The sequence below is a fragment of the Bos grunniens genome, chromosome 23, assembly GCF_055505025.1.
Source record: "Bos grunniens cultivar Pamir isolate PY7600 chromosome 23, Bosgru_T2T1.0, whole genome shotgun sequence".
Classification (NCBI taxonomy): Eukaryota; Metazoa; Chordata; class Mammalia; order Artiodactyla; family Bovidae; genus Bos; species Bos grunniens.
In genome coordinates, this window is record NC_141187.1 from 11,843,180 (window position 1) to 11,905,971 (window position 62,792).

The window sequence follows — 62,792 nt, forward strand, 5'->3', positions numbered from 1 at the left end:
AGTGGACCCACTAGGGTGGGTGATGGGCTTCCAGGGATAATGTTTGCCACTTTGGGAGTTAACCCCACAGGCCGTTTGGGCCCAAACCCTTACCACCCTTCTAAAGTTACAAACATACCCTTGGATCAGATCAAATCTCTACTCCACTTTTATGGAACATCTGGTCTGTTGCCTCTTAACATTTTTCTTAAGCCAATTTGTTCTTAAGCCAATTACTAACTCCAGGACCCTTCCCCTTGTAGGCAACATTGCTCCACCCAACCTACTATTAAAATACCTTAATGTCCCTAAAAGGGCCAGATAACCCACTCCTTTGTCACTACTTCTGTTATTACCTTGGAGAAGGCAATGGCACCCCACTCCAGTACTCTTGCCTGGAAAATCCCATGGACGGAGGAGCCTGGTAGGCTATAGTCCATGGGGTCGCTAAGAGTCGGATACGACTGAGTGACCTCACTTTCACTTTTCACTTTCATGCATTGGAGAAGGAAATGGCAACCCACTCCAGTGTTCTTCTCCTAATCTGCTCTTATGGAGGACTAGGGGAAGAAATCAGTGACTTACAATCCCTCAGAGCAATAAGAGGACAAGGCTTATGACTGTTGCACTGTTTCCCAGTCTCTGGGCATAGGTTTGGATTGCTTTACATCATATCTATGCCCATCCACGGTGGACAAACCAGCAATGAGTTAAGATTACAACCCCTTAATCCTACCCAGCACTGGTCACGCTGGAGATCTTGGGGATGCTCAACTCCAGTCCGGGGTTCTAGGAGGTCAACCTGCCTTGACCTGCCTAGGGATCTGGTCCTCAAAAGGTTGTCACGCCTCAACCTGCTCAGGGATCCGCCAGTCCCAGGGGTCCCAGGAGGTCGTCATGCCTCGACCTGCCCAGGGACCCAATTCTCAGGAGGCTGTCACGCCTCAGCCTGCCTGGGGATCTGCATCCTGACCCGGGGATGCCTGGCTGTCAGGTTGCAACAGTACTGGGTAGGATAAGCTTCAGAAAGACTCACCCCTAAGGAAGTCCACCCATAGAAATCGAAGGAGGCCTATTAGTTTTTTTCTTTTTCTTTTCTCCTTGTCATGACTGTCTTTCAGATGGGAAATAACCAATCCACTTCCCGGCAGACGTCCTTGAAATGCATCCTTGATAACTGGAAGCTGTTCGATCCTCTAACTCTAAGGAGAAGTCACTTAAAATTCTTTTGTGCCACTGCGTGGCCACAGTATCCACTGGGGGACGAGGAACACTGACCTGAGGATGGGACTTTAAATTACAATACCATCCTGCAGCTAGAATTATTCTGCAAAAGACAAGGGAAATGGACAGAGATCCCCTATGTCCAAATTTTCTTCCAACTAAGAGATATGAAGGAACTCTGTCTTAGGTATGGGATTGTTGTATGCCCTAAAAGTGAGCCTACTAGGCAAATGGTGTTAGGCACAGGCAACCAAGAAAAGGAATCCCCCATGAAGGCTTACCTCCTACAGCTCCCAAGTTGCCTGGTGCTCCTTCCTTATATCCAAACGTGCCCCCATACCCGGGAGCACCTCCTCTACAAAAGCCCGCTCGAGTGTGTCCCTTAGTTGAAACTGGAGGAGAATTCGGACCAACCGGGTCCATAAGCCCTTCTCCTTCTTAGAACTAAGACAGATCAAACAAGACCTGGGAAGCTATACAGATGACCCAGGCAAATATATAGATACATTCCAACCTTGGCCTTTGACTTGATGTGGAAAGACATCATGGTCATATTTAGTCAAATTTTATCTGACCCTGAACATCCTAGGGTCTTAAAGGAAGCCCAGAGGTATGCAACAGGGCTTCACATGTCCAGTGATAAATACCCAGTAGGGAAAACTGCAGTCCCCTCCTCCGATCCTAATTGGAATTATAATGACCCTGAGCACATCTGGGAAAGGGATCATTTTCTAATCTGTGTGAAGGCAGGACTGAGAGCAGCCCAACAAAAAGTAATTAGCTATGTCCGGGTCTCAGCAATAACTCAGCAGCCCAGTGAGAACCCCATTGCCTTTCTGGAAAGGCTAAAAGAGGCCCTCTAAAAGTTTACCAATCTGGACTTAGACTCTTATGAGGGACAGGTGATTTTAAACGACAAATTCCTGTCCCAGTGTGCATCAGATATCAGAATTAAGTTACAACAGCTACAGCAGCAGGACCCTGCTTCCTCTTTAGATGAGATGGTCCAGACGGCCACCAATACCTTTTATAACAGAGAACAGGAGAAGGAGGCCAAGGCCCAGGAGAGGGAGATAAGGAAAGAGACAAGGCATGCCCAGATGCTGGCCGCCCTCCGGAGAAGCCCTATGGCAAACCCTGAGTCCTTGAAGGACGAGGCACTAGGCAAATGCCTGATCTGTAGACAGGCGGGGCATTGGGCCAAAGAGTGTCCAAACCGTGACAAGTCTCCTAGAACGGCTTGCCACAAATGCCATCAACTGGAACATTGGGCGGCACTCTGCCCTCGGGACCCAGGAGCCTCAAGGTCAAGTGCCAAGCCTGCCCTCACAATGGTTCAAGAGGACTGAAGCAGCCCACTCCAGCCAGCCCGCCTGTCACAGATAACCATCACGGGGCTGGAGCCAAGGGTGCAACTGGATGTGGCAGGTAGGTCTGAGAATTTCTTGGTTGACACAGGGGCTACCTACTGCATCTTGATCTCCTACTCCGGAGCCTTCTCCTCCCAAACCTGTACCATTTTGGGTGCTACAGGAAAAACAACTACTAAAAGATTCACCTGAGCACTTCTTTGTTGCTGGGATGGACAAATATTTCCCCACCAGTTTCTGGTGGTCCCTGAGTGTCCTACTCCCTTATTGGGAAGAGACATACTAAACTGGGGACCACGCTTGTGATGGGAAGCTTTTCAGCCCCTAGAGCCCTACAGCTCCTGGTTACTACTGAAGAACCCATTACACTTTCTCCAATAGAGAGGGACCGAAAACTATGGGAGGACAAAATTAACCCCCAGGGGACCAGGGGATTCCTGGACGAGCCCACCAAGCTGAACCTGTCATCACTGTCCTCCAAGATCCCACTCAGTTTCCTAACCAGAAACAATATCCTCTCAAAAGAGGCTCAGGAGAGACTACAGCCTTTAATAAATAAATTCCTTGCTTGTGGGCTATTGGTCCCCACCAGTTCGCCATGTAACACCCCAGTCCTCTCAGTAAAGAAAAAAGACGGAACCTGGAGAATGGTTCAAGATCTCTGGATCATAAATGAAGCTGTAGTCCCCCTCCATCCCACAGTACCCAATCCCTATGTAATCTTGGGAGAGATCCCACCCAGGGCCAAGTGGTTTACAGTCTTGGATCTCAAAGATGCATTTTTTTTGCATACCACTGGCTAAAGAATCCCAATATCTTTTTGCCTTTGAGTGGGAGGCCCCAGGAGAAAAACACCAACAGATGACTTGGACAGTATTACCTCAGGGGTTCAGAGATAGCCCCCACCTGTTTGGACAGGCCCTTAGCCGGGATCTCCTAGTTCTGGACCCTGGGACCTAATGAGAAAATATTGCAATATGTAGATGATGTACTAATCTGCTCTCCAGATGAGAAAAATGTCCAACAACATGCAATTCAGGTTCTAAACTTCTTGGCAGAAAGGGGATATAAAGTCTCCTGTGCTAAGACACAGATGGTCGAGACAAAGGTCACTTACTTGGGAGTTCAGATTACACACGGGTCCAGGAGGCTATCCTCTGATCAGGTACCAGGAATCCTCCAGTTGCCCTCCCCCATGACTCGAAAACAATTGCGAGCTTTCCTGGGGCTAACTGGGTATTGTTAGAATCTGGATACCTAACTATGGTCTAATTGCCCAGCCCTTATATGAAAGCTTAAAGGGATGGGGGTGATTCAATCCCGCTGATGTGGGGAACTCCTCAAAAGAAGGCAGAGGCTACACTAAAACTGGCCTTAACTCAGGCACCTGCCTTGAGGTTGCCAGATCCAGGAAAAGCATTCCAACTTTATGTCCATGAAAGAGAGGGAATAGCCTTGGGAGTGTTAACTCAAAGGCTGGGATCTGAGCCCCAACCTGTAGCTTACTTATCCAAGAGGCTCGATCCAACCACCTGAGGCTGGCCCCCCTGCCTTTGAAATCTTGCAGCTATTGCAATCATGATAGAAGATGCTTTAAAACTCTCCTTTGGGGGCAAACTGTTTTTACCAGCCACCAAGTAAAACAACTCCTAAATGGGAGAGGCCACTTATGGATGTCTGATCAAAGAATCCTCAGATATCAAGTAATGCTGATGGAAAGTCCAGGCCTCACTATATCCCCTTGTGAGGTTCTTAACCCAGCCACCCTCCTACCCACCCCCGAGGGCTCTCTCCCCTTTCACTCTTGTCTAGAAACCTTGGACCACTGGACAAAACCCCGAGAGGGATTGTCAGAAGATCCTCTGACCATTCCTGGGGAAATCTGGCACACTGATGGAAGCAGCTTTGTCTTGGATGGAAAAAGAAGAGCCGGGTATGCAGTAGTCTCCTCCAATTTTGAGATCATAGAGGCTGAGCCTCTGCCACCAGGTCAACAAGCTACAACACGCACTGCCAGTTCAACAAAGATATAAAACTACAGTCAACCACAGAAAATATCACTCACCCTTAGATGGACACCGCTATAAGGACTCTGAGGCTTGAGACTAGCAAGAGGGGGAGGCCCAACACCCCTCGCCGTCCCAGTTCAGCAGGAAGTAGAAAGACCTTGACGCCCCTATTCCCAAAGAATTGGGCCTCCCATCTCTTGAGGGGGGAATGTTAGGTAGTTAGAATAGGGAAAAGGAGACCAGAATGGCGGTGGCTAAAAGATAAGAAAGAGAAAAGCCCGCGAAAATAGAACAAAGGAAGGTAAGGTCTGAGGACCAGAGTGAGGACCTCAGGTAAAACAAACAACACTCCTGGCTGGCCCAATTTACACAGGACAGGCCCAGGGAGAGAAAAACAGATAAAAAGAGGAGCCGAAGCTCGCTCACTCTCTCTCTTTCCCCCAGGCGCTGGGGCGCTCTTCTCTTCGCGTCTTTGGGTCGACATGCCCTCACGCCTCGACGATGGATTTTCCTGCTATTATCTAAATAAAATAGAGCTGTAACACTGAGCTGTAACACTGATTTGTCTAAGAGCTATAAGAGGGTCCGCTTGAGACTTGAGAGCTATATCACGGTCTAAGACCCAAGAGCTGTGACACCCCGAGGGGAGCTTTAATGTCCGTCACTCCAAATCTTTGTTGTGATGAGACAGAACCGAGGAGCATACACTCGTGTGACAGGTGGATAGTCAACTACATCTGGCAAACTTGAGATTCAAACCCGGGCTGTACTTTGTAAGTAAGGGACTCTTAAAATGTGGTCCTTACACCAGAGCATCTGCCAGGAACTTAGAAGAAATGCACATTCTTGGGTCCTGCCCCAGAACTACTGAATCAGAAAACTGGTGTGAGGCTTGGCAGTCTGTGGTTTAACATGCCCTCCAGGTAATTCTGATGCATTCTCAAATTTGAGAATTGCTGTCCTAATACATTCTTTTAGCTCGGTGGATTTTAATCCTGACTGCACAGTGGAATCACTTGAGAGCTTTAATGCTTAATGCTGGGCCAGACCAGAATCTCTGACCAGCCCTGAGGTGGGGCTCAGGCATCAGTATTTTTAGAAACTTCCCATGTGTATTTCACTGCCTTTGACATGCACCAGGAAAGGAAGCCCTGGAAGGCTCCACAGTTTACCAGAAGGTTCTAAAATAAAACAGGGCAGCCTATTCTAGAGAATCCAAGAGGCATGAAGGAAGACTTGGAGTCCAGGAATGGCAGCCCCTGGGGACTCAACCCCTCTTTCTTGAGATGTATCCATGCAGACCCAAGAAGCCTGCAGCCCTGGTGGGGCCCGGAGCCCCCTGACTGTTGGTCTTGGCATTATCCCAGGCAGCCAGTTCTGTGTGGAGCTGCAGCTGTTTTGTTTGTGTGGTTTAACTGTTGGCCCAGTTTTTCCAGAGCCGATTAGATATCCCTGTGAGCAGTATATCCCTCTCTCGTCCATAAGATTCCCGAAAAGGGGTTGAAGCAGCTGTTTCCCATTAGAATTCAGGCAAAGCAGGGCTGTGAGATGCTGGCTCCTGCTGTATTACTCTGGGCCTCAGGTTTGAGGATCTGATAAGTATGTCAGGAGCCAGAAACCACACCAGTCATTTCAACAGAGAATCTAATATAAAATATGTACGTACAGAATTGAAAAGGGCAAAGAGAGAATGTCAAAGTATCAGTGAGTCACAACCACAGGAAGCAGTTGGGGCTTCCCTAGGGCTGGAGAAACAAAGGGAAAAGGTTGCAGTTGTTAAAACTTAGAAGCTGGGAGGATGGCTGGCCTTGCAACTGAAACCCAGACTTCTGGTGAGGGGGTGTCAGCTGGTGGTCCTGGTGTCCCTGGGGGCAAACCTGGAAGCTGGTTCTGTGAGGACTGGTGGAAAAAAGCAAACTGGAATCAGCTGTTACGCTTGGAATGCGCTGTTAATGTTGGAATGAGTTGGAATGTTAGTTCTAACTAACGGGGAAAAAGCACTGCTAGGTAGGGAAATACTGAGGCAGCTAGGTTTCTGATTGTCTACCTTCTCTCTACCCTTGAGGGCCCTCCAATTCTTACCTCAGGTCACTCTCTCCCATCTCTTCAGTTTTCTTTTTTTAGGACGTTGCTGGTTCAATCAATAAACCTATTATGCCCCAGGCCCTCGGGTTTGGGTGACATATAGTAACAGCACCCGCATTCACCGGAGCATTTACCTGTCTGACCCTGCTCTAAGCATCTCACGTGTATTAACTCACTTACCATTACCCTCATTTTACAGATGGTGAAACTGAGGTACAGAGACATTTAGTAACTTGCCTAAGGTTATTATTCAGCTAGTAAGTGGCAGAGCCCGAGTATGAACCCAATCAATGTGGCTCCGCTACCCATGCTCTTCACCAGATCACCTCAGTACCTCAAGTCCTAGAGAGAAGGACATATAAACAGTTGATTTCAGCACAAGGTAGGGAATGCTATGTGGTGACGGCCTTACAGGTGTGGTAACTCATTTCATCCCCTCATTCAGTAAATCTTCAGATGGAGGTGCAATGATGAGCAAGAACAGACGTTCTACCTACTCTTGGGAGACTTCAAGTGGAGACAGAGATTAACAACATTTTAACACTCAAAGAAGTTAGGTCCAATACACAGGATCCCTTGGCTATGAAAACTGTAATCACAGGTTTGTCATAAACGTGGAAAATGAGAAGAAAGCTGTTTCCTGGAGGAGGTGATGGTTGGGCTGGGGCAGATGAATGAGTTAATCAAATGAAGAAGAGATTTCCAGGTAGAGGGAACGGTGTGTGTAAAGCCTCTGAGTTGGTAGGACGTGCTGAGCGTGAGCACTGGAAGCCCTGCCCTAATCTCTGGCCAGCTGACCTTGGCCAGCCCTTCCAGGCATGTGGCCCACCTGTTTGGAGCACTGTGGCCAAGTCTTCCGTGACCAGGCTGGAGGTTGGCCACCCTCTGCTGGTGCAGATTCCAGCTTCCCTCAGCTCCAAGTGACAGGCTGGCCTTAGGGGCCTCCTAGGGGAGGTCTGACAAAGGCCCCAAAGTAGAAGCTGATGTAGTGACTGATAGGGACGGTGTTGTCAGATAGGCATCAGGGCAACCCCCCAGTGATTCTTTGGAGAAATAGTGAAGGGCAGGTGGTGCTAGTGGTAAAGAACCCACGTGCCAGTGCAGGAGAGGTAAGAGACGTGTTTGATCCCTGGATCTAGAAGATCCCCTGGAGGAGGACATGGACAGAGGAGGCTGGACAGTCTATAGGGTTGCAAAGATGGACACAACTGAAGCGACTTGGCACACATTCACTGTATAAATGAACTTTGTAAAAAGAAGCCTCGGAGCAGCTAGGGGCACAAAAGGGCAGTGGTCACCAGAGCCTCAACTGATGGTCTCAGAGCACTCAACTCATACCAATTAACTCCTACCCCTTGACTGGGTCAGAAGGCAATGATTAAACCTATTTTACAGGACAGGAAAAGGGAAAGGCAAGGGTGGGGAGGAAAGTTGCTCTTTGGGGTGACTGCTAGGCCTGATCCTTTCCGGAGGCAGCTGAGCCTCTGGAAAATGAGATTCTGAGGAGCTAGGTAGAGATTTTGTGAGGATTCAGAGAACCTCTGGGATGAGCAGCAAGCCCCTAGCTTCCTAACAGGTCAGGAAAGGGGGAGAGACAGAGGGCAGAAAGGGAACTGCCTCCTCCTAGGTTTCCCGGTGCCTCCTCTCCACCCTGCTTACAGAAAGCAGAGTGCCTTTGGCTGACTCTGGACAGGCTCCCTTGAAGCAATTAGAGCAACCACCATCAGTGCTTCAACGAGGGCACTCTCCTCCCTAGTCCTGGCACTGACACAGCAAGGCTGAAGGCCCAGCTGGGGGCCCCATGCTGGAATCTGCATGCCTGAGGTCCCCAACCCCCAACCCCTACCCCCAGAGCTTTAGGAAGCTCTGAAAAGTTGCCCAAAGCCTTCTAGGTTTTCATGGGCCCAACCTAATCAAGCATTGAAGCCTGTGACATCCTCATCATTGGAAACTTTTGATGAGGAGGAACATCACTGAATGGGCCCCTCTGATTCCCAACAGGAAAACAAGCCCCTCCCTTCCTGAACACCCGCACTCGTCTCCCCCCCACCCCCCCCTGCCTCCCCCCCCCACTGCTTCCCACTCCACCCTATGCCTGCCTGAGACCTTTCAGCAGAACCACCCAACCAGAGGCACTGAACAGACAGTTTGAATTCTCTGCCGCTCTGGGTGAGGATGAGGGTGTGTGCACAAATCCCTGCTGTGCCCTGTTGGGTAGGGGGCCCTGTGGGATGCCACCGCCCACCTGCCATGCTGCCTAGGCCCTGGGGCTCCTGGAGGACAGGGGAACCATCTGATGGGATGACATGGGCCAGGACCCAAGGTTGTGGGCAGAGACTCGGTGGCTGAAAGAGGGGCAGCCACCATGATTTATGGGGGAGAATCCCAGGGACGGTGGAGCCTGGTGGGCTGCTGTCTATGGGGTCGTAGAGTCGGACACGACTGAAGCGACTTAGCAGCAGCAGCAGAGACCCTTTGCTTTAACACCCCTTGATGCCATCTTTCCTACCAGCCTGCTGTACTATTTGGGTGGCAGAGGGGGTTCTTTCTCTCTCCTCTACTTTGTTCCCACCTGCCTTACACCAGGTCTGGGGTGTGCTGGAACCAGCTCAGACAAGCTTGCAAGAGCCAGTTCTGTGACCTGGTTGTTAAAAATCAAACGATAAGATTCACTGTTTCTCAACAGTTTGTTCATAGCCTCCTAAGGACCTTTTTAGACATTTTCCCCTTAATCTCCTACCACTATCCCTGTAAAATTTTAATATTGCAGATACATTGCATATCTGTTTATGCACTGGATGTATTTTTGTGCTTTATATATAAAAAGAGTAAGACTGTTTTTCACCCCCTGCCAAAAACCAACTTTCACCCCTGTTGACAATGCATGATATAAATTCATAATTATATTAAAAACAAAAGTAAAATTTACTCAAAATTCATCACTTCCTAGTTAGTTTACTACCATTTTTTTTTTATTGACTCTTTTGAAATAGTTGATATATCTGCTTTTCCCCTGGAGAGTTGGTTGTTCAATATTTACCAGCCCAACACCGGGCAAATATTTTATTTTTATTGGAATATAGTTGCTTCACAATGTTGTGTTTCTGTTGTACAGCAAAGTGAATCAGCTATATGGATACACATATCTCTCTTGATTTTTCCTTCCCATTTAGGTCACCAGAGAGCAGACTTCCCGTGTTATACAGTATGTTCCTAGTAGGTAATCTATTGTATATACAGTAGTGTGTATATGTCAATCCCAATATCCCAATTCATCCCACCCTCTTGCCCCCAACTTGGTATCTGTATGTTTGTCCTTTACATCTCTGTCTCTATTTCTGCTTTGCAAATAAGTTCATCTGTATCATTTTTCTAAATTCCACATATAAGCAATATTATACAATATTTTTTTTTCTGACTTAGTTCACTCTGTTTAAGTCTCTAGGTCCATTCAAGTCTCTGCAAATAGCACATTTTTGTTCTTTTTATGGCTCAGTAATATTCTACTTTATATTTCCTTTTTATGGCTCAGTTCAGTTCAGTTCAGTTGCTCAGTCGTGTCTGACTCTTTGCCACCCCGTGAATCGCAGCACGCTAGGCCTCCCTGTCCATCACCAACTCCCGGAGTTCACTCAAACTCACGTCCATCGAGTCAGTGATGCCATCCAGCCATCTCATCCTCTGTCGTCCACTTTTCCTCCTGCCCCCAATCCCTCCCAGCATCAGGGTCTTTTCCAATGAGTCAACTCTTCGCATCAGGTGGCCAAAGTATTGGAGTTTCAGCTTTAGCATCATTCCTTCCAAAGAAATCCCAGGGCTGATCTCCTTCACAATGGACTGGTTGGATCTCCTTGCAGTCCAGGGGACTCTCAAGAGTCTTCTCCAACACCACAGTTCAAACGCATCAATTCTTCAGCGCTCAGGTTTCTTCACAGTCCAGCTTTCACATCCATACAGGACCACTGGAAAAACCATAGCCTTGACTAGACGGACCTTTATTGGCAAAGTAATGTCTCTGCTTTTGAATATGCTATCTAGGTTGGTCATAACTTTCCTTCCAAGGAGTAAGCGTCTTTTAATTTCATGGCTGCAGTCACCATCTGCAGTGATTTTGGAGCCCCCCAAAATAAAGTCTGACACTGTTTCCACTGTTTCCCCATCTATTTCCCATGAAGTGATGGGACCAGATGCCATGATCTTCGTTTTCTGAATGTTAAGCTTTAAGCCAACTTTTTCACTCTCTTTTACTTTCATCAAGAGGCTCTTTAGTTCCTCTTTACTTTCTGCCATAAGGGTGGTGTCATCTGCATATCTGAGGTTATTGATATTTCTCCCGGCAATCTTGATTCCAGCTTGTGCTTCTTCCAGCCCAGCATTTCTCATGAAGTACTCTGCATATAAGTTAAATAAGCAGGGTGACAATACAGCCTTGACATACTCCTTTTACTGTTTGGAACCAGTCTGTTGTAATATTCTATTTTATGTACACACCAAATCTTTATCCATTCCTCTGCTGATGGACATTTAGGTTGCTTCCATGTCCTGGCTATTGTAAATAGTGCTGCAGTGAACACTGGGCGGGTGTATCTTTTGGAATTATGTTTTTTTTTAGGTATATGCCCAGGAGTGGAATTGCTGGATCATCTGTTTGTTGACCATCTGCATGTCTTCTTTGGAGAAATGTCTATTTAGGTTTTCCACACCTTTTTTTTTTTTTTTTTTTTGATTGGGTTGTTTGGGCAAATATTTTAGAAAAATAACACTTGAGAAGTGGTCAAAGAAAGAGGTTTGTCTAGCAAAATCCTCATTTAAAGATGCATGGAAGAACATGGAGAATTCCAGTGGAGGCAGGAAGAAGAGGAAAGAGGAGCCTGGAGAGGGAAAAGACCCTCTGATGCTGAGTCATTGTTGGCTGAAGGATGTCTCTCTAGTGAAAAGTCTCAAAAGGGGAAAAATTGTGTGTGTTGTTAGGGGCAGGTATGTGTGTATATATAATACACATCCTCATGCTCTAGGAGTGTGTGTGATTAGCAATTTGCTTGCTTTTTCCTTTGATGTAGTATATACCTTTACACTGGAGAAGGCAATGGCACCCCACTCCAGCACTCTTGCCTGGAAAATCCCATGGACGGAGGAGCCTGGTAGGCTGCAGTCCACGGGGTCGCTAGGAGTCGGACACGACTGAGCGACTTCCCTTTCACTTTTCACTTTCATGCATTGGAGAAGGAAATGGCAACCCACTCCAGTATTCTTGCCTGGAGGATCCCAGGGATGGTGGAGCCTGGTGGGCTGCCGTCGGTGGGGTCACACAGAGTCGGACATGACTGAAGCGACTTAGCATACCTTTACACACCACCACTGGGGGTCAGGGGCATAAAGCTGAGACCCCCTTACCACTGTTTCTTTTCCTCCGTGTTTCGTAGCTAAACACCCGAACCTCTATTCTGAAGGGCATACTGGGCCCTATGCGGAGAACAGAGAAAATGACAATGTTGTTTGGCCTTGAGTAGAGGGAGAAGACTTTCACGTGAAGATACACAAGGAGGAAAGCATTGCGTCACTCCCTCCTTTCCCAGTCTGTTTCCTCACCGATGAAATGGGAAGTGCAGACTGAGTTCTCAGGAGGACCTTCCAGTTCTCACTGTCCTTGTCTGGAACTCTCTCCTCTTCCTCCCATCTGGACAAAGCTATGAGGTCCTGCCGAGGCACTGACTCCTTCTCCTCTGCTCTCACTCGTCTCCCATCTGCCTGCAGGACAGCTTTTTAAAACTCCACCCAGTGCCATCTTCTCCCACTGAAGTCCAAAAGTCTAGGATATGTGAGAGGGTAGAGCATGAACACAAATGCTGTGCCATTGTCAGCTGGAGGACCGTAAGCCATTGCCAACCGCTCCCAGGACTAGCCTCCATGTCTTCAAAACAGGAATAAGGCCTCTAGTGCCCAGCCCGGGGTGAAGATGCATCAGCTAATGTGCTGTGCACGTTGGTCCTTGTTATGGACTGAACAGCCCCTGCTCCAAATTCATATGCTGAACCCCTATCCCTCAGTACCTTAGCGTCCAATCGAATTGGTATCTTCATAGGAAGAGACTGGGACACACAGACACCGGGGGTGTATCTGCAGAGGCAGGACCATGTGAAGAGATGGCAAGAAGACAGCCCTCTGCAAGCCAAGGAGAGAGGCCTCAGGAGAAATCAAGTCTTCTGGCATCCTGATCTTAGACTTCCTGCCCTCAGGAGTGTGATGAAGTAAATTTGTTCGAGCCACCCTGTCTGTGATAATTTGTTACAGCACCTCTGAGCAGATTAATATAGTCCTTAAGAGGCCCTGATTCTTTCTGCCTTTAATTTGTGTCAGCTCTGCTTTACACGTGGCAAGTCTTGTTTCCTCTGTTTATAAATGACTGAAGGGAGGGATCCCGTGGGTGTATCTCTTCCTGTCCCCAGAGGACACAGTTCAATGCCAGGCACAAAGTGTACAAAGTCTGATCTCTTGCCTCACTGTCCACTTCCCGCTTGTAGACAAGGGTGGGGGGACCCAGCTGCCATCCATGAGTGCTTCTCAAACTTCAAGTCATGGAATTAATTTAGTGAATCACATGAGCACTTTTCAAAAAAGGCTGACATGGAATAGCAAGAGGATTAGAAAATGCCAGACTGCATCACAGGCAGGAGGAGGAAGCATTATTTTATGAAACTTGCATTTGTTTTTACATATTTGTAAGTAGAAAATAATCACCAACTATTCAAAGTGTTGTGAATTATATTTGTGTCTGGTTACTGCATCGTGGTGTAAAAATGCATTTCTTAATATGAATCACAATCCCCTAAATCTGCAAAAACATGGCCCTCAACCAGTATTGTTCAGTTTCTCTCTGAGTGAGTTTATGACTGGAAAGCCAATCAGCTGTTCAGGGGAGGCCTGGGGTGGTGTAGCGGCAAGGACCTGAGTGGGAGGAGTCACTGTCTGGGCCAGCAGTCACGGAGTCCTGGCCTTGGGTACTTTCCTGTGTCCTAGAGTAAGTGACATGACTTCACTGGGCCCGTTTCCCCATCTGTAAGAGGACTTAAAAAACCCCTCACGGGGTTCTCTCAGGACTACCAGGAGCCAAGAAACCTGAAGGTACCCACTCAATGATGTAAGAGGCAGTTCTTTGATTTCATCACTTTGTTATTTCATCATTTCATTCAGGTCTGTCTGCTCTAAGTAGGTGCATTGTTTCCTTCCTCTTCCACTGCAGGAGAAAGGAATGTGCTTGCCCCCCACTCCTCAGGAATCCCTGGCTTGAGTGGGCCAGAGTTGAAAGTGTACCCAGAAAAGCATTTCAGAGGCTAAATCCCAAAGTATACTCCCTTGTGGATTTTATGAAGAGAAAATCAAGTTCTGGTGTATTCTCAAAGCAGCTTCCCGAGAGCAGCCAAGGTCCCAAGAAGTCAGGAGGAGGAGCCTCCCATCCTTTGTCTAGGAATTAGAGGCCAGCCGCCACTCTGCTCTGGCTAGGCTCCCAGGGACACTGCCTGCAGGCTCTGAGTCACTATTAGAAGCCGTCCGGGGCCCCTGGGAGAGCAGGGGTGGAACAGCTCTACCCGAGATGGTTTCCTGAACCTGGCGTTCCAGCATCCACCTCCCTTAGCCAGGCCACTTCTCTCAGTGACACACCTATCTTTTGACACACCTATCTTTCCTGGGCCAAGGACTGTCTGAAACCCATGCTGCAAACCTGCTTCCAAGCAGGGAGCTTAGACATGAGTGTATTATCTGGAATTCCCAGAGGGTTTGTAACGCAGCAACTGGAACAGGTGTAGGTAGCTGACCCACTACCCTGCTTCCTGCTCCTGCCCTGGGCTCCCCTCTCCAGCCTCAGAGCTCTGTGTGTCACCATCCTGACCACCATACCCTGGTTCAGAACAGAGCACTGGATAGAGTCAGGACCTAGCGCTGTTTCTGAGTGACCTCACTTGTAAAATAGGTGGGCTGGTGGGGGATGGGCTGGCATTTGATTTTCTGTAGGAGTCAGATCCTTAAAATGTTCTAAAGTTCTAGAAAATGAACTAGAGAAGCTAAAATCATACTGCTTTGCTCCCCACAAAGAATCAGGGATCTGTGTTCCTGGGGACACACGCAGAGCTCCCAAGCCATCAGACCAGTTTCTGGGATTTGCAATCTGGTTGATGGGGAAGGGGTGGGCATCTTTTGTGCAGCCTGCACCAGCAGGGTGCAGAATCTGGACTGTCCGGGGCGTACCAGGGTCTGGGACAAGGTAAGGAGAATGGTCATTGCCCCCCACAGGAGCTGCACTCTGCACCGGAGTGGGGAAATGGGGGGCTTTTCCTCGGCAGTCTTCTCTAGCCTCTCCCCCTTTGTCTTAACTCAAAGACTCTCTGCCTTATTTTGAAGATATCGTCCAGCACTTATCAGAGGGACCCCCAAACCCCATCCACTCAGATCTGTCTCCAGATCCTTCCTGACACTCTACTCTTCCTGCCCAACTGGTCTTTGAGTCAGGAAGCCAACAAATATTTAGCTTCTCTGGCCTAGAATTTGACTTGCTGAAATTCTCAAAGAGGCCCTCAAATGCTGTTCTCCGTGAAGCCTGCCTGACCAACACCCTTGCTCCAGCACCCTTCCCCTTTCCCCCACACCAGACACTGTTATTTAATCGTTTATTCCCTCAATGTATATTGAATACTGGCTGCCTACCATCTGCTCTGCTAGGTGCCAGGATAAGGAGAGCAAAACCACACCCAGCTCCTCCCCTTCAGAGGCTGAGGGCCTGGTGGGCTCTTCTTACACATCCCTTCCTCCGTGCTCCCTTCCCAGCCCCCACTAGCTCTGAGATCAGCTCCCAAGGACAGCACCTGTGTCTTATACATATTTGTCTCTCAACACACAGCAAGTGTCTGTCATCCAGTAGCCTTCAATATATTACAGATAATGTATGAGTGGCCAGAAAGGAAAACAGCTTTATCCCTGAAGCTGGTCCTAACTCTGTTATAGGGACAACAGAAGATGGAGAAAGTAACTAAGGCTAGACACTGGGTTAAATCACATGCTGGTGCTGCTAACCTACAGAGTACAATTTGGCCTTATCACAATTAAAAATGCATTTACTTTTTGACCCAGCAATTCCACTTCTAGGAGCTTATTCCACAGACAGAGGCTCACATATGTGAAATGACACACACACAGTGTTAGTCACAGTAGTATTGTTGGCAGCAGACTGGAAACAACTTTATTTTTTTATGTGCTATTATCTTTAACTAAGTACAAAGACTTTTCCAATCATGTTACATAAAGATCATTTTATCCACTGCTCTGTTTGGCTGCCAGCCTCTTGTCTCTCTCCTCAGCAATGGTAAGGCGAATACCCTTTCCACGGGGAAGAGAGATCCATGGCTTGTTGCCTTTGCCAATAACGAAAATGTTGGAAAGCCGGGTGGCAAAGCTGTTGCCATTGGCATCTTTCACATGAACTACATCAAAAGAACCTGGATGTCTCTCCCGGTTGGTAATCACGCCAATTCTTCCCAGGTTAGCACCACCAGTCACCATGCACAGGTTACCAGTGTCGAACTTGATGAAATCAGTAATCTTGCCGGTCTCCAGATCAATCTGAATGGTGTCATTCACCTTGATGAGGGGATCAGGGTAACGGATGGTGCGAGCATCATGGGTTACCAGATGAGGGATTCCTTTTGTTCCCACGAAGATCTTTCTCACTTTGCACAACTTATACTTGGCCTCCTCAGGTGTAATACGATGAACAGCAAAGCGACCCTTGGTGTCATAGATCAAACGAAAATTCTCTCCAATCTTATCAATGCTGATGACATCCATAAAACCAGCAGGGTAGGTTACATCGGTGCGGACTTTGCCATCGATCTTAATGAAACGCTGCATGCAAATCTTCTTCACTTCATCTCCTGTTAGGGCATACTTAAGTCGGTTTCTTAGGAAAATGATTAGAGGGAGACATTCCCTCAGCTTGTGGGGACCAGTAGATGGACGAGGGGCAAACACGCCGGTCAGCTTATCCAGCATCCAGTGCTTTGGAGCTGCTACACGCTTCAGGTGCTTCTTGGGACCCCGAGCCATAGCTGCACTGCGCACAAAAAGAGGAAAATAACCTGAATATTCACTGATGGGGGCTAATTTCTAAAAAACATTTTTTTAAAAACTGAGGTATAGATGATATACAATATTATGTAAGTTTCAGGTGTACAACACGGTAGCTCACAATTTTTAAAGGTTATATTCCATCTATAGTTATAAAATATTGGTTATATTCTGTTTTACTATACATACCTGTAGCGTATTTACATTATAAATAGTAGTTTGCACTTATACCCCTATCTTGCCTCTCCCCTCATGGGACCTAGTTTGATACATTATGCTACCCTACATAAAGTGGAATCCTATGTGGTATATAAAAAAAATGAGGAAGCTCTGTTTGAATATAAACAGGAAAAACTCTAAGATATACTGTTGAGTTTTAGAAAGTGAGTGTGCATAGTTCATTATTTTTTATGTAAAAAATGGAAAGATGGGGAAAGAATATATTTAAGTATAATGTATTTTACATATGCACATAAGGGTGCTTCAGGAGGAGGGGCCACAACGAACAGGTAACAGTGGTGCTGTGGGAGGAAAAATAAGCAAATGAAAAATAAGTGGGGAAAAAAACCTTTCCACAGTATCCTAATTTTCTTAATACTGTACTATATAAATGTGTTACATATTAAAAAGACAAAAATGAAGTTTATGGAGCAACATGTGGAAATGAGATTAAGATAGGTGGGGAAAAAAGAAAAAAACTGTATTCAGTAGGATCACAACTATGTAAAAAAAAATGCATGTTAGGGTTTCCCTGGTGATCTACTGGTTACAGATTCACCTGCCAATGCAAGGGACATGGGTTCGATCCCTGGTCCAGAAGATCCCACAAGCCGTGGAGCAGCTAGGCCCATGCGCCACAACTACTGAGCCCTAAGCTGCAACGACTGCAAGCCCACGCACCTAGAGCCTGTGCTCTGCAATAAGAGAAGCCACCACCACGAGAGGCCCGAGTACTGCGGTGAAGAACAGCCCCTGTTCGCTGCAACTAGAGAAAGTCCACATACAGCAATGAAGACCAAGAACAGCCAAAAACAAACAAGCAAAAACAAATAAATCTTTTTTAAAAATGCATGTTAAAATTTCCATATGTAGAAGGGACATTCTGGGTAATTTTTATTTCCTTTTTATTTGCTAATTTTTTCCATAAATTTCTGTAAATAAACATATTTATTAGAAAAAAATTAGTAACAAAAACAACATATATACTAACAGAATGGAATATTCAGTATAGCTGCAATTATGAAAAAAAGGCATTGAAAGAAACTGGAGGAAGGGATTTCCCTGGTGATCCAGGGGTTAAGACTGCTTTGCCAATGCAGGCTGTGGGGACTGGATCCCTGGTTGGGGAACTAAGATTCCACATGCCATGTAGTGCAGTTGAAATTTATTTTTTTTTACACTGTCTCTTTCTGGGACTTCCCTGATGGCCCAGTGACTAAGATTCCACACTCTCAATGCAGGGGGCCTGGGTTCAATCCCTGGTTAGGGAACTAGATCCAAACACAGCAACTAAGAGTCCAAATAATGCAACCAAAGATACTGCAGGCCGCAATTAAGACCAAGTGCAGCCAAATAAATACATGAATAAATCTTAAAAAAAAGAAAGTGGGCAAAATGTTAACAGTGGTTTTCTCTGGGTGTGAGATATTAGGTAATGTTTATATTTTGTATTACTTTCATGATGGATGGATGGAAGGAAGGTAGAAAGGAAGGAAAGCTAGGCAAAGAGAATTATTCAAAATAACGGTTGTGTTGGGGTAGTAAGGTTATAGATCATTTTTGTTGCTTTGTTCAGCTTTCCAAACATTCCATTATTGGTTTTATTTTATTAGCGGGAATAAAACTCTCACTGCAGCAGAGTGGGATTCTACTCCCCGAAGTCCTGCTCATTTGCACTGAAGACTGCTACTGGTGACACATTGCTGAGGAAAAAGGGCGAAACATCAGAGACCTTAAGTCCTTGAACTGACTTAGCTGGCAAACATTTATGAAGCCCTGACTGCTAGGTTTGCTGCTGGAGAGTAAAGTATTCTAGGAAAGTATGTATGCTTCATGCAGAGATGGAAGGAGAATTCTTAAGGAGGTCTGAGCAGAAAAGCCTTGTAAGATCAGGCCTTGTAGGCAGTGATCAACTTTGTCAATGGACAAAATTAGGCCTGTGCAAGCAGGGAGTGTAAGATTCATCCATCAAAACACCTCCACTCCAGGACTCAGAGCCCCACTCTCTCCTTGCTCGCTGAAGCATGCGTGGTCTCTCCTGTAGCTCTCCCACCTTTATACCAAACCCTGGGGCTGATTATCAAAGCTGTGGTTATTAGCTATGATTATTAGTCAAAACTATGGTTTTTCCAGTAGTCATGTATGGATGTCAGTTGTACTATAAAGAAAGCTGAGCACCAAAGAATTGATGGTTTTGAACTGTGGTGCTGGAGAAGACTCTTGAGAGTCCCTTGGACTGCCAGGAGGTCCAACCAGTCCATTCTAAAGGAAATCTGTCCTGAATATTCACTGGAAGGACTGATGCTGAAGCTGAAGCTCCAATCCTTTGGCCACTTGATGCAAAGAACTGACTCATTTGAAAAGACCCTGATGCTGGGAAAGATTGAAGGTGGGAGAAGGGGCTGACAGAGAATGAGATGGTTGGATGGCATCACCGACTCAAGGGACATGAGTTTGAATAAACCCCCGGAGTTGGTGATGGACAGGGAGGCCTGGTGTGCTGCAGTCCATGGGGTTGCAAAGAGTTGGACACGCCTGAGCGACTGAACTGAAGGGTTCAATTCTCACTGGTCCTCAGTTGTCTTGCCATGATGAGCACATGTTCACTCATGATCTTGGAGGAAGGACACTGTTTAGTACTACAAAGCAAACAGCTCAAGAAAGGTTTTGGTCATCCTAACTCAGAGACCTGGGTTCTGATTCTGCTATTAACCACCTATGAGACCTTGGACAAGTAACTCCACCTTTATGAGCCTCAGTCTTATCTGTAAAATGGGGAAATCTCAGTAATAATGAACAATATTTGCCCTGACCACCTCCCAGTTTTGGTGAGGATCAGGTGACACGGTGCACATAAAAAGCACCTCAGGACTTCCCTGCTGGGCCAGGGCTCAAGAACCCACCTGCCAGTGCGGGGGACACAGGTTTGACCCCTGGTCTGGGAAGGTCCCACCTGTTGCAGGGCAACTAAGCCCATGCGCCACAACGACTGAGCCCACGTGGCCTAGAGCCCATGATCAGCAACGAGAAGCCATCACAATGAGAAGTCCCTGAACTGTAATGAAGACCTAGTGCAGCCAAAAATAAATAATTAAAAAAAAATCACTTTAAATGTATGTATGATATCCAGCTGATTGATACACAACATGTACTATATCAAATACAATGGAATACTATTTAATCTTTATGCTAAGTGAAAGAAGCCAGAGGCCACATATCATATGCTTCCACTTACATGAAATATCCAGAACAGGCAAATCCACAAAGACAGAAGGCAGATTAGTGGCTGCTGGTAGCTGGGGGTCAGGAACAAACGGACAGTGACTACTCAATAGGTACAAGGTTTCTTTTGAGGTGAGGAAACTCAGGAACTAGAGAGTGGTGTTGGTTGCACAATATTGTTGAGTGTACTACATGCCATTGAGCTGCATACTTTAAATGGTTAAATGATTTTATATGTTCTTTACTACAATTTTAAAAACAGTGTAAATAATGGTTCAAATCTGAGTTTATTTTTATTATTTCTACAATAACCAAAGGCATTAGATGTTCAAAATTTCAGAGTTCTTCATCTGTACTAGGGAAGAGCAAGAAGTGACCAGAAAAAAGATGGAAATCCCTCTCAGAAAGAGGACAGAGCCCCAGGGACATGAACCCTTGGCCCAGAAGTGTGACCACTGGAGAAAACCAGAATGCCAAGGCCAGGGAAGCACACTGACCTGTTCTAACCATCTGTGTGGACCCACCCTTTAATTGGTTGGCTACGTGATTCCTCCAGGAAGATTTAATTCCCAGCCTCTTGCTCCCGAACTGTTTCCCAGCAAGACCAGAAGAGCATGTTCTGGTTCTTGCCCTGAAGGCAAAGGGCAACTTCTCAGACCTAAAGGGGCCCTAACCTGGTTTACACAAGCTGGAATCAAGATTGCCAGGAGAAATATCAATAATCTCAGATATGCAGATGACACCACCCTTATGGCAAAAAGTGAAGAGGAACTCAAAAGCCTCTTGATGAAAGTGAAAGTAGAGAGTGAAAAAGTTGGCTTAAAGCTCAACATTCAGAAAACGAAGATCATGACATCTGATCCCATCACTTCATGGGAAATAGATGGGGAAACAGTGGAAACAGTGTCAGACTTTATTTTTGGGGGCTCCAAAATCACTGCAGATGGTGATTGCAGCCATGAAATTAAAAGACACTTACTCCTTGGAAGGAAAGTTATGACCAACCTAGATAGCATATTCAAAAGCAGAGACATTACTTTGCCAACAAAGGTCCGTCTAGTCAAGGCTATGGTTTTTCCTATGGTCATGTATGGATGTGAGAGTTGGACTGTGAAGAAGGCTAAGTGCCGAAGAATTGATGCTTTTGAACTGTGGTGCTGGAGAAGACTCTTGAGAGTCCCCTGGACTGCAAGGAGATCCAACCAGTCCATTGTGAAGGAGATCAGCCCTGGGATTTCTTTGGAAGGAATGATGCTAAAGCTGAAACTCCAGTACTTTGGCCACCTGATGCGAAGAGTTGACTCATTGGAAAAGACTGATGCTGGGAGGGATTGGGGGCAGGGGAGGAGAAGGGGACGACAGAGGATGAGATGGCTGGATGGCATCACCGATTCAATGGACGTGAGTCTGAGTGAACTCCGAGAGTTGGTGATGGACAGGGAGGCCTGGCATGCTGCGATTCATGGGGTCGCAAAGAGTCGGACACGACTGAGCGACTGATCTGATCTGAACCTGGTTTAGCCCCAGGGTGACCTCAGACCCATAAAAGCTGGGTTTCAAAGCTGAAGAGACTCTAAGATGAAGACTTTTTGATAACGATGGTGTGATGTTTTGATGACAATGTTGTGACATCACTGAGAGCAGCAATTCATTCACAGGACACTCAGAACACTCAGATGTACAAAGACATTGTTTTTCTTCCCCTCATTTGTCTCATGAGTCCACATCTCATGGAGCGGGAACTAAGAAGGAAGGGGACAACTTGTCCATTAGGCATCTTGGTCTCCCTCCATTTCAACTGCACTTAACAAATAAATATTCAGTTACCTCATTAAAATGACCACTTCTCCCTTCTCCTCCCCCCATGTACTTCGGGGAAGGGTCAGTTCTCAGTCTTGTAATCTATCCTCTCTGCCAAGGTTTCCTAAACCTCTTGGACAAGTGTAACTGGGCACTGGCTTAAATAAACATCCCTTCAGAGGCTCCTACCTTTGGAGATTCCTAGCCATCAATTTGGTAAGTGACCCAGGAATCTGAGTCTTGTTCTCTCTCTCGAGAAATTACAGAAATACTGCTCTGTGCCATATACTAAGTTCTCTGTAGCCTGGATTAAGTAACCTCCTTAATGATCAAGTCCTCCAGGCTGACATAAAGGAGTGGGAGCTTAAAACATTTATAAAATCATTTCTTTCTCCCCATAACCTGGCTTTCAAGATCACTGTCTTACAAGGAGGTCCCCACCATCATAAAAAAAGGGAAACTTAAAAAAAAAAAAAAAAAAAAGGGAAACTTGTTAATTGAAGGAGTGCAATGACTTTTTTGTACAAATTTGTATCTGTTCCTCTTTTGACACTCCAGAAATCTATTGATTCTGGCCTGAGGAGTCCCAGGGGTCAACATGATTAATAGAGCTATGCTTTCAAAAATATATTTTAAAATTCCCATCACTAACAACAATATCTAACATTCATCAAGAACTTACTATGTACAAGGTGGTGTGCTGCACGCTCTCATGGTTTATCTTCATGGTTTATCTTCTTTGATCTTCAGAACAATCTTATACTGTAACTATCCCCAGTTTACAGATAAGGAAACTGGTGTATAGAGGTTAAACAACTTACTCAGGGTCACACTGCTGATAGTGGAAGACAGGATTTGAACTAATGTTTCAGAGAAGGCAATGGCACCCCACTCCAGTATTCTTGCCTGGCAAATCCCATGGATGGAGGAACCTGGTGGGCTGCAGTCCATGGGGTCGCGAAGAGTTGGACACGACTAAGTGAGTTCACTTTCACTTTGGGTAATTCTGAGGGTTCTTTTTAATCACTAAGATACTCCTTTCCTACTTGAGTTTGAGGCCTCTTGGAAACTGGTCCAATCATCCTATTTTACATGTGTGGAGATCCAGGATAAGAGAGGGAAAGTGACTTGCCCAAGGACACAGTGCTAGGCAGCAGCAAGGCTGGGAATGGACCTCAGACCTGGAACTCCTGACCCAGAGCTGCTCCCCTCAGGCTCCATGCCTCTGTTCTGGTATTCGATGAGCAACACACATAGTTCAGTAATTGCCATTGTAGTGTTGAACCACCTGAGGAGAGCGAGAGTCTTCAGGGAACTGAGATCTGCCTGATAGTTTAATAATTTCTCTATACTCTTAAAATGAGAGGGGCCTATCCAAGAGCTTCAATGCTATTTCGCTGTGCATTTTCTATTCACTGATTTCTAAAGTGCACATCTATTGGTTATGTCTCCAAACCATCTATAGTCTTTCTGTTCTTTAGATTTCCAGAAATCTGGTGATTTTTAGAAAAGGTGTACTCGGTGGCCCTATCAGGGTAGCTCTGGACCCATAAAGGCTTGTTTTACCTTTGCAAGGTGTGAAGCCCTGAGGCAGGGAACTCCTTTGAGGTTGTGAGTAACTGGAGTGAGAAAACTTTTGACCTCTAGCCACAGGATCTTTGTCCCAGCACACTTCACAACCTGGAAGGGGAGCTCTGACTTCCAAGTGGAGGAAGAAAGGGAGTTCACACTTACTGAGTGGCTGTGGCACGAGTTAGGTAATTCCCACCCTTGCCCAGCAAGGTGATGCTATTCTTCCCATTTTACAGATGAAAGAAATCAAGGCTCAAAGATGGTAATTTGCCTGAGTTCTCACAGCCTTTATATTAGTTGACCTAGAACTTGAACTGTGTCTATTATACTCTAGGGTCTCTATGTAGGACACCATGGACCCATCTAGGGTGAAATGACACCTGCAGATGTTATCAGGGCCTGCAGGTCTCACCATTTGCTGCCAGACATAATTATTCTTCATCCTCTCTCTTCTTGATCCTCCTCTGAGCTGCCAGTTCCTGATTATGTGCTATTCTCATCTGGTCATGTTTATCCCATCTCAGATTTCATTTTCTGGCCAGGTTAACAGCCTTAATGAGGAGCTGCTCTAGAGAGGTCAGTCACTACATGCCCACCCACTCTTTCTGGGGGACTCCTTACCTCAAAACTGCAGCTGTCTTCCCTGAGATGGACACCTGACCAAAGTTAGTTCAGGTGTAATTAGCCCAGACGCTTGTCCTTTGTGGGACCTTACTTAGCAAAGAGGAACTGTTTTAATCAGATGTTTTTTCAAGAAATGGAAACTGGGCACTGAATCAGTAACAGCACTTGAATTATAAAGATTGAGATTAGAAAGGGGACTACAAAGTGGGGAAAGGTTATGATGAACCACTTCTGAAATGAGAATATATAATGAGAAAAGAATATAATATAGTACATATGCAGAGTGGTAGAAGTTACAAACATACATATGTCTGTATATATAAAATCTATATTTGTTTATATATTATGTATACGTATCTGTTACATATGTAAAAACAGCTGCAGTTTCCATGCTGTATAGCAGTTTCTGTTCTTGGGTTCCTATAAGCCCCTGTGTCCCTTCATTAAATTCCCCTTTCCTCAAGTAAATTGAATGGGTTCTTTTTTTCCTTCCTTGAAACCAAAGAAGTTTTATTTAGAGCAGGAACAAACTTAAAATAATTTACAAGGTTTAACTTCTTTAAAATTGGCAAAGGACACCTCTGGGTTAAGAGTTCCCAGGTGGCTCCAACCAAGCCACATGGAACAACTTTTAAGCTGTGAGTAAAAAGTAGTCACACTGTTTTCCAGTTATATATTGCTGTGAATGATACCATCCCAAACTTAGAGCTTAAAACCATCACTCTTTGGCTTATTAAATTCATAATTTGGATTATTTGCAGGATCGGTGGGGACAGCTTGTTTCTGCTCCACCTGGTCTCAACTAGGGTGGCTTGAAGGCTAGGGCTGGACTCACCGGAAAGGTCATTCGCTCACTCACTCATTTATCCATAAGGCTGGAGATTAGTGCTGGCTGCTGAATGGAGTCTCAGCTGGGGTTCTATCAGACACCTACATGGGGCCTTTCCCTGAGGTTTCTCCCTGTCCTCGTGGCATAGTGATTAGGTTCCAAGAGCAAGCATTCCGAGAGGTGGTAGCTATATCATCTTTTTATAACCTTGGAAGTTACATAGCACCATGGACACACTCAGATTCAAGAGGGGAAAGCCTACATTACACAGTAAGAAGAATGTGCTAGATGTACTGTACCATGGTGCTCATTTTCAGAAAATAAAATGTCAGATATAGCTAATGAGCTATATATATTAGGAGGATGGAGAAAGCCTGTGACCCATATTCAGACAAATGCACATTAAATCAACAACAGATTAAGAGTTTGAATAAAACTGCTGCTGCAGTGAGACAGGATTATAAGCAGAAAGAAGTATAAAATACAGCATGTGGAAACATTTAATATTGGTGCAAACAGCTTAGAAGACCTCAGCAACCCCTGGAGTCTCACTACCTAAAAAGCACACGAATGCTGAACTCACCAGTTAAGAAGGGAGGGGGATGGGGAGATATACTTTGGAATGATTTATATCAGAAATCATTAAAATGTTTTGGTTTTTAAGTGGATAACTTCAGTAACAGATTAACTTTCTTCTGGGATGTCAGATAAATATCACTACAGTATCCTATAATTATTTTATGCTTTATCTTTCAATAAGAGCAATCTACCTTATAATTCTCTTGGAATACTCCATTATCTCCTAGCCTTTACTGCTGTGCAAGATAAGTCTGCTGTTACTCTACAGTTCCTTTTTAGGTCATCTGCTTCACTTTCCTGGTTGCATTTAGGATAGGATTTTTTGTCTTTGGCGTACTGTATTTGCTTTTACATTTATGTTTACCTGTGGAATTACAAAAATTCTGCTCAGTTAAATATTGTTCTCCAATCTGATGATACATGCTGCATAATAAAGAATTTATCTGGTCTTTGTCCTAGGTTCTGGGAAGGGAGCTTCTGAACCCTTCCTGATTTTCCTGAGAGATAGGATGTCTCTGTTAACCATGGTGGGGCTCTCAGATCACACCTGAATTTATGTTAATGAGTGACTCAGGATGGGGGTTGGTTACATCAGAAAGACCAATAATGTGATTAAAGGATTGGGGATTTGAGTCATGTGATATTAGCCCAACTTCTCCAGGAAGAGGAGGGTGGCTGGAGACTGAATTCAGTCAATCATGCACATATAATGAAATCCCAATAAAACTCTGGACACTCAAAGTTTGGTTGAGTCTTCTGGATGAATAGATCAGTGTCCTGTGAAGGTGACACATCCAGATTCCTCAAGGAGGGGGCTTGGAAGGCTCATGTTTAGGACTCTCCCAGACCTCCTCCTATATATCTCTTTATTTGGCTGATTTTGACTTGAATCCTTTGTAACAAAACTAATGTATCCTTTGTGACAAACCATAAAGCCTAGTACTTTCCCAAGTTACCTGAAAAGGTCATGGGAACTCCTGAATTAGTAGGTCAGAAGCAAGCAGGGCCTGGGAACCCTTGAACCTGCAGCTGGTGTAGGTGGAACAGGGCAGTCTTATTAGGGACTGTACCCTTAACCTATGGAGGCTGCACTAACTCTGGGTTACTGACAGAATTGCACCACAGTATTATACACAGATTTCTTCACTCTGGAGAAATTTCAGTGTGAGACACACATGCTCAGTAAGTACTACACAGGATTATTGAAAAACCTGTAATGATTCCCTATTACCTTTTGTTTCAAGTGGAGAAAACTGTGGTCCTTCTTTCTGACATCAAAGACATGCCACTAACTACAGGAGAATAAAATGTCATACCTTTGATACCAAAATAAAACAGTCTAAAATAGAGGCAGTGTGGTAGATGGCATTACTATTCCTTTAGTGTCAATTATTGGTGCTCTGTCCACATTTCCTCAAATCTCTTTTCAGGTTCTGTTCCCTCTCCTGACTTCTGTGTGACTTTGTTTCTAAGAGCCATGCGCCTGTGATTCTTTTTGAAGGACTGGTCCAGGGCTACTGGAACTGCTTCATCCATATTCAGAAAGCAAAAAGTGCCCTTAGAGCAGTCCTTAACCGATGACTCACAGCTGTGGAAATATGAAAGGCCAGCTCTCCTGCCTTGAGTTGGGATAAACTCTGAGGTATAATTTATACCCAGAACCCCCTTTGGATAAGGCTCAGCCCAGGACTTGGCCTGAAATTATACCCTTACTTAGCTTTGCCTCCTTCCCTGTCCTGCTCCTCCACTCCTTTTCTGGATTCTCCTAGGAACACTTCCTTAATAGAGCACTCTAATCCTTGACTCAGGGTCTGCTTTGGGAACCTAACCTAAAACAGTTCCCAGTTATTCACTACCCAGAAGGTTGCCATGTGACTTGCAGTGCCTAGGGAGAGGGGGATTCTATTTCCCAGCCCTTCTGAGTCAAGCTTGGCCACGTGATATGCTCTGACCAATGGAATGTGACAAGAAGAATGCCACATATTACTTGAATCTTAAGAATCACTGCATGGTGCTAGAATTGTTTTTTTTCTCTGGGGCCAAGATAGGAGCTGCTCCTTCAGCCTTGGTTCCAGAATAAGATGTGTGAAGCAGAATCACATCTGATAGGCAACATGTAAAAATGTGAGCAAGAATAAACCATCTTTATTGTAAAACACTGAAATTTGGAGGTTATTACTGCAGCATAACAACGTATATAATACAAACAGTGTAGTTAAAAGCATGTTTTCTTGAGTTAAGATAGCTTGACGTCAAAGCCAAACTCTGCCACTTACTATCTGTATAACCTCAGCCAAGTTACTCAGCTTCTCTAAGCCTCAGTTTCTCCATCTGTAAAATAGGGATAGCAATGATATCTATGGCATAAGGTTGCTGTGGGGATCAAATGAGTTAACACATATAAAGTACTTCAATAGTGCTGATAAATGCTTAACACTAACTAAAGTGAATTATTAATTATGAACTGTGACAGCACATCCCCAAGTTTTCAGTGTTTTCTCCCACAACCACTGAAATTGTTGGTTGCCTCCCCAAGCATCCATTCTACTCTTTCCTCAGTCTCAGTTTCTGTTTGGGGATCTATGTGGTTCTGAACTGATTTCACTTGGCCTAAGATAAATCAAACAACCAATAGAGTTCTGCTAAACACATGGACATCACTAGATGGTCAACACCGAAATCAGATTGATTATATTCTTTGCAGCCAAAGATGGAGAAGCTCTATACAGTCAACAAAAACAAGACCGGGAGCTGACCGTGGCTCAGCTTATTGCCAAATTCCTCCTTATTGCCAAATTCAGACTTAAATTGAAGAAAGTAGGGAAAACCACTAGACCACTAGACCATTCAGGTATGACCTAAATCAAATCCCTTATGATTATACAGTGGAAGTGAGAAATAGATTTAAGGGCCTAGATCTGATAGAAGACTGCCTGATGAACTATGGACTGAGGTTCGTGACATTGTACAGGAGACAGGGATCAAGACCATCCCCATGGAAAAGAAATGCAAAAAAGCAAAATGGCTCTCTGGGGAGCCCTTACAAATAGCTGCGAAAAGGAGAGAAGAGAAAAGCAAAGGAGAAAAGGAAAGATAGAAGCATCTGAATGCAGAGTTCCAAAGAATAGAAAGGAGAGATAAGAAAGCCTTCCTCAGCGACCAATGCAAAGAAATAGAGGAAAACAACAGAATGGGAAAGACTAGAGATTTCTTCAAGAAAATTAGAGATACCAAGGGAACATTTCATGCAAAGATGGGCTCAAAAAAGGACAGAAATGGTATGGACCTAACAGAAGCAGAAGATATTAAGAAGAGGTGGCAAGAATACACAGGAGAACTGTACAAAAAAGAGCTTCACGACTCAGATAATCACGATGGTGTGATCACTCACCTAGAGCCAGATATCCTGGAATGTGAAGTCAAGTGGGCCTTAGAAAGCATCACTATGAACAAAGCTAGTGGAGGTGATGGAATTCCAGTTGAGCTATTTCAAATCCTGAAAGATGATGCTGTGAAAGCACTGCACTCAATATGCCAGCAAATTTGGAAAACTCAGCAGTGGCCACAGGACTGGAAAAGGTCTGTTTTCATTCCAATCCCAAAGAAAGGCAATGCCAAAGAATGCTCACACTACCACACAATTGCACTCATCTCACACGCCAGTAAAGTAATGCTCAAAATTCTCCAAGCCAGGCTTCAGCAATACGTGAACCGTGAACTTCCTGATGTTCAAGCTGGTTTTAGAAAAGGAAGAGGAACCAGAGACCAAATTGCCAACATCTGCTGGATCATGGAAAAAGCAAGAGAGTTCCAGAAAAACATCTATTTCTGCTTTACTGACTATGCCAAAACCTTTAACTGTGTGGATCACAATAAACTGTGGAAAATTCTGAAAGAGATGGGAATACTAGACCACCTGACCTGCCTCTTGAGAAATTTGTATGCAGGTCAGAAAGCAACAGTTAGAGCTGGACATGGAACAACAGACTGGTTCCAAATAGGAAAAGGAGTACGTCAAGGCTGTATATTGTCACCCTGCTTATTTAACTTCTATGCAGAGTACATCATGAGAAACGCTGGGCTGGAAGAAGCACAAGCTGGAATCAAGATTGCCAGGAGAAATATCAATAACCTCAGATATGCAGATGACACCACCCTTATGGCAGAAAGTGAAGAGGAAAAAGCCTCTTGATGAAAGTGGAGAGTGAAAAAGTTGGCTTAAAACTCAACATTCAGAAAACGAAGATCATGGCATCTAGTCCTGTCATTTCATGAGAAATAGATGGGGAAACTGGAAACAGTGTCAGACTTTATTTTTTTGGGCTCCAAAATCACTGCAGATGGTGACTGCAGCCATGAAATTAAAAGACACTTACTCCTTGGAAGGAAAGTTATGACCAACCTAGATAGCATATTCAAAAGCAGAGACATTACTTTGCCAACAAAGGTCCGTGTAGTCAAGGCTATGGTTTTTCCTGTGGTCATGTATGGATGTGAGAGTTGGGACTGTGAAGAAAGCTGAGCGCCGAAGAATTGATGCTTTTGAACTGTGGTGCTGAAGAAGACTCTTGAGAGTCCCTTGGACTGCAAGGAGATCCAACCAGTCCGTTGTGAAGGAGATCAGCCCTGGGATTTCTTTGGAAGGAATGATGCTAAAGCTGAAACTCCAGTACTTCGGCCACCTGATGCGAAGAGTTGACTCACTGGAAAATACTCTGATGCTGGGAGGGATTGGGGGCAGGAGGAGAAGGGGACAACAGAGGATGAGATGGCTGGATGGCATCACTGACTCAATGGACGTGAGTCTGAGTGAACTCCAGGAGTTGGTGATAGACAGGGAGGCCTGGCGTGCTGCGATTCATGGGGTCGCAAAGAGTTGGGCACGACTGAGCAACTGAACTGAACTGAAACTGGATCCCAGGAGGGCAAGGAGGGAAGCCAATTTCCATGGTGTAAATATTCCCTCCATGGCCAATTTCAAGCTACCAATGGTTTAACAACTCTCTCGCAAAATCCTTGAATATTTAACAATCACCTGGAGAGCCAGCTCCAGCACACCATATGCCACCCCTCTATCCATAATACGTTAAGTATAAGCTCCTACAATCAGTGAAAATCTCAGGGTTTCTGAAACACAAAATATACAAGCTTTCCAAGAATTTCTTGGTGGTCCAGTGGTTAGGATACCCTGCTTCCACTGCAGGCAGTGTGGGTTCGATCCCTGGTCTGGGAACTAAGATCCTGCACGACACACCCCTCCCCCCAGCCGCCCCAAAAGCTTTCTAAAATACATTAGGTTGAACATATGAAACTGCCAACATTTAACTAGTTTTGATCTACATAAAAGGTAATTTCATATGATTCAGCCTAACAGATCAAATACACAGGAAAATATAGCAGAAGAAAGAGAAGGAATAAAGGATGAGGAGGAAGACGCCACCGGAAGCACATCTGAAGAATGACCACGTGGAACTTAAAAACTGATGTTAATCCTTCACTCCACAACGGGTATTAAATATAACTTTGGACAATTACCTTCTTCATTATTTAATTGGACACCCTCTGGGAAGTATCATATTATACCATACGAACTTATCGAATATCTCAATTCTTCAAACTTCGTTTTCATTGCACTAACCGATGATTCCCTCCCTTTCCAGCAAGAGCGAGAAATTCAGAAAGGTCTGAGGAGGGATTTCTGCTATCTTTCGACAGGTTTCGGGGGAAAGGCACGCTATTCCGGGAGTTTCATTATCCCGTGGCCCTTTTTCTCGTCATAAATTCTCTAGCGGCAAGTTTGGGAGTTAGGGGCCTGAGCCGGGATGGCTCCTTCCCTTCTTGGAGCTTGAGGTAACTCACCTGTGCGGTGGGGATTAGAAGATCCCTCAGAGGCTGGCCGTGACGATTAAAGGAGAAAACAGACGTGCGGGGTATGGCGCTCGGTAGGAGCCGGCGAGTTGGACGATATAAACTCCACGCGGCTTTCAAAGCGCAGCCCCCAGCAGGCGAGGGAAGAGACTGCTCCGGTAACGGCGCGCGCAACCGCCTCCGCCGCTTCCCCGTGGCCTGCGCGGTGGGCGTGGCCCCGCTTCCCAGAATGCCCCGCAGGCGGGTCCGGAAGTGCGGGCCCGGAAGTGCGAGTCCGGCCCGGGCTAGGTCTTGCAATGGGGCCCCCATCCTCCTTCTCACTGCGGAAGTGGCCGCCGTGCCCTTGGCTTCCTGCCACCGCCTAACGCCCACCCCACACAAGCAACATCTACAGTGGACACTGCACAGCCGCCACTGATACACCTCCGCACACAACACCCTCTGGCTTCTGTCCACACAGGAATCACACCGCCATACGTGGAAGAGAGCGCGCCTTCTCGGAGCATGCGCAGAGCACCATGCAATTCATCTACACAGGAACTGCATGTCTGAACCCCTACACCGGGTGCAGACCTGCCAGGGTACACCCAGCCTTCACTCTGCTTGCCAAAGACTTGTATGCATCCCATGGCACACTAAGCACAGCACGCACGACACACACACAGTGCACCACCTCCACATGTGAAGACTGCAAACACTGTGTGTTTTGAGTCGTTCTCAACCCCACGTGGAGTTCAATTTCACACACACACACACACACACATACCCCACAATCCAAATAACACGCATACCTTGCACACTACACCAGACACAAAATATACACTAAAACCCTGGCTGAAAAAAAAAAAAAACCGCGTTTGTCACACACGTGCTAATATTACCCACACCATGTTAAATACGACATACTATAGAAGCCCTGCGCATAATTCATGCATCTTACAGACACGCACACATCCCATGATTACACACTCAGCATCATTTACTCAACACACAAAACGCCAAGGTACCAACAGATCCACGCTACATGTTTGTGCACACGTGAATCAAACGTGAATAATCACACGTATCCACACCTCAGCAGGCTGGACAGGTATACACCCCACCCCAGACGTGCCCAACCCCCGGTCCACCTGTGGTGCCCAGCCGTCTCCCTGTGCTTGGGATTGGTCTGATTTTAACACGGAAAGTCCTAAGTCCCAGGAAATGCCTCGAATGGGGGTGGGGTGTGGGGGAGGGAGGAGCAGGGAATCCGTGATAGTAGTCACCCCACACACTGTTCAAATGAATCAGGCTTGGACCTTCAATTAGTACCAGTGATAAAATCAGGCTGCTTCGGGGTCAAAGAGATAAGGGGCCAAAGTGGCCCAGATCTAAAGAGGCTCGGGAGTGGTTCCTGTTTGCAGCCACTACTGTCCCTCGTCTACAAAAGGAATGCAGCTAAGGAGGAAATATCCTAAAAACAAAGTTGTTATCAGAACCTTCCAAAAAAAGGAAAGAGGCAGAGAGTCCTAAGCACACCTAACTTGGGGGTTTTACCCTTGGCAAAACACTTTACTGAGCTTACCTCTTTTGATCCTTACACAAAACTGTGAGGTAGGTAAGGTAGGTGCTATTGTGCCAAGATGCCAAAAAGCACAGGCACCTGTTGCGGTCACATGGCACAGGTCAGGCAGAGCAAGTTTGAAAGAAGTCCTGTCCTCCTGGGCATCCCACTCAGGCTTCCCGCTCCTGCCAGCTGTCTGCACAGTCCCCCCGCTCCCCGCACCCCCCCCCCCCAATCCTGAGACACAGCGGCTAGAATCAAGAAGCCACCTGTCTTGAGCCACCACTTTCAAAAGTCTTTCATTCCATCCTATTAGGGCAAAGTGCCCAGGCCGCCCCACCCTCAGGGTGGATTAGGCCTCCACCTCCCTGTTGGGGTTTAAAGTACATCAAAAGAGATCCTTGCCTCAAACTATCTTTCACAGTCCTGGTCTGGTGGCTGGAAATCACAGACCAGGAGAGACCCTCCCCCCCACCCCTTTTTAGGTAAAGGCATTGTATCTTGATGACTCCTGCTCACAATGCCTGCGAGGGACTCCCACACTGCAGCCTCTAGCATCTTCGCTGGCATCGTCTCCTGTGTCACTCAGTACATTGCAACAGACATTGCCTAATGCCTGCTTGTTGATGGAACTGGATGTCTCTAGCAAGTTCTGTGGGAATGGGGCACAGGGTAGCAAAAGTTTGATCGTGGCTGAGGGAGGGTATGAGAAGGGTGACGGTGACTTGGAGAGGAGAAAATAGGAAAACAGAGGTAAGGGGTGTTGAATGGGGACACACCCTTGGCAGGAACTGAGTAAGAGACCCTGAGTCTAAGAAGGAAGGCAAAGGGATTTCTAGAGATGCCAGGAAGTAGGAGAGGGTCGAGTGTATAAGGTGGGTATATGTAGGGGATAGAGAGGTTGGTGGAGAGGGCTGTTTACGAGGAGCCCCCTGGGGAAGGGGCTGTTTGTGGGTGACATTCTGGTTCATTGCTGGCAGTGCCCTGAGCAAGTCACTTGAGCATTCACAAATGATTGCTCTGTGGAAGCTGCAGAAGAAAATGTAAAGACGTGGGAAAATGATTGTGATGTATTGATAAGTGAGAAAAAAAGGAGGTTACAAAACAGGGCATAGAGTGGGATCCCTATTTTGTAACACTGGCTGGAAAGACACCAAAATGTGAACTGTGGTTGTCTCTGTTGCATGAGGATGACTTGCATTTCTTCTTGGAGCCTTTCTGTATTTTTCAGATTTTCTACAATAGACTTGAAATATGACTTTTGTATATTCAGGAAAGGTTATTTTATAGAAAAACTCATTGACTATTTGTTGAGTGCTTATTAGATTCCACAGTGTTGCACCACACTTGATGCAGAGAAATGTAAGCCATGGCCACTGCTCTCAGATTACCCTTAAATCCAGTCATGGCACAAGGGTACAGTTCAGGGCACAGGAATGTGGTCCCTGGAGCCTGACTGCCTGGGTTCACGTCCCTCTTATGCAGCTTCCCCGCTGTGTGACCTGGGCAAACAGCTTGACCTTTCTGTGTTTTGGTTGCCTCATCTGTAAAATGGGGCTAGTAATAGTACCTGTAAGGATTAATTGAGCTGATACATGTGATCACTTAGAAGAGCAGCTGACACAGGATAATCAGGACCTAAGTGTTAACTGTTATTGTTATTAGTGGTTAAGAGCTTTCCCTCTGGAGCCAGCCTGTCTGGGTTCAAATCCTTGTTCTGTCCCTGTCTGTCTTGAGCAAATGAGTTAATCCCTGTCTCTACTTCAGTTTCCCAATCTTTAAAATGGGAATCAAAAGAGTGGTGTCTCATTAATAGAGTTGTTACGAAAACTCACCAAGTGACTATGGACAAAGTCCTGAGAATAACATGTGGCACATAGAAAGTGCTCAGTAAGTGTGAGCCTCTGTAATACTAATTATTACTATTACTATTATTATCATATTATTACTATTGGGGGAGGCAGGGATTGGGGCACCATCCGTTAGAGTACCCTCTGTAGAGCCAGCATGGGGAGGGGTCCAGGGTGCATGAGACAAGCTGCTCTGGGTGCAGCAGGATGGCCCTATCCATTCTCTCTTGCCTCTCCCACATTCTCCTCCAGCCCAGGTCATTCTGGTCCTTTACGATTTAAACTGTGGCCCCAGGTGCCACTCCTTGCCCATATGCCACCTCCTCCCTGATCCTTGTTTAGCCACACGGAGCGTGGGTTTATGGTAAGCTAATGAAGGCAGGTTTCCACGACTTTTATTTGCATGGGAAGGGCCCTGGCAGTACTATATTTATAGCTGTGACTTTTTTTTTTATTATTATAAAAGACTTCTATCATTGCATAAACTTAAGCCCCACCTGAACCCTCCCTTGGTTTTAGGAAGGGGGTTCCTCATTCAGACTTTCAAGTTCCCATCTGCTGAAAGCCAGCCCCTTTCTTTAACTGGGTCTGGTCACAGAGACTCACTTGGGTAGCATTTTCACCCATGTAAGCCTGTTTTCCTTTGTTATTGGTGCACAGTATTTTATGTCCCCTCTTGCAGCCATAACCTCTACACATCATCATTTGGGCTGGTAATATCATGAATGAATGAATGAATGTAGTCTTGTACTGTTTTAGTCTCAAGAAAAATGGCTCCGTCCTGGGGTGAAGCAAAGCCCTTGGCAGACAGGAGAAGCTGGAAGACCTTTTGAATCTTTGTGGAACAAGAAGCCTCTGAGATCCCACGGTGGTTGGCAGTTTAGAAACAGGATGACAGGTCTAGTTGGGAAATGTTTTAAATTTGGAGACTTAACCAGGGTGAAATTGATGAATGGTCACAGGTCAGGGAGAAAGGAGCCCTAATGTACCTGAATTCTTTATTGAGAGCTTGTGTTCTTACATTTAGGCTTTATTAATACTGCTGTGCTGACCAATTTTATTAAAAATTTGGGTTTTTATTTAAAACCAAGTGAAATTGACCAGAGGGGAAGCCTGCTTGTCTCAATGTTTGGCAGGAACTCCCAGTGTCTCTCTGGCCTTCTGGATTATAAATATATATATTATAACATATTATATACATATGTATATATTTGATTGATTGATGGCCTCACGGGGTCTTTGCTGCTATGCATGGCCCATCTCCAGTTGCAGAGTGTGGGGGCTACTCTCTGCTGTCATGCATGGTCTTCTCACTGCTGTGGTTTCTCTTGTTGCGGAGCATGGGCTCTAGGCGTGTGGCCTTTAGTAGTCGCAGCTCGTGGGCTCTAGAATACAGACTCAGCAGTTGTGGTGAACGGGCTCAGTTTTCTTGAGGCATGTGGGATCTTCCAGGACCAGGGATGGAACCCATGTTCACAGCATTGGCAGGCTATTCTTTACTGCTAAGCCACCAGGGAAGCCCCTTCTGGACTATATTTGAGGGGACTTTTTCAGGTGGTGCTCAGAACTCCCAATTTATCCCACACAAGACACTTCATACTCTCTGGGGTTGTTTTATGTACCCCAGCTTTATCTCTTCTGTGACTGTGAGCATATAGAAAGAGAGAGAGAGAAAGAATGAGCAACTGGTTCTGTTTCTTTGGAGAACCCTAAGACAGTAGGTCTGAATATAAGTTGTTTTCTTGCTTGGAAAACCATTCTTAATGTGAATGACTTTCCATGACGCATGTGGTTGGACAGGTACAAGAGATCTGGGAGACCTCAGCAGGTTTTGGTGTCTCTCTCTCAACTTCTGAGCAGGCTTGGGCTTAACCCCGCAGTCACAAATCAGCAGTAGGAATGAAGATCTGACTCCTCCTCTGCCCCCAGCCCCCTCCATGTAGTTAGCTACACCTAAAACTACGTGTGTTTATGACAGCCAAAGACTGGGCAGAAACAGCTTAAATGTTCCTCCATGCGACGGAGTATTATACAGCAGTACAAAGGAACAGGAGGTATTTTCTGCACTGGTGTGGGACAGCACTAAGATAAACACCAAAAAAAAAAAAAAAAAAAGCAGTGAGTCCAACACTGTGTTTCCATTCTGGTGGATGAAAAGAATATATGCATATTTGCTGACAGGTTCACAACCCCTCATCCACAATTTCAAAATTCAAAAAACTCAGAAAACCAAGGGTTTTTTCCTTCAGTTCAGTTCAGTTCAGTTCAGTCTGCTCAGTTGTGTCCGACTCTTTGAGACCCCATGAATCACAGCACACCAGGCCTCCCTGTCCATCACCAACTCCCGGAGTTCACTCAAACTCACGTCCATTGAGTTGGTGATGCCATCCAGCCATCTCATCCTCTGTCGTCCCCTTCTCCTCCCCTGCCCCCAATCCCTCCCAGCATCAGAGTCTTTTCCAATGAGTCAACCCTTTGCATGAGGTGGCCAAAGTACTGGAGTTTCCGCTTTAGCATTATTCCTTCCAAAGAACACCCAGGGCTGATCTCCTTCAGAATGGACTGGTTGGATCTACTTGCAGTCCAAGGGACTCTCAAGAGTCTTCTCCAACACCACAGTTCAAAAGCATCAATTCTTCAGCGCTTAGCCTTCTTCACAGTCCAACTCTCACATCCATACATGACCACAGGAAAAACCATACCTTGACTAGATGGACCTTTGTTGGCAAAGTAATGTCTCTGCTTTTGAATATGCCATCTAGGTTGGTCATAACTTTCCTTCCAAGGAGTAAGTGTCTTTTAATTTCATGGCTGCAATTTTTCCTTCAGTTTGTGGCAAATTTATTGGTAGCAAAACCAGAGCTGAAAGAATGTGAGCCATTTGTAGCTGTTATTTATCCCGGTTAGTGTGAATATGTTATACCTCAGACCTAAGGTAACCAACCCATCATCATGCTTGCCTGTGACTGAGGGATTCCTTGGACGTGGAACTTACAGTGTTAAAACTGGGACAAAGGATCATCCTATACAGAGCCTAGACAGACCCTCGAATGGAGGGAAAGTGTCACAAAATACATGGTACGCGTACCTCATTACTTGCCTAAAATCCTATAAGTTCTGCATCTTGAAACCCATTTGTTCCCAAATGTTTTGGATGAAAGACTGTGGACCTGGATGTTCATGAAAGTGAAAGTGTGTCACTCAGTGGTATCGGACTCTTTGCCACCCCCTGGACTGCAGCCCTGGAGAAGGCGATGGCACCCCACTCCAGCACTCTTGCCTGGAAAATCCCATGGGCGGAGGAGCCTGGTGGGCTGCAGTCCATGGGGTCGCGAAGAGTCGGACATGACTGAGAGACTTCACTTTCACTTTTCACTTTCATGCATTGGAGAAGGAAATGGCAACCCACTCCAGTGTTCTTGCCTGGAGAATCCCAGGGACGGGGGAGCCTGGTGGGCTGCCGTCTACGGGGTCGCACAGAGTTGGACACGACTGAAGCGACTTAGCAGCAGCAGCAGCAGGACTGCAGCCCACCAGGCTCCTCTGTTCATGGACTCCAGACAAGAATACTGGAGTGGGTAGCCATGCCCTTCTCCAGGGGATCTTCCTGACCCAGGGATCGAACCTGGGTCTTCTGCATTGCAAGCAGATTCTTTACTACCTGAGCCACCAGGGAAGTCCAGGATGTTCATAGACTGTCCCTGGAAGGAGATACAAACGACCAGCCGCAACCTCTGGAAGGAAATGGATGGCTGGAGGGCAGGGTTAGGAGGGAATTTTCACTGAGTATCATTTTGTATCTTTGGACTGTACTAACTCCTCAGAAAATAAATAAAGGAATGCATGGGAAAACAAAACCCTCTACTTTTGACTAAACTACAGATAGAATTTTTTAAAAATTTGAGAAGATAAATTACTATGCTGCTGTTATTCTTTACCATCTGAGCCACCAGGGAAGTTCAGGATGTTATTGATGCTGTCAGAGAAATATTTGTCTTCCTGATTCTGCTGATTCCAGTGTATCCTGTTCTCAGAGCTGTTTGTCTGTTGAGCTCTGATTTGAGAATCAAGAGACTTGATTGTCCTTTTCTGAGCCGAGGGCTGAGAAGGTGTCTCCTGGAGCAGCAGGTGGACCCTTGCTCTAGCTTCAGGAGCACGCTCCACAGCCCCAGGCGATTTTTTTTTTTTTCCCTGGTTGGTAGTTGTTATTATTATTTTGAAAGAAGAAGAACAATCATGCAAAGCAAGTAGAAACAGGCTGGGTCAGCTGAAAATACCCACGTGCTCCCTCCTTGGGTCTCCCGGTGATATAATTAGCTGGTTTTATCCAGCGGTGAGTGGGCGGCTTGCTCCCCTGGCAGCCGGCAAGGCCAAAGGATGATGCAACAAAAGGCAAGCCCGGGCAAGGCCGAGCCGGGGCTGTGCCGGCCAAAGATGCTGATGCGATACACTGGGGTGGGGGTGGGGCGGGAATAGCCGGAGTGGTTCGGAGCTGCAGGCGTCTGGGGGACCCGACTGCCTGGGGGGCAAAGCTGGCCTGCTCACTAGGCCTTGCGCTCTCACCCCGCCTGCCCCTTCAGCCTTTCCCCCCACCCCTACTTAGTGACAGACACTATTCCCCGTTCTCTGATTCTCAACTGAGATGGAAGTTCTGCTGAGAACTTCTAGAGGTAAGAAAGGGGCCCTTGTGCACCGGTAGACTAAATCAGGGTTCCCAAAGCTGTGAGGCTGGAGGGCTGGGAGGTTTCAGTTACTGGGGAGGTTTTTCAAACCCCTGTATCCTTGTGTAGCTGGTTGACCCTCACACAATTTTAATTCAGTAGGTTCAGAAAGGGGGCCAGAAATCGGAAATAAGTCTTTAAAAGAATATTTACTTATTTATTTTTGGCTGCAAGGAGGTCTTGGTTTCCGCATGTGGGATCTTTGTTGCGGTACAGGCTTAGGTAAGTGGGATCTTAGTTCCTTACCAGAGATTGGAACCTTCAGCCCCAGCTTTTGAAGGTTGATTCTTAACCACTGGACCACCAGGGAAGTCCTGGAAATAGGTTCTTAATTGTGTTTAATTATTATTTTAAATAGAGTTAGCTATTAAGAATATATTATGAGGAATAAGCCTATTTTGCATTCAGGGTTGTACACAGCACAACTCCAGGGGGCGCTGTCCACACAGACTCAGATGGTGCTAATGGTGCCCATGGAGGTAGGTGACACAGCAAACCTGCCCCTGTCCCCAGAGGCAGCCACTCTCATCGTTTCTTGCGTCTTCTTCCAGAGAGATTCAGTGTACTTGTAGGATGTGAACATTTTTCAAAAGGGGGTTCCCCTCTCTCCCATTCCCTATGTTGAGAATCCCTGAGCTGGAGGGCGGATGGTCTGAAAGATGGAGTTCGGCTATCTGCAAAGTGATAAAGGAGGAGTGGACCTTCCCTTAAGTCTTACCACAGCAGGCCCCCTCTCCCCTACCAGGTCCAGGCTGGGTCCCTATCAAGGACTATCTGCAGGGACTTCCCTGGTGGTCCAGCAGTTAAGAATTTGCCTCCCAATGCAGGGGATGCTGGTTCGATCCCTGCTTGGGGAGCCGAGATCCCACATGCCACAGAGCAACTAAGCCTGTGCACCTCAGTCAGGGAAGGCTTTCTGCTGCAGGATAGTTCCCATGAGCCGCAACCAAGACCTGATGCAGCCAAATAAATAAATATTTTTTTAAAACTACCTACATTTCAGGCAGTAAAAGGCTTTTTCTCAGTAATCCTCCTAGGTCCCCTGGAGATTTTCAGATGGATTTGCTGAGTAGGGAATTTTCCTGCATTTCGATCCAGTGATTTCTCAGCAGACTTTGATGTTGTCTAGTCAAAACAAAACAAACCAAACTTGTGTACCAGAAGGGGGAAATTGGGTCCTGCTGTGTGACTTTATACAAGTCACACTGTCTCTTTGTGTCTTGATTTCTTCCTCTGGGAAATGAGGAGCCTCATGTCTACTGCCCCCCCCCCGCTTTTTTTCAACCTCTCACAAAGGTTGTACCATCATGGATATGAAAGTACCCATTTTTGAACTTCCCTGAAGGTCCAGTGGTTGAGATGCTGCGCTTCCAATGCAGAAGCATTGAAATGCCAGGCATTTGATTCCTGGTTGGGGAACTGAGATCCCATGTGCCTCGTGGCAAGGCCAAGTTAAAAAATAAAAAAATTTAAACAGTACACGTTTTATAGATGAAGATTTGAGGTCCAAGGTCATGCAGCTCAGAGGTGTTCCTGTTCTCCTTGTGGTCAGGTCCAGAAACTCAGCAGGAAAAAACTCTCTTGCGAGAAGGGAGTGGGAAGAGGAAGAAGGGGTTCTGATCCGCCTTGCTCCTTCGCTGTGGCAGAGACGGCTAGCAGATCATCATAGATCTGTGCCCCTAGCCAGGGACTATACAGACCCTTGCATCTAAGTGGGACCATGTGACAAGTTCTTACCAGTGCACTGTGGGTAGGAAATGATGCGTGTTACTTTTGAACCAGGTGTGAAGAAAGGCGTATACCTTCTTCGTGTTCTTCTTTCTTCCTCCAGCTGGAAGCAGAGGTCCTGATGCCCTTGGGCATAGTGGAGCTGCAGGATGGAAAGGGCCTGAGTCCCTGAATCATCGTCACACCTGGAGGTCAGCTACTTGCCAACCAGAACAACTGTATTCATTATGTGAGTGAGACATAAACTATTGGGTTGTCACTGGAATTTGAGAGTTCGTTTATTACAATGGCTAGTGTCACCCTGGGCTTCCCTGGTAGCTCAGCTGGTAAAGAATCCGCCTGCAAAACAGGAGACCCCAGTTCGATTCCTGGGTCAGGAAGATCCCCTGGAGAAGGGCATGGCAACCCACTCCAGTATTTTGCCTGGAGAGTCCCATGGACAGAGGAGCCTGGCGGGCTACAGTCCATGGGCTCGCAGAGTCAGACACGATTGAGCAACTAAGCACAGCAGAGTACAGTGTCATCCTAACACACACTCCCACTTTTCCTTCTCAGCCCTGCACTGAGCCACTTGCTTGTACCCAAAAGGAGACTTTGGTAATCATCCCTCAGAGCAGGTGCAGGGTTGTTAAAAACCACTGAGGGTGGGGAGAGGGAGGCATCATCTCCCCTTAGCTCTGAACTTGGGGCCACCAGCATATGGGGATTGGGTTTGCAGCTGTTACATTCCACAGTGGCCCTAGTAGCATTTTGACTATGTGCGACACTCAGCGCCATCCTAGGGGAGCAAAGATAAGGACAGACAGCTGATAGGAGCGGGGAGCAGAGAGGGAGGGCCCACAACCAGAGCCCTGGGTCTGCCTGGAATCTCTGCCTGTGTCGTCTCAGCCAAGCCAGCACTCTTGGGCCCTCCATTTCCCCATCTGTAACATGAGTCTAAAGCACATATCCTGGATGGAAAGTGGGGGAAGGTGGGGATGGTGAGGGGTCAGATAATGGATCTGACTATGCAGTTGGAGGACCCAAACCCAAGATCCTCAGAACTTTGACGTGTGCTGGGGCTTTTTCTTGGAGGGGCTTAAAAATAATTTGTTAGGAAAGAAAATACGAAAGAATGCCTGATTCCTACGTTTGGGGGATCATTCAGATAGTTATTCTGGGCTAAGGGATCTGGAAGAGGGATGTCCTAATGGCTTTGAACGCTACCTCCAAGGATTGAACTCAGTGTCTATGGGTAGTTCCTCTTGCCACCAAATGTTTATTGACAGGTGTCCGATATCTGACATTCCACCATTAGTGCTTCATTCCTTTGGATTCCTTTTTTATTCTTCTACAAAAATGCAAGCAGTGATAATCCCAAACATGTGTTCAGTGCTTTAGACTTTTTCCAGGAATCTTAAAAGATACAGACAGGTCCAAACGCCAAACACAGGTGCTTCATTAATCATTTTATCTCCTGACAGGAAGATTGTGGGGGCAATTCTACTCCTGGGTGTATATCCAAGAATAACTTGCACATGTGGCCCAAAGACATGGATAGGAATAATTATAGCAGCCCTATGCATAATAACACAAAATTGGAAATAACCAAAGTGCCCACTGACAGGACATGGGGATCACTGGATGTGAAATAACAGTGAAAATGATTGAGCCCTGTTTTAATAACATATTGCTGCATAACAGGCCATGTTAAAACATGGGGCAACCATAATCATTGATTTGCTCACTAGTCTACCATTTAGGCAGGGGCTTATTGAGGATGGCTTGTCTCTACTCCATGTGACTTCAACTGGGGAGGATTAACTGAGGGTGAACAATCAGTGTTTTAATTAATATTCATTTTGGCTGTACTGGGTCTTTGTTACTGTGTGGGTTTTTCTGTAGGTGCAATGATCAGAGGCTCTTCATTGCGGTGCATGGGCTTCTCACTGCAGTGGCTTCTCTTGTTGCAGAACACAGGCTCTAGGGCTTGCTGGGTTAAGTGGTTGTGACACATTGGTTCAGTAGCTGCAGCTCCCAGGCTCTGGAGCACAGATGTACAAGCTTAGTTGCTCTGTGTTATGTGGGATCTTCCTGGATCAGGGATTGAACCCATGTCCCTGAAATTGGCAGGCGGATTCTTTACCACTGAGCTACCAGGGAAGTCCCAAGATCAGCTTTTAAGATGGTCCACTCATGTGGTTGGACTGGATGCTGGCTGTCAGCTAGGAGATCAGCTGGAGCTATTGTGTGTGTGGAAGTAGCCTTCTTATATTGCATGTGGCCTCCACGTGACTTCTCTTAGCCTGGTGGTCTCAAAGTAATCAGACTTCTCAGGTGGAGTCTCAATATCCCCAAGAACGCAAAAGCAGAAGTTGCTGGATCTTTTTGAGGCTTAGGCCTAGAATAGGCACAGAATAACCCATTCTATGGGTTGAAAGAGTCATAAAGTCAGATTCAATTGCAAAAGAGTGTGAATAACCAGAGCTGTACTTTGTGTGCCACAAACTTGCACAAGCACAACCACCCATAGCCATATGGATAAATCGTAGGTAAGTTATGCTGCAGGAGCAAATAAGCTTCGCATTTCAGTGATTTCATGTAACAGTGGATTATTTCTTCCTCACATACATATCTTAAAATATATATATTATTTGGCTGCGCTGGGTCTTAGTTGCTGCACCCAGAATCTTCGCTGTGTCACGTGGGCTCTCTTGTTACGGTGCACACACTCCCTAGTGGTGGTGCACGGGCTTAGTTGTTCCATGGCGTGTGGGATCTTAGTTCCCTGACCAGGGATCAACCCACATCCCTTGCGTGGCAAGGTGGATTCTTAATCACCGGACCACCAGGGAAGTCCAGTCACAAACATATCTTATACAAGCTGGTGGAGTGCTTGGCCCCACACAGCCAGCCAGTTAGGAACTTAGGCTGATAGAGGATCTACCACACTGAGATGGCACCATCTGGGACATGAGGCCTCACTTTTGCCACAGCCATGGAGGACAGAAAGGCTGGAGAATTTCACTTGACCTCAGCTCTAAAGATACACATGTCACTTAGGTTCACATCTCATTGGCTAGAACTAATCACATTACCCTGCCTAAATTACAAGTTTCCCATAGATAAATGGAAGCGCATTACTATTCCAGTCACGTGTAATAAAACTATTGAAAACAAAGGACAGTTCAACATAAAATTCAAGATAGCGTTTACTTTGGGGTGGGCGGAGGAGTCAGCATAGAGGAAGTCACAGGAAGGTATTAATAGCAATTATTTGTAATACTCTAATCCATGGGTTGAGCAGTGAGTATTGATTATACTATTTTTAATGAATAAATGAGTAAATAGATGAATGAAATAAAAGAGAGGGCTCAGAAGCAGCGGCACTGAAGCATAACCTCAGAGTGCAGGCCAAAAATAGCTCTTCCATAAATATTCACTGAGCTGTGGTTGAGGCTGCTAGGCCTTGAGGGTACAAAGATGAATAAAATATAGGCTCATCCCCTCTGGATTCCCAGCTCAGAGGATGCAGTAGGCACATGAACCAGAAAAACCAGCAAAGCACAGTGGAGTGGACTGCTTACCAGGAACTTTGGGAGCCAGAGAAAGAAAGTCTTACCCCAGGCAGTCATGTAGGTTGGGTCATGTAGGATCAATAGGAGTTCAATAGGTGGAGAAGGAAGTGGAGGTGGGGTATATTGGTCAGGGACACTCATTCTGGGAAAAGTGAACAATATATACAAAGGCACAGATAGCCCTTCATTCCTTAGGTGGCCTGTGTTCACAGCATTTCCTCACCACCTTCTAGTCCCTAAATGATCTGATCAACTCATTCATACTGTGCTATGCCACCCAGAACCCTACGCAGGACCTGCACATTCAATATCCCCACTGATTTCTATGTGCCAGGCACTATGCTAAGCATTTTGCTTATATGATTTTATTTAATGAAGAGCAGAACTTAATGCCAAAGAAATGAATTTCTAATGGTGAAATTTCAGACTTAGATAAGATGAAATCTTTAGCTTAGGGAAGCTGGAAGTATTTGTGTGGCATGAATTCTGTCACAAATTCCTCTGCCTCACCATATGTTCAGTCCTGATCTTTGTACTGGCTGGGTAAAGCCCCTGGAAGGTCAGGAGGTGGGGTGGGAGGAGTTCCCAATCTTATTCTTCAAAAAAAAAAGCAAGTGGGATTTCTGCTCAATAATATAATAATGTCTCTGTTCTGCCTCTTCTCTGGGGTCTCACTTCTTGGGAGCCTGTGTGGAGGTGAATTCCTCTGAAAGCTCTCTGCCCCTGTTAGGGACTCCCCAGGCCTTTTCTGAGAAATACTGACATTGTTCCTAGCACTTCCCCTCCCTTCCTGGGTAGCTCCTGTGGCCACCATTGAGTTTTCCTCACATCCTCCTTCTTCGGGCTAGGGCTTTTCTAACTTTCCTTTCCATCATCACTTCCCTCCTGGATGAGACTAATCTGGGTCCTCTCGTTCCTCAGGCTCAACCTCTTTACATCCCTAAGCCTCCTGCTTCCTTAGGAGCAGACCTGGCATCAGGCTGCAGGCCCGACTAGCATTCACGCCTTTGGGAACATGTCCTAACATGTTGAGCCCTGGCATAGAAGAAGATGGTGGCTGTTTTGTCCTTGGGACTGCCTGCTTTTAGACAAGAGTGGGGTTTTAGACAAGAGGAGACCCCCAAAGACCCCGGAGAGACCTTGGTCTGCATTTCTCTGAACAGAATATGTGATTTGCCTCAGACCCCTTGGGACTGGTCTGGGATCTGTTGTGTACCTGCATGCCTCTCTGTGTGTGTATGTGTGTGTGTGTATTTTGGGACTTGGATCTTGAGTGTGGCTTTTATCAACCTGCTTCTTTGCCTCTTTAGGGCAGAAGCCCTCTCTTAAGAGCAAACCTGGCTACACATTCAAGTGAATGCTTGGAAACTTTTTTTTTAAGTGCTGAACAGTACTAGACACCAGTAGGTGCTTAATAAATATTTGTTGAGTTCTGTTGTGGTGGTGGTGAGTTAAAAATTATTAAAAAAAAAAATCACTTCCCCAAAAAACAACAAAAAGAATTATTTCATTGTGAAGCTCAGGGCCGTAAAACTAATTCAATACAAGCCGTCATTAAATTTTTTTTCCCCAAAGTAAACAGATAGACAATGTCAAGTCTATTTACGATGTCTGAAAGCCAAGGGGATTCGAGACAGTAGGAGGATGTGCCCGTCCTGTGCTGGACATTTGACACCCAGCCTTTGGGTGGTGTGGGCACGGGTGTGTTGGAGGTAGGGAGGGTGGAACTGGGAGAGGAGAGGGCTGGTCCTGGGGTGTTGGCCTGTTTGAGGGTCTTCCAAAGTCCACCTACAATTCTGGCCTGACTCCAATATCAGGCAGGCAAGGGAGTCTGGTAAAGGGTCCTCCCACCCCTCCCCGGGCTCCTGTCCCAGCAGTAGAGGAGAAGCAGGCCTGTCCTCCCTGAGGTCAGCTGCTTTGGGGGAAGAAGACTGGGCATGTCTGGGCAGAGATTTCCAGACGCCGAACAGCCCTAGAGGTCAGTAATTGTAGCTGCTTCCAGCCTGCATTCTATATTTTAGTTGATTTCTGTTCAGATTAACACTCTGTTCTCTGCAATTTTTTTACAAGCAGAAATCGAAAATGTTTCAGATGAAGGAAGGAAGCCAAGGTGGGGTACAAGTGGGGATGGGGAGCAGCAGGGCACCTCACTTGCTTTTGCATCTGTTGGAAGCACTGGTTGGCCTTTCGAGAATTGCTTTCATCCGTGTCACCTCAGTGTATTGCCTGGAAATGACGGGTGCTGGGCATATCTTGCATTCTAAAGCTGCTGAAACAGAGAGGGCAATAAGCAGAGAGCTCTGGATGAGAAGCAAAAGGTCTGTGTTCTAACCATCACCATTGATTTGCTGTATCCCCTGAGTCAGGCCTCTGAGCCTCCCTTTCCAGCAGTGTATGTGGTGGGTGGGGATTACCCAGGAGATGACTCACCCACCCAATCCTCCCCTTCCCAGCCCGCAAATCCACGGCAATTTCTTCTGCTAAGGTGAGATACAGGCGGTGAGGAGGAGGGGGTGGGAAGCTTAGCTCAGTGTCCCATTTCCCCTGGAGACCAGGTTAGCCCTTGCTTATCAGTGTCCCCAATTCCGTCCTTCCCTGGAGCATTTGACAAATAACTTCTCACCCCTTTAGTTCTGTGGGCTTCGGTCGGTTTCCTCTTCTGAGAAATACGGGGAATTGAACCCTCTTCTGTGAAATAAAGGGAATTGAATCCGTTCTGGCCTCCAAAAATGCTTTGTTGGGGTCTCTGGGTGCCTCAGGTGATGGGGAGAGGTGGTGTAGTGAGGGACCCACGGTGGTAGAGTGGGGCTTTTCTGGGAATTGCAAAGTGAAGTGTTCTTTTTAAAAAAAGGATTTTTTTTCTTTATTAATGTCACTCCTCGTGGTTTATTCAGGTGCTCGGGGTAAATCCTTGCCCAGAGTCAGTCGGTGGTGGGTCAGAGAGGGGGCTAGTCCGTCAGGTCCCAATAGCGCCGCCGTCGCGTTGCTGGGAGGTCCAACTCGCCCTCCCCACCCCCACCCCCCGCACTGGGGGAAAAAAACAAACAGAACTGGGACTCAGTTAGTGCGGAAATATGTCAAGTGCACAAACCCAGGCGCGGAGAGTGGGAAGGAGGGAAGCGCGCCCTTGCAGCCTGTGAGGTTGGCAGCGGAGTCACCAGGGAGCCGCCGGAGCAGAAGCGCCGCTGTGGGCGGAGCGGCCGGTCCCGCCTCCCGCCTCTTTATAAGCCCGGCGCCCGGCGCCCGGCGGCGCCAGCTGAGGTGTGAGCAGCGGCTGGAGACCGTGGTTGGGAGACCCGGCGCTGCGCGCAGATTCACGGAGACGTCCCGAGACCCCCAGAAGAGGTGAGGGAACCGGGGCGGGCCAGCGAGGATCCCGAGCTGAGGCTCCCGAGCCGAGCCGAGCGAGTCCGCGTGTTTGTCCGTGCCCCTCGGGGGTGTGTGTCCGTGGGGGCGCGTGTGTCCTGTGTTCACAGGTGAATGGCGCGCGGGGCCCTGCGCGCGGGTCTCAGTTTGGGGCACACCAAGGGCTGCGAGTGCGCGTGCGGGGACAGGGCCCGGGATGCGTCGGAGGCTCCGGGAGCGGAGAAGGCGCCCAAGTACCAGGGATCTCCTCTCTGCGATCCCTCCCCTGGAAACTCCGCCGGGGCGAGGGAAGGCGTGGACCCGCCGAGGGTGCGCCCGGGGCTCCAGGCTCGGCGCGCTCGCTCCGTGGAGAGGAAGCCCGGTACGCGCAGGGCTCCGGGAGGGGCGGGGAAAGCCAAGCCGAACAGGTTCATCTGGGATCCATTCCTGGGCGGTTCTCAGATCCGATCGGTGTCGTCCCGGCCCAGAACCGAGGTCGGAGTCCCCGGTGCTGCTGAGGTCAGCTCCGGCTGTGTCCTGGGCCCCTGGGAACGTGTCGGGATACGTTCCTTAAGAGTAAGCTGGGAGGTGACTCACGGTGACAAGAAGACCCCGGGGAACGAGTCGGGTGACATCAGAACTCCGCCAGGGCTGGGAGACTGTGGCTCCGCCAGAAGTCCCTTCCCTACTTCTCCACGGTCTCTGTCCCCCCGCGCCGCCACCATCAGCACAGTGACCTATTTGGCTGGCACAGAGTGTTCCCAGGGAAACCGGACACCGGGAGGTCCAAGACCGGGTGTCCGGTCCCTGCCCCGAGGCGCGCCCTCTGGGACCCGAAGCCGCGGCCGGGCGCTGGGTGGGCTTGCGCCAGCCTGTCAGTTAGCGAAGCCCCGAAGCCGGACCTACCTCTCTCTCACCGCTGCCGGGAGAATCCCGGCCCAGCCTGCCCTTGGGTCGGCCGGACGGAGTCGGGGTCCGGAGCCGAGCTCTGCTCTGTGGCGCGGTGGGGGCACCCAGCCCCCAACGGGGGCGGTGGGGGGAGGGAAGGAGAGGTCCTGTGTTGTAAGGGATGGGGCTTTGGGGTGCGTCTCTGCTCCGGGCCTCCGTCACCTGCTTTCGGACGCTCCAGGCGGCCCCAACCCAGTTCGGAATTCCGTCTCCAAGGACGACAGGGCTGAGCAGAGCAGGGCGATTCGCTCTTTGGACGCCACCGCCCAGCGCGGACTGTAGTGCGTCTGCCTTGTCTGGGGCCCTCGGGGGACACTTGGGCTCTCCCCGTAGGGACAAGAATCCTAGAAATGGGTTTGGTGCTTTAGGGCGCCCGGGCAGCTCCCTCCCTCCTTCCCCTTCCTCCACGTTGCGTTTCGGGGAGGACTTAAGAGCGGTTTTGTTTTCGTTGCTCCCGTCTATTTTTATTTTTCAGGGATCTGACTCATCCCTTGCTTTGGGCGTGGAGATAAGGTGGAGGGACCAGATCTCGGCGCGCCTGTGCGTGCGTGCTGTGTGTGTGTGTGTGTGTGTGTGTGTGTGTACACGGGCGTGCGCGCGTGTGTTTCACAAGAGGCGGCGCGAGAGCGCGCTGTTTCCCAATAGTGGCGGGCGTTTCGGAAGCCTGACTAGCTCAGCGTGACGTGTTCGCGGCCCCCGAGCCCCCTCCCACTCCCCCTCCTCACCCCAGGGTGACGTGCAGCGGGAGTGGAAGCGAAGTTTTGGCGGGCGGGGAGCGCTTTGCAGGAAACTGACTCATCACAGCTCGCTGCCGGCCTCCCAGGCTCTGCCCACGCAGCTCCCCCTCCGCGCGTGATTTCCTGGAGACCGGCGCCCTCTTCTGGCCACATCGCTAATAGCTAATCCGCCTTCCCGCGGAATGAGGCTTCACCGGCCTTTGCTTCCCAATGTAATCTACTCTAGTACTGATGCTGAGTCTTTGCCCACTCCTCTCTTAAAAGTAGTGCCCCCATTGGATCTGCAGTGTTTACTGAGTGCTTACTGATTATTTGGGAATGAAAATATGGTTGAAGTCCAAGGCATGATAAAACCCTAGCAGGGTTCCTCCTCTTGCCAATGGAGACCTGAGATCCGTAGTGTCTATTCAAGCCATTCTGTGTGTTCCGTCTTGGCTGGCATCCCAAGCATGCCCATCTGGAGAACTGTCAAGCCCTTGAATTTAATTGTCTGGGGAAAAAGGGGCCTGTCAAATCTACATTTTGAAAAAGCTCCTCAAGTGGTTTTGATGGGTCTCTCTGGTGAGGAAACCTCAAAATTAGAGAGGGAGTAGGGTTCAACACCAGAACGCAGAACACAGGGTGTTCAGGGCTGGGTTCAAATCCTGGCTGTGCCACTGGTGAGCTGTGCGACCTTGGGAAACTTACTTAATTTCTCTGAGCCTTGGTTACCTCTTCTGTAAAAAGAGCTGATATACCCATTTCTTCCAAAAATTAATATCCATAAACTTTTTTACAACAGCCCTTGGCACATAAAATACCTAAATAAATCTCAATCCTTACCCCTGAAGAGAGTGAGCAAAGGTTATTTGTGGGCTTTGTCCACTGTGCTATTTAACCCCTCTCTATGTGGCAGCTTGAGTAGACACTATTGATCTTTTTCACTGTGTGGGTTCAGAGCAAGTCTTAAAACTCTTGCCCTTTAAACTTGGTCAGAGGTCGTCTAGTGCCTTCCCCTCCCCTGTGTGTTGAGACTTGGAGTTGTGGGCTTCACTCACTGTGAGAGGTGGAGTGGGGACAGGTAGATGTGGTGTGGGTCCGGGGCTTCCTGCCCCAGGAGGACACTCAGCAGGGCTTTCACCCTCAGAGCCTGCAAATCAGGACTTGTCCCCAGGAAAACCCAGTCCCTGTTAAAGTCATGCAGGCGCTCAGCCCTGGAGTCAAGCCAGAGCCGGGCAGGGAGGTGCCAGCACCCCCTCCTGGGCAAGCTCACCTTCAGTTTTCCCTCTCCTAAAGTGGGAGGAGAGGAACCAGGTAGACCGGTGCCTTTAATTTTCTTTGCCTGCAAAACGGGTTCCTTGGATGCAGGCAGAATGGGGCAGGGGCTTCCAGGTTGTCTAGACTTCGGGTCACCTGATGTGCCTGGCAGGATGTGGCTCAGCCTGGGAGAAATCATTGCTCTGCCCTGCCCTGCCTAGCTCCTCCTTACCCGCAGGCTGCCTGCCTGATGACATCCTTGGGAAAGGCCCTCAGCCCACAACACCTGTCAGCTGCTGTCTGAAAGAGGTGGTGGCCCAGGTGGAGTGATGGGGAGGAGTCAGCCAGAACTAAAGGCAGAGAGAAATAACATTCTCCAAACACTTTCTCTGTACTTGGTACTGCTCAGAGGGCGTTATCTACAACCGCTTAGCGAATCCTCACATCTGGCCTCTGAGACATTCGCTATTGTTATCTCCTTCTAGAACTGACACCAAAAATAGATGTCCCTTTCATCACAGGCGATTGGAATGTAAAGTAGGAAGTCAGGAGGTACCTGGAGTTACAGGCAAGTTTGGCCTTGGAGTACAAAGTGAAGCAGGGCAAAGGCTAATGGAGTTTTGTCAAGGGAACGCACTAGTCATAGCAAACACCCTTGTCCAGCATACATAAGAGACAACTCTACACATGGACATCTCCATCTTATAGAGGAGGAAAACAGAACCCAGAGAAGTTAAGCCACTTGCCGAAGGTCGCCCAGCAGAGCCTGGATTCCAACCCAAGTGGCCTAGTTCCAGAGCCCTCACCTTTAACCACCAAGATACAGCCGTTCAACTGCCTCGCCTGGTGGGGCCTGCCAGTCGTTTCCTTGAGCCTGCATCTATAGCCCTGCTCTTTAGACATGTATGCAGTCCCATTTTACAGATGAGGAAACTGAGGCCAGGGGACTTGAAGTGACTCTTTGAAAGTTGAGGTAGGAAGTGGCAGAGCGAGGACTAGAACCCAGGTGCTTTTTAACCCTAAAATCCAGAGTAGTTTTAAGTAACTGAGCAGGATTAGTCCACATGAGCATCTAGACGGAGGGATTTGAGAGGAGGCATCCATTTACTTGGGAATTGACCTCCCCGGCCAGCCGGGCCTGGAGTTAGGAAACTGCTGGACTGACAATTCACACATCCCTGGGGGCATTCACACCCATGAGGGACACCTCAGGGGGAAAAACAAATTGATTTTAGCTGATAACACCCGGTGGTAAACAGGACCCTGATCCCTGCTATTGCAATAAACTTGCCTTTGTTGACATAAACTTGCCCTTCAGCTGCCCACTCCCGCAGTGACCTGGGGGTGTCAGCCTGACTGACTCTGCCCCTCACACCCTCTCTGTGGGTGGAGGTTGGGAGAGCCTGTGGGAGGAACCGGAGAGCCCCTCTCACCTCCCTTTCTAGTAAGGAGACTGCGCCTGAGGTTATGCAGTGGCGTGGCCGGGAGAGGAGCATCCGACTTCCCGAGCGTCTCACTTATGTGCCCCGGGTCTTCCTTGTGTTCCAGCCACAGGTGCCATGTCTGAGCTGTCCAGGGACGCGCATCAAATCCCCCGCAGCAGCAAGGCCTGCCGCTGCCTCTTTGGTCCAGTGGACAGCGAGCAGCTGCGCCAGGACTGCGACGCCCTCATGGCCAGCTGCGTGCAGGAGGCCCGAGAGCGGTGGAACTTCGACTTTGTCACCGAGACGCCGCTGGAGGGGGACTTCGCCTGGGAGCGCGTGAGGGGCCTCGGCCTGCCCAAGCTCTACCTGCCCGTGGGGCCCCGAGACGACCTGGGAGGGGGCAAGCGGCCGAGCCCCTCATCCGCCCTGCTGCAGGGCACGTCTCAGGAGGACCACTTGGACCTGTCGCTGTCCTGCACCCTCGTGACTCGCTCCCCTGAGCGGCCCGAGGGGACCCCCGGTGGGCCTGGCCCCTCCCAGGGCCGGAAACGGCGGCAGACCAGCATGACAGGTGAGGACGGGAGCAGAGGAGGAGGCGGCGAGGGATTAGGACTCCCAGAACTCACTGCAAGGGCTGACCTATCTGGCCCAGCTTACTCATCGCTCTGAGAGGGGAGAAACAGGCCCAGAGAGGGGAAGTGGCTTGCCTGAGGTCACACAGCAAGTCTACTACCAAGACCAATTAGGTGACATTTATTTGGAACATTGACTATGTGCCAGGCTCTTTGATAAGTGTCTAGATTTATTTTAGTCCTTATAGTGATCTAATATCATAGGACATTCTTGGCATCCTTTTACAGGCAAAGGAACAGGACTCTGAGAGGTAGAATGATTTGCCTAAGGTCCCACGCTGAATTTGCCATGGAGAGTAAAAGAATGATAATTTCCTGGCTGCCTTATGCAAACTTAACTCGCCTTCCCCTTCATACGTACACACCTTCACCTGCACTTCTCAGCCTATTTTTCTCTTTTTGGCACTTTTTAAACTATCAACAGCTACTTACGTATTTGGATATAGTCCATCTCCCCAAATAGGATCCTATCTTTACAAGAAAGAAATCTGTATCTCTCTTGTTCATAACTGAATCCTCAGCACCTTGGATGGTGTGTGACACACAGAAGGTGCTTGAGGAAAATGGAATAAGTGAGGCTGGCAGTTGAACACTAACGATGCCAGGCCTTCGGCCAACGTCTTTTTATTTTTAACTTTACAAATGTATTACCGTTATTATTTTGGCTGTACAGCTTGTGGGATCTTAATTCCCTGAGCAGGGATAGAACCCAGGCCACCTCCGTTGAGAGCAAGGAGTCTTAGCCACTGGACCACCAGGGAAGACCCAACCAAGGTCTTTCCGGAAACATCTCATTTAATCCTCCGAGCACCGTACCAGTGTTATCCTCATTTTATAGGTCAGGAAATGGAAGCTTGGAGCAGAGCAGCCAAGAATCCTGCAGCACATTTGCAGCTGGGTCAAAACTAACAATAATAATAATAATAATAACTAACCTTTGTATGGCTCAGACATCATGCGGAACACTTTTCCTGGATCAAATAATGGGATCTCCAAAGCAGTGCTCTCTGATAGATCAGGCTCTGCAAAGCAGCAGATGCCTAGTACCGCTGGTCACATAGCACTGCTGAGTGCTTGCCATGAGGAACTTTTAGTTAAATTTTTCTTTTAGTTTAATGTTAGTTAATTTAAACAGCCACCTAGGGTTAGCAGCCACTGCATTTGGGCAGCTTGGCTTAAAGCAGGCCCATGGATGTAAAGTTTGTTATTGATCACCTCTGTGAAGCGTGGGGAGATGTTCTGTCTGTATGTAGCCCTCAGGGAGATGGGCTAGAAGTTTCCAGAGTTCTGGGCAGTGTGTCTCTCTGGCCCTGGGGAGGGGTCCCTGGTCCCTCTGCAGTTTGCACTGGGCGGGTAGCTCTGCTGGGCCCTCTTCCTCCTGGCCTGGCTGACATCTGTTCTCTCTCCCCAGATTTCTACCACTCCAAACGCAGGCTGATCTGTTCCAAGAGGAAGCCCTAACCCCACTGCTGGAAGCACGTCCTCGTGGGAACAAGGGGGCCACTGCGGGCCTCTTCTGTACCTTTTGCCTTGGTCCTTCAGTTTGTGCGTCTTAATTATTATTTGTGTTTTAATTTAAACACCTCCTCTTGTACATACCCTGCTTGCTGCCACCCTTCCCACACCCCCAGCCTCTGGCATTAGAATTATTTAAAAAAGACAAAAATTAGCAGAAAAAATAGGCTTATTAGATTGCTAGGTATTTTTATTATATGAACCGTTATTTAAACCCTCTTCATCCTTTGCTCAGAGAAGGCAATGGCAACCTGTACTCCAGTACTCTTGCCTGGAAAATCCCATGGGCAGAGGAGCCTGGTGGGCTGCAGTCCATGGGATCGCTAAGAGCCGGACACGACTGAGCAACTTCACTTTCACTTTCCTGCATTGGAGAAGGAAATGGCAACCCACTCCAGTGTTCTTGCCTGGAGAATCCCAGGGATGGGGGAGCCTGGTGGGCTGCATGGGGTCGCATGGAGTCGGACACGACTGAAGCGACTTAGCAGCAGCAGCAGCAGCATCCTTTGCTTTCCTCATCCTCACTTCTCTGAGGCTGGCGTGACCCCCATTCTCTGGGTGGCACTCTCTGGAGGGGCCTGGCTCCCTCCCCCGCTGCCATCTGCTGGGTGTTACGAAGTCCTGCCCCCTCTTTCCTGCATTCTCAGACCTGAATTCCTTACAATCTGAGAAGTAAATAGATAGCACTTTGAAGGGGGCCCAACAGAGTTGGAGGCGCCATCAAAACTTTGGGTTCCCCTTGCCCCCTCTAAGGTTGGGCAGGGTGACCCTGAAGTGGGCACAGCCTGGAAATGGGGCTGGGGGATTGGACACCCTCCTGGCCCTTGATTCCCACCTCTGTCCTGTGAAGGCATGGGGAAGGTAGGGGCCCGTAGCAAACCACCCCTGCCTCCCCACTCCCCCCCTGACCCCCATCCTCAGGGGAGCCAGTCTCAGTGTTTGGCTTCCCTGTGCCCTGCATTTTTCCAGGAGCCCCAGAGGCCCCTGTTTCCCAGCCAGGCTCTCAGTCCCTCTCTGCTCCCCCCCCTTCCTCCATGCCCTTTCCCCTTAGTATCTTCTCAGCCCTGGGTGGCAGCTCTGGGGGGTGCCCTAACCCCCAACTCAGTGGACTGGAAGGGGGAGGGATATGCTAGGCGTAGGGTTCCCCAGTTCTACCTCAAGCAGCGACTGCCCCTCCTCTTAGCTCTTGGGGTGGGGGTCTTGGGTGGTCGGGCAGGCCTCCTTGAATGGGATCTCTGTGTTAGGGGTAGGTGGGTGAGGAGCAGATTTTTCCAGGAGGGACAGTGTGACACCAGCCCCTGGAACTCGTCCAAGGACTTTTTCCATTTGCCCCACCCCTTCCCCCATTTCATTGCACTTTGAATAACAGCTGAAGGAGTCAGATGGCGGGAGCAGAGGCTGTGGGTAGGATATGCTAAGTGGGCAAATATGGGTCTGGGAGATGTGAGTCGTTGTCTTTCCTGGCGCTGAACCACTTGGTGGGTCTGACCCCAGACACCTTCCAGCTCCTGTAGCATCCTGGCCTGGACTATTTTCTCCTGGCTCCCATATGTCCTGTTTTTTCTGTCTCCACCTAGACTGGAAGCCTCTCAAGGGCAGGGAATAAGTCCTGTACTGCTCTGTACGCTTCAAAGCCCCACCCACAGTGCTGAGTATACAGCGGGTGCTCAATAAATATTCCTGATGACTTTACTTGTAATATTAGTGTTGTGGTTGATATACTTTACTATTTATAAGAGCAAGTAGATGGAGGTTTTTTTAATTATATAAGCACTTCAAAAAAAACAAAAACAAAAAAACAGTTTAGCAAAAGAAAGACCAAGACCATAGAACAAAAAGCAGACAATAACAAAACGATAAGTCATCACACATCTACAGATCACCACTGTCAGCATTTTGGGTTCTTGTCTGTGGTTTTTTAAAAGTAAAGAATATATTGTGACTCATCAGAAAAAGTGCAAATTACAAAAAGGTATAAAATGCAAATTATAAGATATAAAAGATATAAAAATGCAAATTACAAAAAAAAAAGCAAAATCACAATAAGATACCAGTACACATCTACCAGTGGAGAAGGCAATGGCACCCCACCCCAGTACTCTTGCCTGGAAAAGCCCATGGACGGAGGAGCCTGGTGGGCTGCAATCCATGGGGTCGCTAAGAGTCGGACACGACTAAGAGACTTCACTTTCACTTTCCACTTTCGTGCATTGGAGAAGGAAATGGCAACCCGCTCCAGTGTTCTTGCCTGGAGAATCCCAGGGGTGGTGGAGCCTGGTGGGCTGCCGTCTATGGGGTCACACAGAGTCAGACACTACTGAAGCGACTTAGCAGCAGCAGCAGCAGCACACATTACCAGAATGACTAACATGAAAAAGACTGATAATGCAAAGTGTTGGTGAGGATACAGAGCAACTGGAACTCACACCTCCTGGTGGAAGTGTGAACTATTTCATCTCCTTTGGAATAACTCTTTGGCAATATCTTCTAAAGATGCCTCCCCTCGAGCCTAGAGGAGGAACAATGACTAGGTATTCCATTCTTGGGCTTGTTCTCAAGAGAAATAAACACACATTTGTGCCAAAAGATATTTTCATAGCAGCATTATTCATAACAGAGCCTATGAAACAACCTAAATGTCCAGAACATAAGAACAGATACATACACTGTGGTATCTGTATATAGTGGAATCCTATATGACATTAAAAAGAACAAGGTACTCTTACATGAATCTTCTGATTATCTGTTTATATTTATCAACCCTAAGACTGACTGACTGAAGCCTTAGTAGCTTAAAACAGTAATCATTTCTTTGCTCTGGATCCTGCAGTTTGGCCAAGAACTACTTTTCAAATACTGAATAATCCTCTGTTCTATGGACCATGGCTTTGCTCCAGAACCCCAAGGGTCTGAGATGAGGCTCTGCCCTTGGGGCTTTTGGAGACTTTACACTGTTTGCTTATCTCCCGTGGATATATCTAGTATTATGGGATATGCTGGGTCACACGTCCCGAGCGTTTTCCCCATAGTGAGGACCTATTGCAGAGCCTCTTTAGCTCTGTACTCCACTTAAACAATACATAAGTCGTCCAATACATGAGCTGGAGCAGTATTCAGTACACTGCCTCCAAAGTCCCTATTGGCCACCAGCACCATGCCTCTTTAGTGGTAGGATGTCCACAGTATAATAATTTGTCCTTTAACCATGTGGGGCGCCTAGACAGTGTATTAAAAAACAGAGACATCACTTGGCTGACAAAGGTCCATCTAGTCAAAGCTATGGTTTTTCCAGTAGTCATGCACAGATGTGAGAGTTGAACCATAAAGAAGGCTGAGTTCCAAAGAATTGATGCTTTTGAATTGTGTTGGAGAAGACTCTTGAGAGCTCCTTGGACAGCAAGGAGATCAAACCAGTCAATCCTAAAGGAAATCAACCCTATATATTCATTTTAAGGACTGATGCTGAAGCTGAAGCTCCAATCCTTTGGCCACCTGATGCGAAGAACTGACTCACTGGAAAAGACCCTGATGCTGGGAAAGATTGAAGGCAGGAGGAGAAGGGGACGACAGAGGATGAGATGGTTGGATGGCATCACCGACTCAGTGGACATGAGTTTGAGCAAGCTCTAGGAGATAGTGAAGGACAGGGAAGCTGGTGTGCTGCAGTTTATGGGGTCGCAAAGACTCGGAGATGACTGAGTGACTGAACAACAACCATAGAGGAAATGTCCCGGCATGCCTCAACCCAGTTGGCCATTTAAATCTTAACTAATATGATAGGTTCCTGAATTTTTGCAGGGAATGTGGTCATGATTTTTGATCCGCTTTCCTGATATGGATTGGAAAGAATGCATTGGCCATGTTATTAGCTTCTTACAATCAGAGCTACGGAGACCATTCTAGTGGACATGCCATACTTTAATGATGTAATGGCGGCAACTAGGGCTGTCATCAGAGACAGGGCTGATAACAGTGACCATTATCAGTCACCATGCTTCCTTTGGTTTTTTGTAGGAGCAAGTGGGGGCGGATTGGGAAACACTGTGTCCTTTAAGTTTCTGAGGGTAGGATTAACCTTTGCAATTCCACCAGGGATGTGCTACTGCTTCTCATTTACCATCTTGACCAGTGGGATAACTGAAGACACTTCTTCTCAGTCCTTTCCCTAAGGGCTTTTATTTCACTGGTTAGGGAACCAACCTGAGCGTTCTGCTACTTGCTGAGTACATCCATCCCGATTTGCATTCAGGGGCTGGAAAGTAGCCACAGACTCATTTGGACCCACTGGACTCCAGGAGGGAACAGGGCCGCATGACTTACGGGAGCTCAGTTCCCCAACCAGAAATCGAACCTGGGCCCTGGGCTGTGAGAGTACAGAGCCCTTAACCACCGGACCACCAGGGAATCCCCCGGGCTGTTTAATCTTGAGTCAAGAGAGAGGGCTCAATAAACACTGTTTTTTGCTGCCTTGTATTCCTCCTTTCCCCGAGTCCCAGTCCCACAGCCCTGAGATCTCCTCCCATGCGTTCGCCCTGTTCCTACCAAAACACGTCAGTCAGACCTGTAGCATTATGGCAAGTTATCTCCTCCAGTAGCAGTAACTCTACTTTTTCTACTCAGGCAATGCTGAGACCTGACCCAATTATTGGTCTAGGAGACGAGGCTGGCAAACTCTAGCTCCAGGGACCAGCTGCCCATTTTTGTATAGTTTTACTTCAATATAGACACACCCGTTTGCTTGTTGTCTATGGCTGTTGTTGTACTTTAAGTAGCACAAAAGCAGACATGAGTAGTTGGGACAGACACCATGTGGCCCACAGACCTAAAATATTTACTCTCTTGCTCTTAAAGCATTTGCTGACTCTTGTCTACAGGTAGAGAGGGGAGGTGGGGTGAATCTTAAAGTGATGGGTGGGTGTTCTCCTCTAGCAGGGGAGGGGCATTCTGCAGGCCTGGAGGGCTCAGGGAAGCAGGGAGTGTAAGATTCATCCATCTAAACACCTCCACTCCAGGACTCAGAGCCCCACTCTCTCCTTGCTGGCTGCAGCATGCATGGTCTCTCCTGTAGCTCTCCCACCTTTATACCAAACCCTGGGGCTGATTATCAAAGCTGTGGTTATTAGCTATGATTATTAGTCAAAGCTATGGTTTTTCCAGTAGTCATGTATGGATGTGAGAGTTGGACTATAAAGAAAGCTGAGCACCGAAGATTTGATGCTTTTGAACTGTGGTGTTGGAGGAGACTCTTGAGAGTCCCTTGGACGGCAAGGAGATCCAACCAATCCATCCTAAAGGGGATCAATCCTGAGTATTCATTGGAAGGACTGATGCTGATGCTGAAACTCCAATCCTTTGGCCACCTGATGGGAAGAACTGACTCATTGGAAAAGACACTGATGTTGGGAAAGATTGAAGGCAGGAGGAGAAGGGGATGACAGAGGATGAGGTGGTTGGATGGCATCACCAACTCAACGGACATGAGTTTGAGTAGGCTCCAGGAGTCGGTGATGGACAGGGAGGCCTGGCAGGCTGCAGTCCATGGGGTCACAAAGAGTTGGACACAACTGAGAGACTGAACTGAACTGAACTGAGGCTGATTATCATCACAGTCTGCTCTTGGGCCACAAGAGATGAGGACCATTTCAAATGCTTTGATGGGGAGGTCTCTTGTCTCCCATGGTCTGCCCTGAGTTGAGCCTGTGATTCTCTTTCTTCAAGACTTCTAGGGAAGTTAACAGAGGTCAGCCAGTGCCAAATCCTCATAATTATCATGTGTGTGTGCTTAGTTGCTCAGTCGTGTCCAACTCTTTGCAACCCCATGGACTGCAGCCTGCCAGGCTCCTCTGTCCATGGAATTCTCCAGGCAAGAATACTGGAGAGGTTGCCATGCCTTCCTTCAGGGGATCTTCCCAACCCAGGGATTGAACTCAGTTCTCCTGCATTGCAGGCGGATTCTTTACTGACTGAGCCACCAGGGATAGCCCTGTATTTTCGGTATCTCTCCCAGGTCTACCTCCCACAGCTGGGTCTTGGTCAGCAGGAGGCTGCAGCCTACAGGGAACTTATCATCTCCCTACTCACTGCCAGCGTCAGGCCCCATAGTCATCTCACTGGTGAGGGAGCCATTTTCAGAAGCCCTTCTGCCATTTCTGAAACCAACTTTCGTAGATTTCCGCCCCCTCCAAAAGCAACCTGAGACATGGGTGTGTATGTAGGTGGTTTACTTGGGAAGTGGCTCTGGAAGCATAGAGAGTGGGGAATGTGGGAAAGGAAAAGAAAGGCCAAAGCCGGTGGAGGGGGACTTTCCTGGTGGTCCAGTGGCCAAGACTTGGTGCTTCCAGTGCTGAGAGCTTGGGTTTGATCCCTGGTCAGGGAACTAGATCTTGCATGCCACGACTAAGACCTGGACAGCCAAATACATACATAAATAATCATAACAATAAAGGGGGGCTTCCCTGGTGACTCAGGCGGTAAAGAACCCACCTGTAATATGGGAGACCTGGGTTCAATCCTTGGGTTGGGAAGATCCCCTGGAGAAGGGAACGGCTACCCACTCCAGTATTCTGGCCTGGAGAATTCCATAGACTATACAGTCCATGGGGTTGCAAAGAGTCGGACACGACTGAGCGACTTTCACTTTCAAAAAAAAAGGCCAATGGAGGTATTGGTGAGCAAGGTCTGCTGTGTGCAACCGTGAGGTCTGCAGAGACTGTGTGGAACATGTCCTAGGTTTATCTCTCAGGGTACTTGCCTAGGTACCTCTGGGGTACTTAACTACAGACGCCAGCCATTGTCGATTGAGGGCAGCCTCCAGGAGCAAGTTCAGGTTGCTCCTTGGGTGGGTGGAGTTTTCGCGATGCCAGAGTAAACCAGAAAGATGCAAGCATTTGAGATGAGATGCTGTATCCCTGCCAGGAATTATTTACCAAAACTTCTGGTAAACACAGACTTGAGGCTAGGGATGCGGGTGGGGGTGTCAGCAGTGGCTGCTACAACCCTTCAGCCAGCCTAGTGTCCGGGTGAACAAGTTAGCAAAGATCACTGCAGCTTTGCCCGTCCCACTCAGCCCACAGAAACACGAACACCATGAAGGTGGGTCTTTGCCTCTTGCATTCACTGCTGTCTTCCAGCACTTTGAAAGTTCCCAGCACATCATGGGTGCTGGACAAGTATTTGTTGAAATTCACTGGGGCTTGAATTTCCTTCAGCTTCACCCCCACCCCATCCCAGCTCCCACGTCACTGCCCCTCATCCCTTGACAATCAGTCTGGCGTGTGAACCAGGCCACCAGCCAAGTGCTAGGATGGAGAAGTTGGCAGTTCTGTAACTCAGTCTCCCTCTGACAACCACAAAAGTAGCAACAGCTGACATTGATTATCATCTGCCAAACACGGTTCCAAATGCCTTATAAGGTTTATAGCATCAAATCCTTATGATACACCTCCTAGGTGGGCACCATTATTGCCTCTATTTCACAGATAAGAAACTGAGGCGACCAACCTTTATGTCACATGCTTGAGGTCACACCCCTAGGAAGTGGTGGGGCTCCAGGATATTCACACTGATGACCCAGGTCATATTGCTTGCTCGATAACCCAGAAAGGGGAAGTGCCTCGCCCAGGGCTACAGCCACGTGACAGCTCTTCAGAGGAGCCTAGGGCACCTGTCTCCTGTGTCCCTCCTGGGTTTTTGTTGTTGCTTAGATTTTCTCAGTCTTAGGTAAAACGTGCTATATAAATGTAACTTTAATCAGTTCCTTGGCTTTCCTTTCCCCTGAGATCACCAGCTCATCTAAGCTCATTCTAGAAATAATTTGGGAGTCGCTGGAAGTGGCGTTGGTGCGTTGCGCGACTGGGCCTGAGAGTGGAGTGGGGCCTGCGCCCGGAAAAAAAAAAAAAAAAAAAAGAAATAATTTGGACCTGGGAGCTGGACACAGGGAACCCAGGTCTCCCGGTTTGAGCCCCAGTTCTCACCACTCAACCCCAGAACAGAGAGTATCTTGCTTCACAGTTTACTAAACTGTAACGTGAATTCAAGTATCTTTGAAAGCGTTTGTCACA

At 47.5% G+C, this 62,792-nt stretch overlaps 2 protein-coding genes and 1 long non-coding RNA gene across 11 annotated transcripts; 2 read left to right on the forward strand and 1 right to left on the reverse strand.

Moving 5' to 3' along the window:
* The first annotated feature begins 337 nt into the window (after nucleotides 1-337).
* LOC147346691 (uncharacterized) lies at nucleotides 338-5,143 on the forward strand. Its single transcript, XR_015153118.1, has 3 exons — nucleotides 338-2,631; nucleotides 4,386-4,506; nucleotides 5,027-5,143. It is a non-coding gene; the product is annotated as an uncharacterized LOC147346691 (long non-coding RNA).
* Nucleotides 5,144-15,871: 10,728 nt separating this feature from the next.
* LOC147346692 (small ribosomal subunit protein eS4, X isoform-like) lies at nucleotides 15,872-31,700 on the reverse strand. Of its 8 annotated transcripts, none has more exons than XM_086371420.1 (4): nucleotides 31,488-31,700; nucleotides 20,238-20,298; nucleotides 17,256-17,304; nucleotides 15,872-16,764 (listed from the first exon to the last, which is right to left on the reverse strand). In XM_086371420.1, the coding sequence occupies exon 4, from the start codon at nucleotides 16,760-16,762 to the stop codon at nucleotides 15,971-15,973; it is 792 nt and encodes a 263-aa protein (XP_086227546.1). In that variant the 5' UTR covers nucleotides 16,763-16,764; nucleotides 17,256-17,304; nucleotides 20,238-20,298; nucleotides 31,488-31,700; the 3' UTR covers nucleotides 15,872-15,970. The 8 variants fall into 8 exon arrangements, with proteins under 8 accessions (XP_086227546.1, XP_086227543.1, XP_086227545.1 ...); XM_086371417.1 differs by having other exon boundaries at nucleotides 15,872-16,769; XM_086371419.1 differs by having other exon boundaries at nucleotides 15,872-16,769; nucleotides 17,252-17,304.
* A 7,636-nt stretch (nucleotides 31,701-39,336) lies between these two features.
* CDKN1A (cyclin dependent kinase inhibitor 1A) lies at nucleotides 39,337-56,431 on the forward strand. 2 transcript variants are annotated; one of them, XM_086371422.1, is made up of 4 exons: nucleotides 39,337-39,559; nucleotides 41,442-41,567; nucleotides 52,710-53,156; nucleotides 54,629-56,431. In XM_086371422.1, exons 1-4 carry the CDS (start codon nucleotides 39,532-39,534, stop codon nucleotides 54,676-54,678), a joined length of 651 nt encoding a protein of 216 aa, XP_086227548.1. In that variant the 5' UTR covers nucleotides 39,337-39,531; the 3' UTR covers nucleotides 54,679-56,431. The 2 variants fall into 2 exon arrangements, with proteins under 2 accessions (XP_086227548.1, XP_086227549.1); XM_086371423.1 differs by lacking the exons at nucleotides 39,337-39,559; nucleotides 41,442-41,567 and adding an exon at nucleotides 48,147-48,240.
* Nucleotides 56,432-62,792: the final 6,361 nt, after the last annotated feature.

Bases quoted from the DNA above. Each gene is read 5' to 3' on its own strand.
- LOC147346692 (XM_086371418.1), bottom strand. From the start codon at position 16,762: ATGGCTCGGGGTCCCAAGAAGCACCTGAAGCGTGTAGCAGCTCCAAAG.
- CDKN1A (XM_086371422.1), top strand. From the start codon at position 39,532: ATGGAAGTTCTGCTGAGAACTTCTAGAG. The intron at 39,560-41,441 runs GTAAGAAAGGGG...TTCTTCCTCCAG, and splicing joins TCTGCTGAGAACTTCTAGAG to CTGGAAGCAGAGGTCCTGAT. The intron at 41,568-52,709 runs GTGAGTGAGACA...CTTGTGTTCCAG, and splicing joins AGAACAACTGTATTCATTAT to CCACAGGTGCCATGTCTGAG.